Below are 72,089 nucleotides of genomic sequence, written 5' to 3'. Positions count from 1 at the left end.
CCCTTAAGACCGATTGCTAGCACTCGTAGCTCGTTGACGCATAAACTAGCCGGCCAAAGTGGCCGAGCGGTTCTAGGCGCTACAGTCTGGAGCCGCGCGACCGCTACGGTCGCAGGTTCGAATCCTGCCTCGGGCATGGATGTGTGTGATGTCCTTAGGTTAGTTAGGTTTAAGTAGTCCTAAGTTCTAGGGGACTCATGACCTTAGAAATTAAGTCCCATAGTGTTCAGAGCCATTTTTGAACGTATAAGCTGGCGAAACACTGAGTCTCTGTGCTCGTGTCACACATGGTAAAGTCTGAAACATACATGAAGGACGCAGGACATTTCACTGACACTCTGAGTAAACTAAAACTTGGACCGAACGATATCCCGGTCATCTTTGATGTTGTTTCCTTGTTTAGCAAAGTGTCACTCAATCATTCTCAGGAATATATGTGTTCTATTTACCCGTAAGATGTTACCAAGTTATTTTATGGATATCTGATCCCGACGTATTTCATGTGGAATGGCAACTTCTCCTCTTCATGGAAGATTTCGAAGCACGGGCGCTGGGCTTGGTGTCTTATAAACCTAAGGTTTGTACAGATACGTTGGAGATACTTCGGGTTGTGAGGCGGCATGGTGAGGAACTGTTCGATGACTACCTAGGACAGCTGAACAGCCTCCATGCCAACATAAAATGGTGGCAGAAAAGGACCAACAGTTGAGCTGGTAAGAGACGAAATGGTTCAAATGGCTCTGAGCACTATGGGACTTAACAGCTGTGGTCATCAGTCCCCTAGAACTTAGAACTACTTAAACCTAACTAACCTAAGGACAGAACACACATCCATGCCCGAGGCAGGATTCGAACCTGCGACCGTAGCAGTCGCGCGGTTCCGGACTGCGCACCTACAACCGCGAGACCACAGTGGCCGGCAACTGGTCAGGACGGATGATGAAAATGTGGGACATAGCGTGCGTCGAAAATCGACACTCGTCGACCGATACCTGCACAAACTATCAAATCACCACCCGAGTTAGCAAAGAGGCATCATTAACGAGCTCGTTATGCAAGCAATACGAGTATGTGAACCGAAAGACCTCTGATGTTAGATGCGACACTTGGAAGGCTTTCTGAGAAGCAATGAGTACTGTAGCAGTCACTTAAGAAGCGTCACAGAATCGAACATTCCGTGAAATGACACATCGGGAAAGAAACATAGAGTATGGCCTTTCTGACAGGCAGAATCGTCGATGTATTCCGCAAATACGGCTTAAAGACTATTTAAAAACCGACAAAGAAGATCAAAAAGTGTCTCAGATCGACAAAGGAGAAAAGGGAGCCACTTGAAATGTCAAGAATATACCATACGTCATATAACGTGGAAAGTCTATGCTGGAATAACTGGACGATCATCAGCCAACACCAATATCACTGAACTAAGCGAAATTACAAGTTAGGGCAGGTAGAGAAATCGGCAGTGGCAGAGCACACACTGTGTGAGACCGACCACATCGTGAAGTTCGCCGCCAAAATGAAGCTGTTGCTAAATGAAGTTCTTGCTGTAGAGAAAAACTGTTACGCCTGTTTGTTCAGGGAAGCTATAGAAATACACAAACCATACAACAGCTTCAACAAAAAAGAAGAAAGCCACTAGGTTAACGGGTGCTGGATTCCCTTGCAGTAGAGAACGACCGTTGCAGGTATAAAGGGGAGAACCGCTCAGGTAATGCCCACGGAAAAGACCTTGGATGTTGGCGCGTCAGACGCATATAATCTGCGGCCGAGAGCTCGACTCCAGTCCACCACTAGCAATGGAGGGAGAAGCTCTCACGTTGTCAGGCACTCGTGCTGGCGGAACGTCAAGAAATTTATCAAACAAAGATTTATCGAAGAACTGGGGACAGAAGCTAGTAGGCATTTTGTCAACAAGTGGTCACAAGAACCTTAACAGTTTCGTAGTGCATTCCACACCTTCGTGCATAAAGGATGAAGAATGAATTCTTGATTTATAGAACTGTTATACCTAACATCTATTTGGCGATAGCTAAATTTTACCAGTGTCACTACAGCAACAACCCCTTAAAATATATGTAAACCGTTCTTAGTTCGAATATGAATTTAATTATCATCTTGGACATAAATTCCTTCGAAGAAAGTGATATATGGCCGGCTGATTCAGTAAAAGGCGATGGACCGCTCAACATATCACAACGTGCGAACTACAGACAAGACAGTACGAAACATGCAGAATCATTGTAGCTATAAAAATAGTATTGCTAGGTTACTTGAGAAATCGGAGTTCATTGTCATGAAACATTTACTCGGAGTGAATGTTGGATCAGATTAATAGTACACGAATATAATCTACAACAATGTGTAAATAAATCTGTAGATACTCTAGTCCAATATCAGAGTTTTCTTTAGCACTCTGGTACGGTGGTAGAAATAGGATACTGTAAATTGATAAACATACTGATTAAAAATAACACTCAATTACTGAAACACTATTCATCTTCTGCCCCAGAACTTAAAAAGTGAGCAACTTGTAAAAACATCTGTTATCGCTGATTCTCAGTAAAGTTTAGATGCTGGCTATAAGCCCTGAAAGTTATACATAGATTATGATGTGAATTAATTTTGTTCTTTGCTAACATTCCTTACAGTCATCAAGATCTACCTTGGATAAATGAAGACTGAATGAAAGTGAGTTTCGAAGGCAGAGAATGACGTGTCGCGGAAGTAGGGCTTTGAGAGAGGGTTGTGAGTAGTGCTTGTGAAGCTCAGTAGGTAAAAATGATCAGCAAAGCATTTGCCGGCGAAAGTCAAAGGTCCTAGTTATCAATCCCGGACAGTAACACAGTTTTAATCTTTCAAGAAGTTCCATATTAATGCATACTATACTGCAGAGTGAAAATTCATTCTGAGAACACCAAATACGTTTGTTCTTAAAAATTATTTACAAAATATTCTCTTTCTGAATAATAATTAGGTACAACTATTTCAACCTTAAATGATTCACATAATCACCGCTCAATGCGCCAAACGAATTTATAACAGAATTACAATTGTTCTGAGTTTAAATAAAGCAACTTAACTTTGGGATAATGTCTTTTCCACAGTAAACACAGGAAATCGGAATTGTTATCGTATGGATCTAAAAACTTTACGATGTTTCAAGAATCAGTATTAGGTAAGGAATCTCGAAGTAAAATGCAGCCTCCTTTGTATCGCCTCCATAGGAATCGCAAAAACTTGGTTAGTCTAATACTAGTAAGTATTGAAACGTCCCCTTTGAATAATTATACACATGACTGTGCTTAAACTGACACACAATATTTTTTAGGACAACGCAATCTGACTTTCAAAAATCTCTACAAAAGAATGGCCCTGACTAACATTAACCTATACCTTTCACTAATCACTTACCTCACCAAAAATCTTAGTTACTCGAACTACTGCAATACAGCGAGCGCCACTACTGCCAGCTAAATAAAAGATTCAAAATACTGAAGGCACTAACTACTGATAGGCATAGTTAGCAAATGAAAGATTTTGATAGAGAACAAACAATGTATTTACCTTAATTGTCATAATATATATAGCAGTTCATGACATCCAGTCTTACAAATTTAAAAACTCCGCCATCTCTCTCCCCACATCCAACACTGCTGGCGGCTCACCTCCAACTGCGCAACGCTACGCGCTGTTCACATCCATCTGCCCAACACTACAATGGCAGACAACAATGCAAACTAACCACAGACTGCACACAGCACAGCCAGTGATTTTCATACAGAGCGCTACGTAACGTCGCCAATGAGAAAACATAAACAGCCTACTTACATAGCCCCCATGCTCCCAACAAAAAATTTTACAAATTGTTTTGGGCAGTGGCCAATAATGATTTGATAAAATTTTTCATAATTACAATAACAAAGATATCAAATGCACACACTTATTGATACAATGTTGGTCAAAAGCAAAAATTTTCTCAAAGTCCATAAAGACAGTCCAGGTTGTTCATCGCAGTAAAATTGCAGTGTTTTTCTCAAAGTCTGAGCAGTAAAAGAAAATGCACACGGAAGTAGTGGATTTCCATGCAGTCTTGAAGAAGTAATGTTGTCCTTCCAACAGAAAGACAATGCTGACTCTTGACATGCTGACAGGTAATGGGTCACAACAGAGCAAACCCACAGCAGAGCCAGTCGAAGTTTTGAAGAATATTGGTAGGTAGGTCATCACAGAGCAGACCACTGTAGTCCTGTTAGAGATTACTGTATTGGTGGGCCACCAGAGGTGCAGACCCACTGCAGTCCTTGTAGGAATAATGGTCTTGGTGGGCCATCAAAGATGCAGACCCACTGTAGTCCTTGTAGAGACGGCCAGCAGCCATCTGTTGCGACTGAGCAGGTGCACAATCACCATCGAAGAATCTTGCGGAGAATATAGCAAGTCCATGAACCACCACTTGTGCACTCACAAAAAAATTTTTTTTAAATGTCCTTAGAACCAGCAATGCTGTTAACAAGTCCCTTGCTGAATTATTAACACACGTGCAAATGCTATCAGTCCCCACTTCTCACGTATTGTCCATATACTACGACCAACAGAAGCGTGTGCAGTGAAATGTAACTTACAAGTTAATAATATAATGAACTGGTGTCAATTACAATTTGATAACATAAGAATACAATTACAAAGGTACAAAATACATCATTAAAGAACATAACAATACAGATAACATTTGTAGTACAGGCTTTACAAAAGAATCGAAATAACATATACATTAGTGTTACAGGAATTATGACATAAGTACATAAATAAAAGATCAGAATAACTTTTGAAACATCAACTTCACACATGAGCATCAAAATAAAACAGAATAAATAATGTCTAAACATCTTATCAAAGTAATTAACATAGTAATAGAAAAATTCTACAACGTAACTCTCATCAGCTAAACACATAAAGACAGGAAAAACACAAATAAACAAGGGTACACAAACACATAGCAGAATAACACAAGAGGAAAGTACAGGGTTTGTTTTCAGTGTAACATTTGGTACTGCAGTCCAACCCAAAACTTCATTCGATAGATCTTTCGTCTTATTTCAACATTTGTTTCCACCAAAAAAATCCTATCAAAGCATACTTTCTGTGTTTATATGTTCTCATATTTCTTACCTCATTATTTATTTTCCATTTTCTTACCTCATCATTTATTTCCAAGAAAATCCTACCTAAACCTGTTGTCCCTAAACCCTACTTTTTTGGTTCATATCCTCTTTCAAAATATTTTTTTGGCCAAACCATTTTCTTATAGCTTCTCAATGCATTTCTTCCAATTCATCACAACTTGTTCTCTTATATGGCCTACCCCATCTTAAGCTAACTTAAATCTACTGAGCTCAGATGCTAAACTAAGGGACGAGGCAATGCAGCAGCACAAAGCAATTAACACAAACAGCAATGACAAAAAATGCAGATTTGCAAAGCAAGCAGCATTATAGAAATTAGCAAAGCAATTGCAATATTACAACTAATATAAGGCAATGTGCAGCAAACAAGAAAAACAAATCAGTAGTAAAACTGGCTTAACAGAGTAATACAAAGTGAAATTCAGTAGCACTATGCCTGGCAAACAGCAGCAGCAAATGCAATAAGTTATATCTAAACATGACATAGCTCAAGCAGAAAAAATATTACAGTAAAAATGGCAATGTTTAATACCTATGTAACATCTTAACACTAGGGTGATGCATCACGAGAACTTACGCTAGCAGATAAGTTATCAAATCGTAAGAAAATTATTTATGCAATTCCTGTGAAGGGACTTTGAATAATTATACACATGGCTGTGCTTAAACTGACACACAATATTTTTTAGCGCAATGCAATCTGACTTTCAAAAATCTCTACAAAAGAATGGCCCTGACTAACATTAACCTATATCTTTCACAAATCACTTACCTCACCAAAAATCTTCGTTACTCGAACTACTGCAATACAGCGAGCGCCACTACTGCCAACTAAATAAAAGATTCAAACTACTGAAGGCACTAACTACTGATAGGCATAGTTAGCAAATGAAAGATTTTGATAGAGAACAAACAATGTATTTACCTTAATAGTCATAATATATATAGCAGTTCATGACATCCAGTCTTACAAATTTAAAAACTCCGCCATCTCTCTCCCCACATCCACCACTGCTGGCGGCTCACCTCCAACTGCGCAACGCTACGCGCTGTTCACATCCAGCTGCCCAACACTACAATGGCAGACAACAATGCAAACTAACCACAGACTGCACACAGCACAGCCAGTGATTTTCATACGGAGCGCTACGTAACGTTGCCAATAAGAAAACGTAAACAGCCTACTTACAGTATGAGTGCAGATGTTGTCAGTAGTAGCCGACCGAGACAGACGCAGCAACAGGGAAGTAACCGCTTTTGAGACATTTACGAGTTCCTAACCAGGAGCGAATTTTATTATATCATCTGTGTGCTTTAACAGTTTAGTTTGTTGAGTTTCTGCATGTAAATTTAATATCTAATAGCCACAATTCTCGTGTTTTAGTTTGCGTCGGAAAGTAAACCGATTTTGTCACATATTACAAGTTCCTAATCAGGGGAGAATTATTTAGTTTCACCAGAGTGCTCCGGTATTTAGGTTTTTGAATAGTTCCTGCGTTTTAGTCAGGGTCTACAGTAGAGTTGAGCAGCACGTGTCGATACTCCGTTTATCTGCATAGTTTAGTTTTCCACGGTCTTTAGTGTGGACAGAGACTCCGATTGTTGTGTGCGGATGCGAGCCGAGTTAGTGATACTTGGCTCTCAGCTTAAGGCTGTGATGGCACAGGGTCCAGCCAACTGCAGGTGGTGGCTCACGTCGGTACCAATGATTTGTGTCAGTTTGGATCAGAAGAGATTCTCTCTGGTTTGGAGCGGCTAACAGAAGTGGTAAAAGCTGCCAGTCTTGCTGGGAAGCTGAAAGCAGAGCTGACCATTTTCAGCATAGTCGACAGGACCGTTGCGGACCTCTGCTACAGAACCTAGTGCAGGTTCCGAATCAGAGGCTCAGACGGTTCTGCGACTGTGTAGGCTGCAGATTCCTTGACTTGCTCCAAACTGTGGTTCGGTTTCGGGTACCGCTGAATAGGTCAGGTGTACACTATAAGCAGGATGCGGCTACAAATGTAGCAGGGGCTGTGCGGCGTCGATTGGGAGGTTTTTTAGGTTAGAGGGTCTCGGGCAAACACAAGGAGAGCTTTAGTCAGTAAGGATGTAGTCCGAACACAGGAAGAACGTAGATACAGGAACCATTGGTATAACAGTTGTAAATTGTCGTAGCTATCTTGGGAAAGGACCAGAGCTCCAAGCGCTAATAGAAAGCAATGATGCTCAAATCGTTATAGACACTGAAAGCTATCTAAAGCCGTATATAAGCTCAGCCGAAATTATTGGGGAGAAGCTAACGGTGTTCCGAAAGGATAGGCTAAACACGGTTGGCGGTAGTGTGTTTGTTGCTGTTAGAAGTAGTTTAACTCGTCGCGAAATTGAAGTAGATGCTTCCTGTGAGTTAGTATGGGCAGAGTTCATTGTTGACAACGGGAATAAAATAATAATAGAATCGTCTTACTGACCTCAGAAGTCAGATGATACAGTTGTTGAAAGGTTAAAAGAAAATTTTAGTTTGATTTCAAACACGTACCCGACACATACAATAATAGTTTGTGGTGACTTTAATATACCATCGATATGTTGGAGGAAATAAATGTTTAATTCCGGAGGTACGCATAAGATATCATGCGAAATTGTGCTAAACACGTACTCTGAAAATTATTTCTAGCAGTTAGTTCATGAGCCTACGCGAATAGTAAACGGTTGTGAAAACGCACTTGACCTCTTAGCAACAAATAATCCTGAGTTAATAACGAGCATCAAAATCGATACAGGGATTAGTGAACACAGGGTTGTCGTTCCGAGACTGAATATTGTAATCCCCAAATCCTCCTAAAATAAGCGAAAAATATACCTATTCAAAAAACGCAGATAAAAATTCACTTAACGCCTTCCTGAGACACAATCTCCACTCATTCCAAATTAATAATGTAAGTGTAGACCAGCTGTGGCTTGAATTCAAGGAAGTCGTATCGCAGCGATTGAGCGATTTATATCCAATAAGAAACGGCGGAGTTGGTAGTCCTTTGTACTTAAAACTGGTTAGAACACTGTTGCAGAAACAACGAAACAAACATGCCAAATTTAAACAGACGCAAAATTACCAAGATTGGCGATCTTTTACAGAGAGTCGAAATTTATCGCGGACTTCAATGCGAGATACTGATAACAGGTTCCACAGCGAACATTTATCTGGAGACCAGGCAGAAAATCTAAAGAGACTCAGTTCGTATGTCAAGTGTGGTAGTGGCAAGAGACAATCAATGCCTTCTCTGCGCGATAGCAATAGAGATACTATCGAAGACAATGCTGCCAAAGCAGAGTTAATAAACACAGCCTTCCGAAGTGCCATCACAGAGGAAGACGAAGTAAATATTCCAGAATTGAGAACAGCTGCCAACATGAGTAATGTAGAAGTAAATATCCTCGGAGTAGTGAAGCAACTTTAATCACTTAATAAAAGTAAGTCTTCTGGTCCAGACTGTATACCAATTAGATTCCTTTCAGAGTATGCTGATTCATTAGCTCCATACTTAACAAACATATACAACCATTCGCTCGACGAAAGATCCGTGTCCAAAGACTGGAAAGTTGCACAGGTCACACCAATGTTCAAGAAAGGTAGTAGGAGTAATACACTAAATTACAGGCCCATATCGTTAACGTCGACATGCAGCAGGCTTTTGGAACATACAGGGTATTTCAAAAATGACCGGTATATTTGAAACGGCAATAAAAACTAAACGAGCAGCGATAGAAATACACCGTTTGTTGCAATATGCTTGGGACAACAGTACATTTTCAGGCGGACAAACTTTCGAAATTACAGTAGTTACAATTTTCAACAACAGATGGCGCTACAAGTGATGTGAAAGATATAGAAGACAACGCAGTCTGTGGGTTCGCCATTCTGTACGTCGTGTTTCTGCTGTAAGCGTGTGCTGTTCACAACGTGCAAGTGTGCTGTAGACAGCATGGTTTATTCCTTAGAACAGAGGATTTTTCCGGTGTTGTAATTCCACTGCCTAGAACACAGTGTTGTTGCAACAAGACGAAGTTTTCAACGGAGGTTTAATGTAACCAAAGGACCGAAAAGCGATACAATAAAGGATCTGTTTGAAAAATTTCAACGGACTGGGAACGTGACGGATGAACGTGCTGGAAAGGTAGGGCGACCGCGTACAGCAACCACAGAGGGCAACGCGCAGCTAGTGCAGCAGGTGATCCAACAGCGGCCTCGGGTTTCCGTTCGCCGTGTTGCAGCTGCGGTTCAAATGACGCCAACGTCCACGTATCGTCTCATGCGCCAGAGTTTACACCTCTAACCATACAAAATTCAAACGCGGCAACCCCTCAGCGCCGCTACCATTGCTGCACGAGAGACATTCGCTAACGATATAGTGCACAGGATTGATGACGGCGATATGTATGTGGGGAGCATTTGGTTTACTGACGAAGCTTATTTTTACCTGGACGGCTTCGTCAATAAACAGAACTGGCGCATATGGGGAACCGAAAAGCCCCATGTTGCAGTCCCATCGTCCCTGCATCCTCAAAAAGTACTGGTCTGGGCCGCCATGTCTTCCAAAGGAATCATAGGCCCATTTTTCAGATCCGAAACGATTACTGCATCACGCTATCTGGACATTCTTCGTGCATTTGTGGCGGTACAAACTGCCTTAGACGACACTGCGAACACCTCGTGGTTTATGCAAGATGGTGCCCGGCCACATCGCACGGCCGACGTCTTTAATTTCCTGAATGAATATTTCGATTATCGTGTGATTGCTTTGGGCTATCCGAAAGATACAGGAGGCGGCGTGGATTGGCCTCCCTATTCGCCAGACATGGACCCCTATGACTTCTTTCTGTGGGGACACTTGAAAGACCAGGTGTACCGCCAGAATCCAGAAACAATTGAACAGCTGAAGCAGTACATCTCATCTGCATGTGAAGCCATTCCGCCAGACACGTTGTCAAAGGTTTCGGGTAATTTCATTCAGAGACTACGCCATATTATTGCTACGCATGGTGGATATGTGGAAAATATCGTACTATAGAGTTTCCCAGACCGTAGCGCCATCTGTTGTTGAAAATTGTAACTACTGTAATTTCGAATGTTTGTCTGCCTGAAAATGTACTGTTGTCCCAAGCATATTGCAACAAACGGTGTATTTCTATCGCTGCTCGTTTAGTTTTTATTGCCGTTTCAAATATACCGGTCATTTTTAAACACCCTGTATATTGTGTTCAATCATTATGAATTACTTCCAAGAAAACCGTCTATCGACGCACACCTCAACATGGGTTTAGAAAACATCGTTCCTGTGAAACACAACTAGCTCTTTATTCACATGAAAAGTTGAGTGCTATTGACAAGGGATTTCAGATCGATTCCGTATTTCTGGTTTTCCGGAAGGCTTTTCACACTGTACCACACAAGTTGGTAGCAACCGACGGAAAGTCATCGAGTAAAACAGAAGTTGATTCTGGCGTTCCCCAAGGTAATGTTATAGGCCCTTCGCTGTTCCTTATCTACATAAACGATTTGGGAGACAATCTTAGGTTGTTTGGAGATGACGCTGTCTTTTATCGACTAATAAAGTCATCAGAAGATCAAAACAAATTGCATAACGATTTAGAAAAGATATCGGAATGGTGCGAAAACTGTCATTCACCCTGAGTAACGAAAAGTGTGAGGTCATCCACATGAGTGCCAAAAGGAATTCATTAAACTTTGGTTACACGATAAATCAGTCTAATGTAAAAGCCGTAAATGCAACTAAATACCTAGATATTACAATTGTGAACAACTTACATTGGAAGAAACACATAGAAAATGTTGTGGGGAAGCATAACCAAAGACTGCTTCATTAATATAACAAATATATTTCCACTAACAGTATATTGAAATATGAAATAGAATGCTCTTGCAGTTTCACTCAAATGTGAATTCTGCGTTAACCATGCAGCAAACGTCCTTTCGACTACGAATGAAGTTTGAGAGAAAAATTTCGTTTGAACGTGATCATGGATATTAATACTATGAATCTTATGGGACGCAACGAACAACAGATAAATGGTTCATATGGCTCTGAGCACTATGGGACTTAACATCGGAGGTCATCAGTCCCCTAGAACTTAGAACTACTTAAACCTAACTAACCTAAGGACATCACACACAACCATGTCCGAGGCAGGATTCGAACCAGCGACCGTAGCGGTCGCGCGGTTCCAGACTGAAGCGGCTAGAGCCGAAAAACCTGATAGTGCACTCATGCAGTGAAACGTAGCTCGGACGACCACTAACATTTTCAAGTCAAAAGTGGCCCACAAATGAATGAAGCATGAGAATGTACGTATATTGCCTCTGTGAAGTCATCTAGAACACGGCATTTAGTTGCTTTCAGTAAGGGATAAGAAAAGCGATACCGATATCACCAATATATTTTTATATCTTTGATGTGCTGCAGTGGAATAGAATATTTGTGCTGTCACACACTTCACCGTAAATTAAAAATCGCACGAAATATTAACTCGTCCTAACGTAAGCAGAAGGCTAAGAAACCAAGTGAGGAAAGAGAAAAATCCCGAAGTTTTACACCATCTGAATATGTACTCAGCAAGCCACGTTATGCTGTGTGGCGGAGGGTGCTTCGTTTAGCGCTGTGACTTCCCCTTATCCGTGTTCCTGTCACGATAGATACCACGGGAATCCCTCTAATTTTATCGTGATGACTTTTTCACGAGATATACATAGGAAGAAGCAATGTCTTGGTTGACTCTTCTACGAACGCACGTCCTCATCATTTTAACAGTGAACTACACCTTGATGCACAACGCCTCGGCCGGCCGGGGTGACCGAGCGGTTCTAGGTGCTGCAGTCTGGAACCGCGTGTCCGCTACGGTCGCAGGTTCGAATCCTTCCCCGGGCATGGATGTGTGTGATGTCCTTAGGTTAGTTAGGTTTAAGTGGTTCTAAGTTCTAGGGGACTGATGACCTCAGAAGTTAGGTCCCATAGTGCTCAGAGCCATTTCAACCACGACGCCTCTCCTGTAGCGTCTGCCACTGGAGTTAACTGAGCATATCCATTGTTGTGGTTGGCAGGAGAGCCAACACCGTGTTACTAGAGCAAGCCGAAAGGCACGCGTCTTAGCTCACACAGGCTGGCGTGAGGTCTGGAACAGGACAAGGAAATTAGAATTTAGAAAAAACGGACGTAGGTGGTGGAATACTTAACTTTAATCCATTAATGGTGTATTTTGTCAGTGAACCATCGCTAGCAAAGTCGGTTGTACAACAGGGGCGAATGCTAGGAAGTCTGGCGGCGCTCGGTCTGCATTCACTGATAGTGGCGACACGCGGGTCCGACGTATACTAACGGACTGCGGCCGATTTAAAAGCTACCACCTTGCAAGTGTGGTGTCTGGCGGTGACACCACATTCCTCCCCCGCAAATCGGTGTACGGTTGTGGCATAAGGCTTCTGCCCGACGTGGGGAGAACCCCATGTTGACGTATGCGACGAGGTGGGGAGCCTAACAACAGGCGAGGCTGTGCCACCCGCACCTTGCCATTCAGACCGCGGAGAGCTAGGAAACACCTGTTACCTGCTCCAGGGTGCACGCCAACATGCGGTCTATGCGCCCGCAGAGAGACAGGAGCGGCCGAGGGGTCGACCTCCATCGGGCCGGGGCACCCGCCGGGCGAAGACGACATACGGTCCGGAGCGGGCAAGAGTTCCATGTCGGAGGACAACTGGTCACGGGAAGCGATCGGCGGCGCGTGACTCAGGGAGGCGCCCGGCGGTTGCAGCGACGCGTCCACTGCGGGCGTCACCGACGGGAGAACAGGCGGCGGCGGCGGCCGCGGCGGCGGCGGCGGCGCGTCGCCATGGGGCAAAATGGAAGGCAGCGTCGGTAACACCTGGGGCCGAGGCGAGCCAGTAGATGGGTCCCCAGGGCGCTGACCGGACGGCACAGTCGCTGAAAGCAGACGGAGAGCGACAGATCCCGTTCGACGACAGAGGTGCAGCTGATTGAGATGCCGACGCACCTCACCAGAGGCCCCCAAAACCAGATATATAGCGCGGCCGAGGCAGCGAAGAATGCGCCCTTCGAGCCAACGCCGTGAACCTCGACAGTGGCGCCTGGGGCAAAAGCAACTCAGCCGGCGAGCGACCATCTCGAGGCTGAGAGCGACACGAGGACAAAAACAGTAATAACGCGTCCTCCCGAGAATGCGACTCTTTCAACTTCAACATCTGTGACTTGAGAGTCCTGACCAATCGTTCAGCGGCACCGTTTGACTGTGGCGAAAACGGTGCGGACGTCATATGTTGAATACCATTGGCCTTGCAGAATGACTGAAATTCTGCGGACATGCATTGTGGGCCATTATCGGAAACAATAGTCTGTGGAAGATCTTCAATGCAAAAGATAGCAGGTAACGCTTGGATGGTGGCACATGACGTCGTGGAAGACATCCAGATAACAGAAGGAAAATTACTGAGTGAATCTACCACAACCAACCATTGAGCATTCCAGAATGGACCAGCAAAACGGATGTGTAAGCGTTGCCAAGGGGAAGTGGCTTTTGGCCATGCAAAGATTTTCCGCGGTTGTGCTGATTGTTGCTCGGCACACACCATGCAAGAAGAGCACATATTCGTAATCACGGGAATGATTCCGAACCAAGTACAGTGCTGACGAGCAAGTTGTGTCGTTCTCACTGTACCCCAATGTCCTTGGTGAAGAAGCTGTAAGACAGAGGACTGTAGCGAACGTGGGACCACGACCCTGGACTGATCAGTATCAGAACGCAACAGCAAAACACCACGTCGTACAAAAAGTCTCTCCTGCTGAGCAAAAGATCGGCGAACCCACGGATCCCCGATCCGTGACTTTGACAAGAGCCATTGCGTAGCAACAAAACGCAGAACGGTAGCAAGTACATGGTCGGCAGCTGTGGCTGTAGCTACACGACGAAAATCAATCGGAAACGATTCGACCACGTCATCGGTTTCCGAATCAATGAACATGCAAGCAAGGTCGGAGGAATCGAATGCTCTATCCTCAGCATCAGGCAAACGGGACAACGCATCGGCGTTTCCGTGCTTAGCAGTGGACCGATACAAGATATCGGAGCGGTACTGCGAGAGGAAAATTGACCAGCGAATAAATTTCTGCGCTGTACGTGGACGTACAGGCTTGGTCGGATGAAAAAGCGATGTCAAAGGTTTGTGGTCTGTGATGATGGTAAAGTGACGACCATACAAGAAATCATGAAACTTTGTAACACCAAATACGAGAGCCAATGCTTCTTTCTCGATCTGTGAATAATTTCTTTGCGCAGACGAGAACAATTTGGACGCAAAGGCAATAGGGCGATCGTGCGATCCATCTTTGTGCGCAAGCACAGCACCGATCCCGAAATCTGATGCATCCACCATCAATAAAAGGGGCTTCTGGGGATCGAACGGCGTAAGGCAAGTATTGGAAAGCAACGCCGATTTCAGCTGGCGAAAGGCGCGTTCGCATTCCGTCGTCCAGACGAACGGAACACCTTTACGGCGTAAGCGATGAAGCGGAGCTGAAATGGAAGAGGTATGTGGAACATATCTGTGATAATAGTTCATTTTTCCCAGCACACTCTGTAGCTGCTTCAAATTCTGCGTCGAAGGCAGGTCTTGTATGGCACGGAGGTGCTCGGGACTGGTATGTATGCCTTGGGCATTAAGTACATGTCCCAGGTAGGGCAAGACACGAGCAAAAAAACACACATTTGTCCTTCCGCAAGCGAAGACCATTTTGTTACAAGATCTGAAATAATGTTCTGAGATTGGCTAAATGTTCTTCTTCCGTCTTTCCGGAGATCACAATATCGTCCAGATAGTTTGCTGCAGTAGGGACCGAGGCACAAACAGTTTGTAGATATTGCTGAAACAATGCAGGGGCGGATGCACACCCGAATGGCAGTCGTTTGAATCGATACAAACCAAGATACGTGTTAACCACCAAAACGCGCAGGGATTCTTCGTCCACCGGTATTTGCAAGTACGCATCTCCTATGTTCAACTTCGAAAAATATTTACCGGGCACAGTTTGTCAAAAAGATCGTCCGGGTGGGGTAAAGGAAAAGTTGCAATCACTAGTTGTGGATTCACTGTTGCCTTGAAGTCCACACAAAGTCTCAATTGTCCCAAAGGTTTTGGTAAAATTACTAAGGGTGATGCCCAGAGAGAAGCCTGCACACGTTTAATTACACCTTGTCATTCCAAATAGTGTAATGTTTTTGCGACCTCATCACGCAATGCGTGGGGAACATTGCGTGCTCTAAAAAACTTGGGTTGCATGTTTACTTTCAGTTCCAAATGTGCTTTATAATTCTTAGCGCAACCGAGGCCCGGTGCAAAAATGTCTGCAAATTCTTTACATAGACGAGAAACACTGTCTGAAGGCGCAGTCTGGTTCACTGATAGGACCTGATTTACTATAGACAAGTTAAACAACTGAAATAAATCGAAACCAAACAAGTTCACAGCAGAAGAGAGCCTGAGTGTCCTTGGTTCGATTCCGATTCCGGCGCAAAGCAAAGGGCCTGGAATGATTTTGAGTTTCCGATCCGAGCTTTACCTGGCAAACACTTTGAACATGTCCTTTTTTATTACAGTAAAAGCATATAGCTTGGCGTGACGGGCAATTCTCACGCGAATGTCTAGTAGCACACCGCGGGCATGATTTTAGCACTGCATTTGCTTGCCGGCGCAGTACACGTGGCTGAGAGCCTGGCGGCAGCGGCGCGGCCGGGCACGAGGGCTATTTACTGTTCCGTGCAGCTCGCCCGGCGGGCCGGTTAACCTGACACATGGGTGGCGAAGTTTCAAATGATTCCTGAGCAAAGTCAAGTGTGTCCTGCCGATCCAATATGTCCATGACTTGCTGAAGGGAGGGATTGACTAGTTTCAAAATCTGTTCCCTTATACGAACATCAGAAACGTTCTGTGCTATTGCATCACGTACCATAGTATCTGAATAAGGGAGTCCACATTGACACTCAAAACCACAATCCCTAGTACGGCCTTGCAAGGTTGCAACCCACTCCAGATTAGTCGGACGTGCCGTACGTTTTGTACGAAAGAAGGTATACCGTTTGGCAACTACATTGACTGAGTCTTTGAAATATGCATCTAATGCAGACAAAATTTCGTCGTAGGACAGAGTTGCTACGTCGCGTCGGGGAAATAATTTCACTATCACACGGTACGTTTGTACGCCGACCGAAGACAACAAAAATGGCTGCCGCTCGTTACCTTGAATTCTGTAGGCGGCGAGATGGAATCCAAATTTGCGTGACCACTCCGTCCAGCTTTCCAGTGCAGCATCAAAAGGTCGAAAAGTTGATGCAACTGCGTGTTGTGGCTGCGTTAGGGGTGGAGCGGCGGCTGCCGCGTCGTTTTGCATTGCACATTGACCCTGGACGAGCTGTCCAAGGGCATCCAGTAATGACTGCGTCTGCTGATTCTGTAAGCGATAAAATTCGGACAGTACATCTGGAGATGGTGGCGAAGCCATTACACAAGTAAATCAGGGCAGTATAGTTAAGAACGTGGTATGGCCTCGTCGCCAATGTTGTGGTTGGCAGGAGAGCCAACACTGTGTTACTAGAGGAAGCCGAAAGGCACGCGTTTTAGCTCACGCAGGCTGGCGTGAGGTCTGGGACAGGACAAGGAAATTACAATTTAGAAAAAACGGACGTAGCTGGTGGAACACTTAACTTTAATCCATTAATGGTGAACGTCGCTCTGGACAGTACATTATTGACAGTATCAATAGTAATTGGTAATGGCGCCTTGCTAGGTCATAGCAAATGACCTAGCTGAAGGCTATACTAACTATCGTCTCGGCAAATGAGAGCGTATTTTGTCAGTGAACCATCGCTAGCAAAGTCGGTTGTACAACTGGGGCGAGTGCTAGGAAGTCTCTCTAGACCTGCCGTGTGGCGGCGCTCGGTCTGCAATCACTGATAGTGGTGACACGCGGGTCCGACGTATACTAACGGACTGCAGCCGATTTAAAAGCTACCACCTAGCAAGTGTGGTGTCTGGCAGTGACACAACATCCATGACACTTCCTCATTTCATAAATGAACCTGTAATGGAACGCGCTTCTCTCCTTTGTATCTTCTCTATTTTCTCTATCAGTTCAAATGGTTCAAATGGTTCTGAGCACTATGGGACTCAATTGCTGAGGTCATTAGTCCCCTAGAACTTAGAACTAGTTAAACCTAACTAACCTAAGGACATCACAAACATCCATGCCCGAGGCAAGATTCGAACCTGCGACCATAGCGGTCTTGCGGTTCCAGACTGCAGCGCCTTTAACCGCACGGCCACTTCGGCCGGCTCTCTATCAGTCCTATCCGGTATAGATCCCAGAGTGACGAACAGTATTCAGGAAATGTTAGAGGGTTTTGTAAGATACCTCATTTATGAGTGGACAACAATTCCTCAGGATTCTTCGAATGAATCTCAGTGAGGTATCTGCATCCCTTTAAATTCCCATGTTTCTACAGCATGTTACCGCTTCCAATCTGCAATCGTGTCATACACTAACGTATTATTCTGCTTACTTATGTGCTATACGTTACAATTGCTTATGGTGAGGGTAAACAGCCTATTCCTGCTCAAAGCATAGATCCTGTTCAGGCTTTCAGGCGTTGCGCTAAAATTCCTTAGCGTAGCGTCTTCTTTAGAACTACAACGGAAACGATAGGGGACTGTTATGGATTAGCAAGAACAAAAGCAGGGTTGTGTCCTCTGTAATGATATATTTTCAGTCTGTTGGGCGGTGTTGAAGAGATACAGCAAAATAAATGAAGACGTCGTGAAGGTGAATGACAGTACTTTATAATAGTCACTACTACTCGACGTAAATGTCGTTGAAGGATGGAGCAACTGTTTACATAATGAAGATAATTGTCTTTTATTCTTCCTTTCTCAGTTTCACACATTTAATTAGATCACATGCATGGACCACTTTCAATCATCTTCAGATCCATGTGGTAGCATCAGCAGCATCCTTGTCCACTCAGAACCACATACCAATGAGACGGGTTGCAACTGCTTTGTTCTGAAGACGACCGAGAGTGGTCAGACACCGTAATCTAACGAAATACGTGCAAGTACAAGGGAACAATGAATGAGCACTAATTTTTATAAAATTGTTAATATCAGTGATCTGTATAGGACAGATGAGTGATGAACTTTTGCCAAAATCGGTATATAGGTATTAGGTTAGACTGGGTTCCACAGTGTGAGGAGATCACAACAATGGTAGGGATACCAAGTTTGAAATTCTCAACTAGCAAAGGGCCTAATGCAAAGAAATGAAAATAATGATGGTGATTAATGAAAGCAGCACAGCTAAAAATAATGGTAAAAGTTCCGTGCCTTATTTCACTTACAAGTAACCGGCGACTCTTTAAAAAAAGCCTTTATTGGCGTAATGGTAAGTTCGAAATTTGAGCTGTAATTGGTCGCTATAAAAATGTTTAATATGCTTAACGTTATGAGGGTGAACTTGACATAACGCTAAGAAAGTAATTTGTATTCTTGTTAATGATAAAAATAGCACATGACACTGCTTGATCTTCGTTATGAACACTTTGGAATTTCCTACAGTGCAGCAATACGGTATGTGAGACATGGTTTCGTCGCTGTCGGACAAAGAAATTGTTAAAGGAGCTCCGGACGGCATCTCGGAGATGCCCCCTGGGAGTGGACACTGACAAGAGCACCCACCTCTTGTTCTTCTAGCTCTTTCCAACGCGGCACCCCGAGGAAAATAAATAAGTAGCCGTAACTTCTTTAATTACGTCCGTGGCATTGATTAACATTCGCCCTTTAACATCCGAGACACGGCGAGGAAAATGGTGGAGGAGAAAGAAACGGAACAGGAGCGAAGGGGTAAGAGTCGGCGAGTGTTTCACCGCTGAGGAAAGAAAAGGGAGGGACAACTATGGAAATGAGTTGCCGGCGATTAACCGAGCCCCGGACCTTTAACCTGATACGGAAGGGCGGCGCGTTAGGGGCTGCCGGCTAGGGCACCGCTTATGAATTCTTAATTCCCTTTTATTACTTCGAGGGCTTTGAATAATGACAGCAAGATGGGTGCTGTGAAACTTCCAGGAGGAGGGGAAGTGGGTTTCTTTCCCCTCCCAGGCAGCATTCATAAGTTCGAAACATACTGGTGGAAGCAAAAGCTTAGTGACCATTCAGGTAAAAACTTCCGTAATTACGCAGCTGTTAACCGCCACTGACACTGTTGCGTTCTTTGAAGGAGAGCTCTGACCTTAATGCTGCAAAAGTACTGATCCTACTATACGATACTGTTCGGTTTTGTATTTTCTGGATTTTGGTGTTCATGTTGTTCGCTAACTTGTCTCTGGTGCTAACCTATGTGTATGTAGCCTCGCAAAGGGTAGCTACGTTCATTAAAATACATAACTCTTGATACCTGGGGTTCACAGTAATAAGGAATTTTTTTAGGGCATAATATTTCGGCCACTGCTTTATTTTTCAGTTACGCTTTTAGTTTTTACAATTTGGTCCTTGTGAAGTGCATACAACAGCGCCTTAGTATAAATAAAAAATGTACGCTCATTATATCTCGATGTTCGTACGAGGAGCATTCGATTAGAAATGGAACACATTTTTTTCTGAAATCAGGCTGGTTTTATTCAAGATTCCAGTACACTTTATAATTCCCCACTGTTTTGGCTGGAAAACCCCATTTTTCAACATTATCTCCGTTCAATGTGATGATCTTACGTTTCTTTGCTGGGAGGGCCTGTATGCTTGTATGGTACCACTCCGCTGGTCGATGTCGGAGCCAACGTAGTGCAGCATCAATAAACTCGCCATCATCGACGTATTGCTTCCTGCGGAGTGCATCCTTCATTGGACCAAACAGATAGAAGTCGGAAGGTGCGAGATCCGGGCTGTAGGGAGGGATGAAGAAGAAGAGTTCAATGAAGTTTTATGGCTCTTTGAGGGTGGGAAGACTTGTGTGAGACCTTGCTTTGTCATGGAAAAGGCGGAGTTCGTGTGCATTTTTGTGGCGACGAACACGCTGAACTCGTTTCTTCAATTTTCTGTCGGTAGCACCATATGCTTTAGAGTTAGTGGATGCAACAAGAGCTGGACCTCAAACAACCTCTAAGAGTCCAAGAAAACCAGCACCAAGACTTTACCGACTGAGGGCACTGTTTTGAACTTTTTCTTGAGAGGTGTTGTGTGGCGGCATCCGTTGGATTGTCGTTTTGTTTCCGTTTCGAAGTGATGAACCCATGGCCTTCTGTTAGGCATCGAGGCACACTCCTGTGAATGGCCAACTGCTGGATGAGTATGTCGAGCAGCTAGGTGTTTGTGATCCGTTGATCACATAGAATGAGAGCGTCCGCACGTTCCACCACTGCAGGAGTCACAGCTGAGTGCGACCATTCGGCACGCGGGAATTCGGACAGGTCTACCTGACCTTGCCGTGATAATGACAGACGCCTCGCCCAATGACACACCATGCTTTTGTTCACTGCCAGATCTTCGCAGCCGTTGTGTAAGCGTCCATGAATATCTGCGATGCATTTGCTTTCCGACAAAAGAAACTCGGTGACAACTCTACGATTGGAATGCACCTCCCCTACAGATGCCGTTTTGAAGGAGACGTATAGCGCCGCCACTTGTAGGAACTTCATGGAACTATAGGGGCTGAAGCGGGTGCCTTCCGCGATGGCCCACAAAAATCCGCAATTTTTAACCGAAACTGGCCGAGAAAAAAATGTTGTATTACTTATTGAATGCCCGTCTTATAATAGCCGAATATTTTTGGATTATGTCACAGTTTTAATCAATTAGCGGTGACCTAACAGCTGAAACTGCAATGCTGTATTTAAAACAATACTGTGAACAGCAGACGGATGGTTTCCTGTACATGAAATTGTTCAAATGACTCTGAGCACTATGGGACTTAACATCTGTGGTCATCAGTCCCCTAGAACTTAGAACTACTTAACCCTAGGACTCACTCTGCTAAAATTTCCCTAGTACTCCATCTGGGGTCATACATGACCCCAATCAATATATAATTGACTATGTGTACTAATCATTCAAAGAACATCGTACTGTCGTTTAATACTGTTTGTTTACATTTTATTTATTGTTTAGACACATTTCACAGCTTTTTAAACAGGTATGTACATAGTAGAACTAAATTCCATATGGCAGAGTAATTACATATCAGAAGTTACAATATTAATCTAAGTCATAATTTGTTTCACTCATAAATGTTTCACAATGGCTTCAAGTTTACAGATGAACAACTCAACAGGAAACATAATTCTAACCGGAATCCGTACCATAGTCATCTGCACATATTTCGCAAGTAGTAACTATTTCAGAATGTTCCCTGCAAACAAATTTGTTACACTTTTTGCATGTTGAACTGTATTTTGTGTCCTTTGATCGGGGGCAAATGGAGCATCTGCCTCGCTTTCTCTTCTGATTGTCGGGTATTACGTCTGGATGTCCATTGTCTAACAGATCATCAAATCCACACCGTTTGATACTGCTAATAATATCCTTGTTCCTTGCTTGTGGTAAACTCAAACGACGTTCCACTTGGGGCTTTGTCATTTCTTTGGCCAACTTCATTAGAAAAAGACGTCTCTCTGTTTTTTCAACAGCAACACAGAAGAGTCTGTAGGCATTGAGTGCAGCTAGATCGACAAGATCATAAAATACTGCTAATGGCCAACGTTTTGTACCCTTTTTCACAGAATAGTAAGAGCTCATTTGATCTAGCGTATCAACACCTGATTTTGTTGAGTTGTAATACAACACTACTTCTGGTTTTCGTTTCAAGTTGTTTTCTTTGGGCACTTCAAATGATTGATGTTGTGTTGACAGGAGTAGCACAGCCTTATTTCTTTTTGGAACATACGAAACTAATAGGGTTTTACCACTGTATGCAAATCTGGTAGTGCATTCTTCCCTAGTTTTCGAAGGCAAAAACTCTTTTGGGACTTCTTTTCTTGTAGAACGTAGAGTACCTACAAGTGTCAACTTCATTTTTAACAATTCTTGGCCAAGGTCACAGCTCGTGAAAAAATTGTCAGTGGTAATATTCCTACCACTGCCAGCCAGATGACGCACTAAATCTAAGATCACTCTCTTGCCTTGATTCACTTCTCTCACATCACCACTCCTTCCAGTGTACATTTGAAGATTTGTCAGATAACCATGTTCACAGTCTACTGCGCACCATATCTTGATGCCATACTTTCCTGGCTTTGAAGGAATGTAGACCTTGAAACTGCACCGACCTCTGTATACGCAAAGATGTTCATCAACAGTAATGTTGCTGGAAGGTATAAATGATGTTTGACACTGCACGGCAAACAAATCAAATATTTCCTGTACAGCTTCAGCCTTATTTCCAGTCCTCTCTTTCCTTTCAAGTCTTGTGATCCGGTCGTCAAAACGAAGTGAACGTAGAATGTCCTGATATCGCCTCCTCGACATAGTAGCACGGAATAGAGGAGTGCCATATTCAGAGTCCCAAAATTCGTCAATAGGTTTCCCCCGGCTCTTCTGTACGCCATACAGAATCAGCAAGCCTAAAAATGAAAGAAGCTCGCATCTGTCTGTATCACGCCAGTCAACTAATTTTCCAGACACTTTCAATTCATTTCCTCGTTGATTTGTGAACTGAACTATTATATCCAGCAATTCATTAGTAATAAACTGCCTAAAACAGTCAACAGCTGAGCTAACACTAACTGTGCTAGGAATACCTGCTGAAAATCGTTGTATGTTGCGGATTGGAAATCTACGAATTGATGGTTCTTTTGTACTCCGTGCAATATCCCGACCCCTGCTTACCAGTACTGCACTTTCATCTTCTCCACTGTCATCATTTTCAGCAAGAATATCATTTTCTTCTAATTCATGTAAACTAATTTCATCACTTTGGTCTACCTGTGTCTATGTTCCATCATCTTCGGCGTCACTACCTTCTGAATCACTACTGCTACGAAATAAGTCTTCCATAGCTTGTTCTACACTATAGCCAGGAGCAAAACGTATTCCATCCATGCTGAAATTACACTGCAACAACAAACGTACAACAAACGTACAAACGAACTTCCAGTTTGAGGTTAGTTCTGAGTAACACCTGAATAACACCTGAATTCAGTGTTACCAACTCAAAATACCTAAGAAAGAGATTGATAGTTGATAATCTATACATTCTATGAATGTTACATATAATCTATCTGGGGTCATAATTGACCCCAACAGTAGTTTGTGTTAATTATTGATTTAAATGATGCGTCAAGCGCTCTAAAAATTTTTGTGAGAGAACTACAATACTGTGTGGTAAAAGTCATAAAATTATGGATTTTTACAAGAAATAGAAATATTATTTTATCCATAGTAAAGATGATTGGGGTCACCTATGACCCCAGAGTGAGTCCTAGGGTTAAACCTAACTAACCTAAGGTCATCACACACATCCATGCCCGAGGCAGGATTCGAACCTGCGACCGTAGCAGTCGCGCGGTAATTGTTATCCGTACAAATTATTGTAGATTATTCATAATTTCGTGGCGAAATTCCTGTCATGGCAATGACCATTCATAAATCAGTCAGAAATTTGGCACATACCAAAAATAACCAACACAGTCTCAGACAACAAACTAATCGCAGTGAATTACAGTAATACGTTCAAGTGCAGACTCAATGCAGCTTGGATCGGAATCAAGTAAACTCGCTGTAGGGTGATGTGCAACGAAATAGTGTCTTCACAGATGACTCTTACAGTTGCTGTTTTAATTATATCTATATTTGTCCCATGTGTGACTGCTGCTTATCAGTCTCATAGAACCACTACATTCGCTGCGAAATGTCTTACAAGTGAAAAGCAAGTCTTGATCAGGATTCGTAGTGTTACAAAATTGCTGAAGTAGAAACAGCCTACTTAAATTTCACCCACCAGCGGCTTTCAAGGAGTGCCACCATTCACATCTCCTAATCATGTTTATGTCGGAGTCCCACACGTCATTCTCTGAGACTACAATCTTTGGGGTATAGTACAGGAGTATCTACGTGCTCAATCCATCTAATAATGACGTCAAACAGGGATCTCATTGCGTCGATTCGATGGACATTCCGTTCCCAGCGAAGTCATCTTAACTCTTAGAATCACTGTGATACCATACCACTTCGAGAGGAATGTGTTGCTAATTATCCCGCAGTCTCACAAAAAATGTGTAGCGTATGGGAAGTGTTGATTGTTGACACTTATTTAGCGAAGTATATTAAGCAGCTAATAAAAAGGAAACGCAGTGGCAAAGATGTCTCAGTGTGCTGTTCTTCACCAGTTAGTCCCCTAGAACCTAGAACTAGTTAAACCTAACTAACCTAAGGACATCACAAACATCCATGCCCGAGGCAGGATTCGAACCTGCGACCGCAGCGGTCTTGCGGTTCCAGACTGCAGCGCCTTTAACCGCACGGCCACTTCGGCCGGCTGTCGTATATTCAAAGTAGTAACTTGCATACACAGAATGTGACGTAACTCATCCGATAAAGAGAGGGAAAAGGAGAAACTGAGGAAGTTACTGATGTAACATTCTTCCGAAACTTAATTATTGCAAAGTCGGGAGGGATCACAGTGACCACCGCAGAAATCAAATGAGAAAATCGGTATTCAAACAAGTAATGTCGATGTATTACATTTTATACTGCGGTTGATCTATTACGATTAATTTTGTTACATACTGTGGTGTAATCGAATACCGAATCGTTGTTGGCGAGTGGGTAAGTTCGGTAACTGCAGACGGTGTTAGCACTAAAAGTGATGCAAGAAATAATTTTGCATAATGTACAATGACACAGATAAGACTTCATGTAGTAAATCTACACTGCAAAGATTGGAATTCTCTGGATTGTGCAAATCTGCGCTAAATGGCGCATAGTCAGCCCGAAAAACGATACGTCACCAAATAGGAATCCTTCCAATTCACGTTACACTGAAATATAGAAATCCTCTAGATCATTAGTCACAAGGGACAATGACAGTGCTCTTAAAATGAAACATAGACAAAAGTAGAGATTATAATTATTATTGTCCAAGACATCAAAAATAATTACAGGGATGATTAGATGCTAAGCTGCTACAAGAGAGAAGGCTAACGAAGAAGAAGTGACAAAATATAGAAATGGAATCATGCCTCTCTTAATTGCAAAAGAATTACTTGATTCACATCAGAAATTGCTGTGGGAATGTAATAGCAATATCTAAGATGAAAAAGATATCGAAATATTCACATGCACTGCCCACTAAACTGGTGGTGACACTGTTGACACAAATATTGAAACAGCTGTCCATCTGTAGTATTTTGGAGGAATGCTGTCGAATAACATAGTATATGAGTTGTAATCATTGTTACATTGTGACATTTCATTCAATGTGAACTTACATTATCTTTTATGTTTCCTTCATTAACGTGAAAAGTCTTAAACACTGGCACAGATACTACAATAGTTTTGTTTGAATAACTGCTTTCAAGATAGTCATTTCTATGTAAACTTTAGTTTTTTTCCGTTAGTAACACATGATGTGTTTGGTATTTGTTTCAAGAGTCAGAATACAATATGTTCCGGATAGTTTAAAAAAGAAGGGGTAGGAGAATTATAGTTTTAGAAACAAATTCTCATTTAAGTAAAATTCCCTGATTTTAACATTTCTTGTGACAGTTATATCATAACATCGGCTATTACAAAGATTAAGTGGTATGAATTTCACTCTTGCTTTACAAAACTGAGGTCGAACAGTTTAGGTTGTGTATGGTTGCAGCTTGAAGGCTGTTGTAGGATGATAAGATGGAACAGGCGGAGGACTCGGTTCAGCTGGCGGTGTCAGACGAGATTCGACCCAGGTGAAAGATCAGATTTTGGGCAGGAGAATTGACCGTCGAACAGTAGGCGTGGAAATTCACCCCATCACTCATGTTTGCCTTGTACAGCATTGCATCGTCTGACTACATAAAAAATTGTACATTTGTATTAATTAAAAAAGATTTATTGCTGTAAAGTTTCATTAGACCATAAATAACAATTTTTTACATTAAACAGAATAGTAATGTGAATTCATAGCACATGGAATGAATTCAGGTTTTACTTTGGAGGAGGATGGGGGCAGGTAGAAGAAGATACTTTTATATTTCGTATTTTCTAAAGTGTTTCTCATGTTTCACAGCGTTGTGTTACTGAAGTTCGTGACAAACCAGTCGTGAAACTAGTCATTACTTCATTCAATGTCGATAACATGCAAAACATTTAGTGTCACTATCATCAAATACCTTTAGTTTTTACAACGCACATTTCTATGTAACAATACTGGCGCGTCAAGTGTTCATAGTGAGAATCCTACCGAGGCATGAGCGCAGCGGTGGTTAGGTACGGCCCAGGTTACCAACTCCTGTGACAGAGCGTCCTTCAGTGTTTTGTTCACGCACCCTGCGGGCAGACGATGCACTTCACACCGGATAACACCGTATTACAGTTTGTACCACACCAATAGCAGACGACCCATTGCTGAGTGCATCACAGGTAAGTATATGTTTACTTGCAAGCATGTGGTGGCAGAATTTTTGGTTTGTTTTGCAGTTAATAACAACACACCTCGACACAGCATTAGCTCAGACTGTGTTGACGTTACCTTTTTAGAGTTCATCACTGTTTATATCACGACACTTATTCACAGTCGTCAAGGTCTTGTTTCTTAGAAACTGAGCTCATATCATCATAGTGTCATGATTTAACGTTTTACAGGCTATATACCTTTTCCTTCCCAACGAAATCCAAGTGCCTTTAACACAATATTCCTAATTGCATATGTACTAGGCAATAAAACCCCCTTGCGACGTAGAGCTTTTTGTCATACACTGCAACAAATAGAGTTAACAATCACTTTGTCATGTCGTTTACGATTCAGACCTGACCAGATGGTATTCTTATTTCTTATTGGGACCACTTACATACAGGTTAGGCCGACATTGTCTATTTGTAGAGTGACAGGTCTCACCGTCACATAGAGTAGCAAGTAAAGTCAATACTTGGTACACAGATAGGGACACTACACACGAAAGGAAATCAAGGCTTAAAGCTGAGCAGTTGTCAAAAGAGCGAGGTGTGAATTCGTACTCATACAAAACTTGCTTGGTTGACTTAACACTAATATTTACAGGGTTTTGCAGAGTACTATATGAAAATAATTTTCTGAACTGTTTGTGATACTATAATTATTCGTCTAGCAAAACCAATAAATACAGTGGATCTTGTAATATAGTGTTCACATCGTAAAAATTGCTTGGACGAATAGATCTGTGCCAAGTTCCTTTACCTTTCCATGAACACGTCAGCACCTTAGAGATTAGGTACTTTCCAATCGTCTTAAGTATTTCATTTAACAGTCTTGAAGAAACAAATCATCTCATTTTATACTTTGATCCACATAGTGAAATCACTCATTATTATATCATCGCTTGGGCTCAGTCTTACTGCATAACTACCAAGTAACAAACTTAACACTGCAGTGCTTGTATTAAAATCATTAAACAACTATTATTCACATAAATATATCCATCCGCTATTAAGTTTAATTCACAAGGCACAGCAGGGCGTAGCAACATAGTTCACTCAATGGGTATAATCTGTGAAAAGGAGTAGAGCTCACTTAAATCTTCACTGCTCTTAACTTTCTCCTGTTTATAGTTATTTCTAATGTGAGCATTTCCTTCTCTAATTGATATAGGTCATATCTCAAATACCACCAGTTCTTTATTATTGTTGTTGCTGTTGTGGTCTTCAGTCCTGAGACTGGTTTGATGCATCTCTCCATGCTACTCTATCCTGGGCAAGCTTCTTCATCTCCCAGTACCTACTGCAACCTACATCCTTCTGAATCTGCTTAGTGTATTCATCTCTTGGTCTCCCCCTACGATTTTTACCCTCCACGCTGCCCTCCAATACTAAACTGGTGATCCCCTGATGCCTCAGAACATGTCCTACCAACCGAGCCCTTCTTCTGGTCAAGTTGTGCCACAAACTTCTCTTCTCCCCAATCCTATTCAATACCTCCTCATTAGTTACGTGATCTACCCACCTTATCTTCAGCATTCTTCTGTAGCACCACATCTCTTCTTGTCCAAACTAGTTATCGTCCATGTCTCACTTCCATACATGGCTACACTCCATACAAATACTTTCAGAAACGACTTCCTGACACCTAAATCTATACTTGTGTTAACAAATTTCTCTTCTTCAGAAACGCTTTCCTTGCCATTGCCAGTCTACATTTTATATCCTCTCTACTTCGACCATCATCAGTTATTTTGCTCCCCAAATAGCAAAACACCTTCACTACTTTAAGTGTCTGATTTCCTAATCTATTACCCTCAACATCACCCGACTTAATTCGACTACATTCCATTATCCTCGTTTTGCTTCTGTTGATGTTCATCTTATATCCTCCCTTCAAGACACCATCCATTTCGTTCAACTGCTCTTCCAAGTTCTTTGCTGTCTCTGACAGAATTACAATGTCATCGGCGAACCTCAAAGTTTCTATTTCTTCTCCATGGGTTTTAATACCTACTCCGAATTTTTCTCTTGTTTCCTTTACTGCTTGCTCAATATACAGATTGAATAACATCGGGGAGAGGCTACACCTCTGTCTTACTCCCTTCCCAACCACTGCTTCCCTTTCATGTCCCTCGACTCTTATAACTGCCATCTGGTTTCTGTACAAATTGTAAATAGCCTTTCGCTCCCTGTATTTTACCCCTGCCACCTTTAGAATTTGAAAGAGAGTATTCCAGTCAACATTGTATAAGCTTTCTCTAAGTCTACAAATGCTAGAAACGTAGGTTTGCCTTTCCTTAATCTTTCTTCTAAGATAAGTCGTAAGGTCGGTATTGCCTCACGTGTTCCAGTATTTCTACGGAATCCAAACTGATCTTCCCCGAGGTCGGCTTCTACCAGTTTTTCCATTCGTCTGTAAAGAATTCGTGTTTGTATTTTGCAGCTGTGGCTTATTAAACTGATTGTTCGGTAATTTTCACATCTGTCAACACCTGCTTTCTTTGGGAATGTAATTATTATATTCTTCTTGAAGTCTGAGGGTATTTCGCCTGTTTCATACATCTTGCTCACCTGATGGTAGAGTTTTGTCAGGACTGGCTCTCCCAAGGCCGTCAGTACTTCCAATGGAATGTTGTCTACTCCGGGGGCCTTGTTTCGACTCAGGTCTTTCAGTGCTCTGTCAAACTATTCACGCAGTATCGTATCTCCCATTTCATCTTCATCTACATCCTCTTCCATTTCCTTAATATTGTCCTCAAGTACATCGCCCTTGTATAGACCCTCTATATACTCCTTCCACCTTTTTGCTTTCCCTTCTTTGCTTAGAACTGGGTTCCCATCTGAGCTCTTGATGTTCTCTTATCTCCAAAGGTCTCTTTTATTTTCCTGTAGGCAGTATCCATCTACCCCTCTACATCCTTACTTTTGTCCTCTACCCATCCCTGCTTAGCCGTTTTGCACTTGCTGTCGATCTCATTTTTGAGACGTTTGTATTCCTTTTTGTCTGCTTCATTTACTGCGTTTTTATATTTTCTCCTTTCATCAATTAAATTCAATATTTCTTCTGTTACCCAAGGATTTCTAATAGCCCTCGTCTTTTTACCTACTTGATCCTCTGCTGCCTTCACTACTTCATCCCTCAAAGCTACCCATTCTTCTACTGTATTTCTTTCCCCCGTTCCTGTCAATTGTTCCCTTATGCTCTCCCTGAAACTCTGTACAACTTCTGGTTCTTTCAGTTTATCCAGGTCCCACCTCCTTAAATTCCCACCTTTTTGCAGTTTCTTCAGTTTTAATCTACAGGTCATAACCAATAGATTGTGGTCAGAGTCCATATCTGCCCCTGGAAATGTCTTACAATTTAAAACCTGGTTCCTAAATCTCTGTCTTACCATTATATAATATATCTGATACCTTTTAGTATCTCCAGGGTTCTTCCATGTATACAACCTTCTATCATGATTCTTAAACCAAGTGTTAGCTATGATTAAGTTGTGCTCTGTGCAAAATTCTACCTGGCGGCTTCCTCTTTCATTTCTTAGCCCCAATCCATATTCACCTACTACGTTTCCTTCTCTCCCTTTTCCTACAATCGAATTCCAGTCACCTATGACTATTAAATTTTCGTCTCCCTTCACTATCTGAATAATTTCTTTTATTTCATCATACATTTCTTCAATTTCTTCGTCATCTGCAGAGCTAGTTGGCATATAAACTTGTACTACTGTAGTAGGTGTGGGCTTCGTATCTATCTTGGCCACAATAATGCGTTCACTATGCTGTTTGTAGTAGCTTATCCACCTTACTATTTTCCTATTTATTATTAAACCTACTCCTGCATTACCCCTATTTGTCTTTGTGTTTATAACCGTGTAGTCACCTGACCAGAAGTCTTGTTCCTCATGCCACCGAACTTCACTAATTCCCACTATATCTAACTTTAATCTATCGATTTCCCTTTTTAAATTTTCTAACCTACCTGCCTGATTAAGGGATCTGACATTCCACGCTCCGATCCGTAGAATGTCAGTTTTCTTTCTCCTGATAATGACATCCTCTTGAGTAGTCCCCGCCCGGAGGTCCGAATGGGGGACTATTTTACCTCCGCAATATTTTACCCAAGAGGATGCCACCATCATTTAATCATACAGCAAAGCTGGATGCCCTCGGGAAAAATTACGGCCGTAGTTTCCCCTTGCTTTCAGCCGTTCGCAGTACCAGCACAGCAAGGCCGTTTTGGTTATTCTTACAAGGCCAGATCAGTCAATCACCCAGACTGTTGGCCTTGCAACTACTGAAAAGGTTGCTGCCCTTCTTCAGGAACCACACGTTTTTCTGGCCTCTCAGCAGATACCCCTCCGTTGTGGTTGTACCTACGGTACGGCTATCTGTATCGCTGAGGCACGCAAGCCTCCCCACCAACGGCAAGGTCCATGGTTCAAGGGGCGTCTTTATTATTAGCATTCGATAATTCAGGTTAAAGTTATAACCACGTATTGAACACTAATATAACAAGGATAAGGTCCTTTTTTACTTGTGAATGTGTATCTTCAGATCATGATGGGCATGCCCGAAGATGGCCCCCTCATGCGGAATACCCGTTATCTTATAGGAACCAATGTTCAACACTTACCAATTGCAGTTTTCATTTCTAAGACGACTTTCGGTGAGCCTTTAGCAAAATATTCTCTTACCTGGTACAGTAGCGTTAGTCGGTATCTTCTGTTGGAGGGGGGAGGGGTCGGGGGGAGAGGAGGAAATAGTTTCATATTATATTGGTACATTATAATATCAGGTATACTTACAAATACATAAACATAGTTTAACAACGAGTACCTGAGTTCTGCTTGATGCAATGGATCGGTAGTGGTGAATTCGTCAATTGTCTTTTCACTAAGCTTTCTCTATCTTCAACGAGATCTTAGTGAGTAGGTCTGTGGCGCATTGTGTTTTTCGCCAAAGTAGCCTTACTTTCCAAGCCTGGCAGTATGTACCATGCTCCAACTTGGTTCTGGTCAAAACTACTATGATTTCCTGGATATCGATGTTCAAAGTTCATTTTGCAGTAGAGGAATTGATAACTGCATCCTTCTCACCTAAGAAATTCATGTCCAAAACGTGTTCAACTACCAACTTACTAATGACTAGGAACGTGCACTTCGCTACTCCAGTCCTAATTTCGCATCTACTTGTGCCTGCATTTTTACATTTTGTGGCTTCCCACCAACAGCCCAGTAAATATACAGTTTTCCACAGGATGGACTATTACTCTATTAATCACACATATTTTATTCAACAAACTAGACAATAAAACACTCATCATAGCACCTGTGTCTAGTATGACTGTGGTTCGTATTTCACCAATCACGTCATGGAACGTTCCCTGTAAGGCATTTTGTTAAGATTGCAGCATTTGGAATGGTTTGTGGCTAAGCCCTTTCGGAGCTCCACATAATCATTATAACGTAAGAGGATTAATTTATGGTTTCGGTTGTCCCCAACGCATCCCTCGGTTTAATCTTTCTTCTTATACCTAACGTCGAGAAGGATGGTTACTTCGCCAGTTTACTTCAAAATTTACTATGTCACAGAGAATACTAAGTAGTTGTCGGTTATTTATAAGCTGATTTGGTTTGTCATGGTCTGAGTAGGATCCTAATCCGGGACGACACTAACTGCCTTGGTATCTGTACCTGCAAAATCTTGTGTTACTTGTATTATCACAAAGCAGGCTACAATCTCCTTGCCGCGTGTAACACAGCAGCGATGTCATAAGTTGCGTCACCAAATTGACGGCCTGACGAGACGAGACAATAAAACTCTTTAAGTGTAGCGGCGAGAAGTGATTCCCGTTGCAACTGTTGTAATAAATATTATCATTGTTATTGTTGTCAGTGCTTCTATCAGCTGTGAACACCTGCAATTGTTCTTGGTCAGACAAGTATTCACAGATTAAAGTTGAACGCAAATACGACACTGCTCCCACCCTGAAGAATTTACCTTTCGGTGAGAGACCTGCTTTTTCTTATCTCACTACTAAATGGTTCGTCGCGTATGTTGGTAACAATGTTTTCACTGTGCGGAGTAGCGGTAGATGACACTATGTCCTGCGTTCCCTGTTCTGCAGCACACTGCTCCGATTGCAAGTGGCTGTTATGTTTCGTGTCATTAGGGTTGTCTGATGTTTTTGATAGAATTTAACACTCAGATAAATCCACTTGACGTACAATGACCTTCTTGAAATGTCATTCCAGCCGAAAAGTTTAAAGTTTTACTATGCATGTCGGTTTTTATTCTGTTTTCTCTCCAATGTGAATAGACTTTTCACGTGTAGCTATTTATGGTTTAAATAGCATGGTATCGGGTTTAACTAGGACTTGATCTGGCACTTCCTCATGTTTGGATTGAAATTTCAGCATGGAAAGGTACTGTATCACTTTTAGTGTGTAATGACATTTCTTTCAGCATTTCAGCTATACTGTGGAGCATTTCTGTGTCATGATGATAGATTGCTAGTGGGCAGATTGACTTTATTGTTGTGCGATTCAGTTTTCACTGCGATTAACTTCGCAATTTTACTGTAGCACACAATGTGTTGGGATCCACGTATATGAATTATATGAATTTACATAGACAACATTATGCCGACACACAAATGAATAAGTCTGTGAAGCAAGAACGTTCTCGAACACGGCATTAATAAAAGGCAGCGGTCGAGCATCGCTGCGCCATTACGCGCATTCACATTATAATTTCAGCCATCTTCGTCAACTTAGCAACTGATTATTATTAATTCTAAATAATATAAAAAAATTAAAGCAGAGGCCGATTTATGTATGAGTATTCTACACTAGGAACATTGGAGGAGGAACACTCTATGCTCATCCAAAATTATTAGACAAGGTCTACATCACCTGCTATTATAGAACGATGTGTAGACATCGAAATTTTTTAAAATTTTATCTTTATGTTTCAGTATCCAGTTCTTTCGCATTTGTAGTTGTATAATTCTTACTTTCATATAATTCCTTGATATATGTATGCGCTTATATACTCATTATATCCCTGTCATTTTTTCCATGAAAAGAAATAACAGTAATAGAACAACGTTACAGACAAAATTAGTTTTCTACGGTTTATATACGTATCTTAAGTGTGGTTCTGGTAAAGAGGTGTGTCATGGTGAAACCAGTGTAAATCATACCCGTTAAATGAAAGGAAGAAAACTAAAACTGAGAAAATTACTCATGTAGCATGCTTCCGAATCTTAACTCTTCAGAAGTCGGGATGAATCACAGCGATCACTTCAGGAATCAAATATAAAAATCAAAATTTAACAAAATAAGGACTCTGCGTTACAATTTTAACTGAGAGTGGTGTAGTACGATTAATTCTGGTACTTGTTGTGCTGGTAATCAGGTACAGAATCGTTGTTGGAGAGCAGATAAGTTTGATGATGGTTAACAGTGTTTGTGTTAAATCTGATGCAACAAATAATTTTGCAATACGTAGAATAACTTACATTGGACTTCGTACAGTAAAGTTAGATTCCAAAGGCTGAACTCTTCTGAGGCGTACAAATCTGCAAGTATTGCCTCGTGCCTGGCGGGCAAATAGACACGTCAACAGATTGAGCTCCTTCCAAATCCAATAACACTGAAATGTAGAAACCTTTATATCATTAACGAGAGAAGGCAATAACTTTTCTCCTTAAATGAAAAAGTAGAGATTATAATTATAATTATAAAACTCCTAAAATATAATTACACTATTGATTAATGCTAAGCTGCTGCAAGGGTGGACTAACGGAGGTGAAGTGACAACAGATTTCCTCTCTTCCTTACAAAATAGTGTCGTAATTCACATCAGCGATTGCTTTAGTAGGAATGTAACAACAGTAACTTAGATCAAACTGATATCTAAATATTCACTTACAGCAGATATATTCTTTTACGTGAAAAGAACTTTTAATTGCCTTTTTCCTTGCAGCTGGGTAGGCAACTTGTCTCTGGAGCATATACCTTGGTCTGAACAGAATAGAAGTTTAATCGGAACCTTCTGATAACAACGAAAATTTAGGGGGGGGGGGGGCGTACAATTGTTGTCGCTATACTGTTGTTTCATCAATACGTTTGAGTAGATTTTTTATTCTGTAACTTTATATTATCACTGTCTTCTTCACTGTCTCATATTTACGTCTCTTTTATTTCAGATTTTGTGTAATTTTATGGTAAAATCTCGTTACAATCATATTAGTTCCATAAAGTAACGCATCACCTTAAAATAGTAAAATTTATAGCCATCAAATTTTTAATCACCGGGAATCAAAAGGAACGTATTCAGCGAATGGTATGTTGTACGTGTTAAAGACAATTAATCAACTTACGAATTTCCCAGGCGCTGTGACACTGCTTAACGATGTGCATATGTTCTCCTGATGAAACGGAATTTTCCTTGCAGTGGCGCCTGTTAAAATGTAGAAGATGCTGTTAAAGTATCAACTTTGTTGTATCCTCCTATGAACGAGTATTGTGGCATGGACTTCTGGTCAATAAGTTCCCTTTGATTGAAGTATGTTCTTACTCCCAAGTTGAGGTTCTGATTTTAATGACCAACAGGTAACATATTTATTTTTTACTTCAAATTGTTTGCTATCCAAAGCTATTATGTACATGACCATCATGTACAGATTTATTAGATAAGTCACCAGTAGCCCGAGATCTACATTACAGTTAATGTTTTTAAGTCTGTACATACGCAAGTACGTATTTTGTTTGGCCATAATATGTCTTGATTATTTGAATATTTTTCCTATATGACTCTCAAAATATACACCTAATGGCAGAGCATCTAATGCCTTTCAGCTGAAGTTTTACAGTGGTTAAAGGATATTACTTACCACTACCACTATGATATACATGTGTTGTCAATATTCCTTGAAGCCAAATTTGGGGACATGGTTTGTTTCGCTGTGGTTACTCATCCCCTTCTGTATAAATACTAGCATTACTGACATGCCAGGGTACTAATTAAGCACTGTAACGAAACTTTATTTACATATGAAATATTCCTTTAAATATCGTCGGTGTTTGACAGCAACTGTTCACTGATATAACTTAGATGCGTATTATTGCTGAGTGACATTTCAATCCTTTTCTGTACACTGTTGTAGCTAGTTTCAATTTTACAGAGGCGAATTCCATTACGTTTATGCTAAAACTGACGTTTGTTTATATACATTTCATCAAGAGTATGCAATGAATATGATACTCTGAAACATTAGGATTCTGTAGTGTTTTCTACCTCGTACTGTAACGTCGATGTTTAGGGGTAGCAACTTTGTTTTCGGTTTAAATATGAAACTGTACCAAAGATATTCACTAAAGATAGTCCAGTCGTCTACATTAAAAAGTAACTTATCATACAGATATTTCCAAATCGTATGATCTTTGACCATCTTCTCAGTATTTTGTACAGTGTAATACTTACAGTCCTCTTCTTCTGTTTATCACTGATCTGTGTACACTTAATATTAGTACGTCTCATTCTAAAAATCATGTGTCATATACTGATATTCAAGACATACTCTTCACGTTATTTAAGTATGCTAAATGTAATGTGGCAGCTTAAACCATTTTAATCCTGAAACTATTCACGTATATTTTGTACTTCTTTACAAAATAACTGTTGACATTTCCTGTACATTACATATAATTAATTGCATCTTTGGATAGTATCCGAGAAAATGGGCCATGAGTGCAACCGGTTGATATTTATGTTAAAATAAAAACAGCTGATGGTCCATCATGCATTTTATACAAGTTTTCTCACTTTCAAGGTTCTCTCTTTGTATCAATCATAAAATGTCTCCGCTCTAGATCTGCACAATGAAGTAACAACATAAACTTCCTTCAAATTATAAATAACAGATGTACCACATTAAAGAAAATTCGTTGTTTATATATCTGATAAGCCATAATATTATATCCACTGCCAGACTATAAATATCGTCTGTTAGCATTTCGTCCACGTGACTTTGAATCGACAAAGTTAGTTACAATAAATGCAGAAGTACCATGGATCAATGGAAACGTGCCATGTGGTCGGATGAATCAAGTTCCTTGGTACACCATGTCAATGGTTGTCTCTGGATACACAGTCATATTGGTGAATGGCTAGTCGAAGCATGCAATACGCCATCCAATTAGACCAGTGGTGGCAGCATTATGCCATGGGGGATTTCATCTGGGTGTCCAGGGGACCTGTACTAATAACATAAAGTATCGCGACAACAGTGCACTAGGTGAATGTTACAGGGCACCAGCTGTATCCCTTCTCGTATAATGTCTTCTCTAAAGATGATGGCAAATCCTGCAGCATAAATGTCCAAGTTACAAAATCAGAAACTTTGAAAGGTGGCTGTCTAAATCCACTTTAACAATTTTGCAGCGATTTTTCTGGCAGACGTGTATGTGCCGCGCAGATGTCTTTCTGAGTGTTTCAGACCATTGAGAAGACAAATACTATGGTGCGACAGTATTTATTTTGTGTAATCACCAGAATTCTTTCCTTATCAACTCCATACCCCTATCTCTGCCAATGTGAATGTATGGGTGTATGTTGATAGGTTTATCCAGAGAGCTGTAGCAAAGGGTTTATCCTCGAGTTTCCTATTGGTTTCTATCCGAAGCATTACCAATGAGACACATCCTCAGTTGTATTAATATAAGGACAGGTATATGCGGCACCCAACATCGGGATTCACAAAATAACACATTGCCTAATAAATTTTTCGTATAGTTTTTTCTAAAATAACTCTGGTGTAGATTCTGTAATACGTGCCTTTTATCATTTTGTTGATGCTGTCACGTAAGTAAATGTCCACGAATTTATTTAAGCGAATTAATTAAAAAGGGTAGTGTAATTATGATATAGTTAGAATGCTGACCTACTCAGGAATGTTTGGTATTGTATAGAGAAAAAGAATATATTTGAAGTAAAGAGTATGGTCGCTATGTGTATAAGCCCAGAGTCGTGCAGAAGTAGGTGGCAGAGGTGGTTGCTAGCGACAAGTGGTCAAGTGGAGACATGATGTGCAAGGATGTACGAAATAAACTGCAAGACTTTCAATAATTTTTTCGGCTGATTTCTCCCTTACATCGGGAAATACTGATGTGTCTAACTCAGAAAAAAGACGATGTGCTGGCAGACGGCATTTCCCGATGTAAGCGAGAAATCAGCCGAAAAAACACCGTAAGCACAAACCAACCTATTCTTAACGAACTGTTTTTACATCTAAAAAGCAAATCAAAATGTAAATAAACTTCATTACAGACCACTGACGATGCTTTACCTCAATAAAGCGAAACGCGTCTGGGGAAAAAATTCACGCATTTTGTAGTTGCAACGACGGATCAGAAATACCCCCATGAAAGATCCGACAACTTTCATCATTAGATTCGGCAAGGCAAGCCAGTGTAGCAGTTTTTCTTATTTTAATAACAGGGTGTTCGGTTCAGCAACTGTTATGCTGTAAATAAACTTCACCTCAATCATTTAACTAACAGAGTCCTGTCCTCACAACGTTATTGACTCCGAGGCTACCAGCAGTTAATAAATAGTAAATATGAAAGCGATGAGCCTATTTCGTTTGCGTAACTAAGATAAAGAAGTGCAATTCACTAAACTGAGGACTATCCAAAACTGACCTTTAACAGCAGAGAAATTTGTTGCTTGTTATAACAACTAATTAAAGAATAATGTGTAACAGTAAAAGAGTAAAAGCATGATTTAAATAAATATTGACAAAACACTACTTCAGAATAATACATTTTATATTTATTGTGTATATTGCAAACTCTGAAAACGTTTGAAAATTACGCGACATTGTGGCGTAAAATTATTCTTCGCTATATGGAATGTCATAAACTTTCCAGAAAAACTTACAACAGAAAACAAGAAGTTATCAACTTCTGCGTTTCTGAAATCAGCAACAGTTTGCATTTGAGTGAGTAACGCAAAGTTGTTCATTACTTAAACTGTTTTACATCAAATAATTGTTCGTGCATGTGTTCAGTACAAATTATTTTGGTGGCTTTGTGATTAACTTTAAATTATACTATTAATTCCGTTTTTGCACCTGAGTTCGAGTCAGTGATTTTGTTTCCGTTCTGAGTGATTGGTTGGTTATTACAGTCTATAAACCATTAATGGTCATACAGTAGTTCTTGCTGGCTACATTTCTTAAGTTATTTACAATCTAAAGTTACATTAGACTCAGTTTATCTATCCTAAATTTCACTGTGTCTTATTTTTAACTTTTTGACAAATTTCTTTCGTTCGCTGTCGTGCTAAAGATGTCGTTCCATGAAGTTTCGGCTATAACTGTACTTTTACTTACCCTGATATTTCATAGCCTTCGGAGTAGATGCCTTTCCCAAGCAACAGGGAACAGTAGAGGCACGTGTCATTTAAAAATTCTAATTAACGGAAAGTTTAGGTCCGTTAAACGTGACGACTGTTGTGGACAAGATAATAACTAGCTATGTCCAGAGCCTAGCAAAATTAAAATCTGATTCTGAATTTAATATTAGTTAATGAAGGTTTTGCTGAAACAACACACTAAGCAAAAATTTTGAATTGGACAATGCAGGCGGAGCGACAGCTACATTGGCTTGGGCTGGGTGCAGAATTCTTTGACGGTGAGCTGAATATCGACAGTGAAATAAATAGTACAGAAGACATAGAGGATGTAAATAACGTGAGCACTAAAGAAATTATCACCGATTTCTTATCATATTTCCGAAGGGACATTCACAGAGGATGTAAATCATACAAATGAAGCAGAAACAAGAACGGAACCAACTTTAAAACAGGCGTGTGGTTCGGAATGGAACGGTTTGAAAACATTGGCTCAAAAGATAATGGATGCAATATCTTCTTTTAAAAAATCTGAGGAGTGACGTGAGTTCGTTAAGAAATGAAATATCTGTTACAGTCCAGTCAGTGAACAACTAAATACGTTCTTTGTATCAGTAAACGCGTAATGACTGGGTTAACAAATTATGGTTTATGAGTACAAAATTTGGTGAACAAATAAGAAATTTAGCACAACAAAAGGACAGTATAATAACTAAGGAGATAAATGAGTCATACGATGAACTTGACAGCTGTATGAAGACTTTAGGGAATGTGATAGGCAATAAAATATGAAGCAGAAGGAGGTGTTGTACGATGCACTGAGCAGTAACGTAACTGAGGATCTCAACTCTATTAGTGGGGATTTTAAGCTGAAAGTCGAACAGGACATTAAAGAAGTCGTTGATAAAATTATCAATGAACTGGATAGATCAGTGAACATTATGAAGGGACAGATCATGAAGGTTAGAGTGAAAAAATACCTTCATTAAAGGAAACAGTAACTACAATCACAAATGATTCTGAGGCCAAATCCCTAACGTTGGAAGTTATCTTGGATCACAAATTTGTTAAGTTCAAAAACAAGGAGGTTGATGGTTTGAGATCAGGAAGTAATAAAGCCGAAAATCAGGTGGAAAGCCCAGAGTGTGCAAAAAATTCGGCTACCACGTTGTCGTTACGAGGTGTCTACCCCAACCATGCAGGCTTCGAGATTGAATAAATCGATCCAGAACGAAGGGTCCACCCGTTTATTTTTATTGACGCTTGTAGGAAAGTAATGCCTTCAGCATTAGCAGAAGAGAACTGCACAAGAATAGAAAGAACGAAACTAAGCGTGAACGGATGACTGCCGAATTTTGGAAGAGTTTTTGAACAAATTTGAAGAGATATACTGGCCTGTTGATAAGCAGGACGAAGTATTGAGAGATTTCATGCAAGCTTCTCCGTACCGAAGAGGTACCGAAGAGGTAAAGAGACGAATATGAAAGCATACTGCGAAGAAGTATGCAAAAAAGTCGAGTACGTAAAGGAAGAACTATCAGAAAGGAGATAGCAGTGCGGCACGGAAATCGTGGAGTGTCTGAGGTTGTAACATGGGAAAAATGATACAACCTCTTTTCCGAAAATAGCAGGACATATCGATACATGGTATCGAGATAACGAAAAGTGGTACCACAGGAACGACAATAACCAAAGTAGAAACAATTTCAATAACCGAAACAATAATCGGAGTAACGAATATGGAGAGGGTTCAAAAATGGTTCAAATGGCTCTGAGCACTATGGGACTCAACTGCTGTGGTTATCAGTCCCCTAGAGCTTAGAACTACTTAAACCTAACTAACCTAAGGGCATCACACACATCCATGCCCGAGGCAGGATTCGAACCTGCGACCGTAGCAGTCCCACGGTTCCGGACTGCGCGCCTAGAACCGCGAGACCACCGAGGCCGGCTATGGAGAGGGGTTTGCTTACATAGACAGAGGTAGGAGAGGAGGAAGAAGTGGTAGCGCCCTGGCCCGGATCTACAGGGGGATCAAACCGGGGTATCTGGTCTGGGAGGCAATTTCATGCGCAAAATTCGTATTGTTGAGAAAAAAAAGTTTGTTTCACAAAGCAACTAGCACCTAGCGCATGCTGCTCTGTCGATTATTTATGTGATTTTGAAAGGCACCATATTACTTTGTGAAAGTTGATATCTGAACGTATTATAAGTTGATATTTGAATGCGTACGTGATGTCTCTGCCAGAGGAATCCGTGTCGCATCTAGAAATAAAAACTTCCCCACAGGCTTATTTTATTAGATTAGATTATATTCACTTTCATTCCATTTGATCCGTAGTGAGGCGGTCCTGCAAGATGTAGAACATTCAGAAAAACAACAATACATGACAAATATTTACAAATAAAACAAATAAGCTAATGTACCATTCCACAGGTCCCAAGTGGAATGATCATAATTTTTTAATGAACACTATATAAATGAATCATTTTACAAATACTAATGCACTGAATTTAAAATAAAAAGTTTTTTATTTATTGATAAGGTAATAAATCTCTAATACAACTACTATAATACTTATTTACAATAAACACCTTACAGCATTGAAATGGTGCAGAAGTTAGATTCTACTTACACACACACACATATTTACAAAGAACACATTACTGCACTGTGCAGAAGTTATATATATATAACTTGGTTTTACTGAGAAATTCGTCAATGGAGTAGAAGCAGTTGGCCACCAATAAATCCTTCAGGATTCTCTTAAACTGAGTTTCATTGGGTTAAGCTTTTTATGGCTGTTGGCAAGTTATTGAAAATGTGTGTTCCTGAATAATGCACACCTTTTTGTACAAGACTAATTGACTTTAAATCCTTGTGAAGGTTATTCATATTTCTAGTATTGATTCCATGAATTGAGCTCTTGGTTTGAAAGAGTGATATATTTTTAATGACAAATTTCATTAAGGAATAAATATTTTGGGAAGCAGTAGTTAGTATCCCTAGTTCCCTAAACAGGCTTCTGCAGGATGTCTTTAAGTTCACACCAGATCTAACTCTTACTGCACTTTTTTGTGCGCAGAAAATTTTAGCTTGGCTTGATGAATTACCCCAAAAAAATAATCCCATATGACATTATGGAATGAAAGTAAGCATAGTATGCGAGCTTTTTCATTTTTATATCCTCTGTGTCTGATACAATTCGCATTGCAAATAGAGATTTGTTAAGACATTTCAGCAGTTCTGTGGTTTGCTCCTCCTACTTCAATTTATTATCAAGTTGTAATCCCAAGAATTTAACACTGCCCACTTCTTCTATCTGCTTGTCATCGTATGTTAGGCATATACTCATGGGACACCCCTTACGAGTTCTGAATTGTATGTATTGTGTTTTTTCAAAGTTTACTGACAGAGAATTGGCTGGGAACCAATGATTAAGGTCCACAAATATTTTATTAACTGATCTATCTAAGACTACACTTGATTTTCTATTTATTGGAATGTTTGTATCATCGGCAAACAAAATGAACTTGGCATCTGGTAATGTTACTGATGAAAGGTCATTGATATACACAAGGAAAAGTAAGGGCTCCAAAATGGAACCTTGTGGGACACCACATATAATTAGTTCCCAGTTGGATGATGCCTGATAGCTTGATAGATGTCTCTTTCCTAATAACCCCCTTTGTTTCCTGCCAGACATATAAGATTTGAAACATTTTCCAGCACTTCCTGTTACACTATAAAATTCTAATTTACACTCCTGGAAATTGAAATAAGAACACCGTGAATTCATTGTCCCAGGAAGGGGAAACTTTATTGACACATTCCTGGGGTCAGATACATCACATGATCACACTGACATAACCACAGGCACATAGACACAGGCATCAGAGCATGCACAATGTCGGCACTAGTACAGTGTATATCCACCTTTCGCAGCAATGCAGGCTGCTATTCTCCCATGGAGACGACCGTAGAGATGCTGGATGTAGTCCTGTAGAACGGCTTGCCATGCCATTTCCACCTGGCGCCTCAGTTGGACCAGCGTTCGTGCTGGACGTGCAGACCGCGTGAGACGACGCTTCATCCAGTCCCAAACATGCTCAATGGGGGACACATCCGGAGATCTTGCTGGCCAGGGTAGTTGACTTACACCTTCTAGAGCGCGTTGGGTGGCACGGGAAACATGCGAACGTGCATTGTCCTGTTGGAACAGCAAGTTCCCTTGCCGGTCTAGGAATGGTAGAACGATGGGTTCGATGACGGTTTGGATGTACCGTGCACTATTCAGTGTCCCTCGACGATCACCAGTGGTGTACGGCCAGTGTAGGAGATCGCTCCCCACACCATGATGCCGGGTGTTGGCCCTGTGTGCCTCGGTCGTATGCAGTCCTGATTGTGGCGCTCATCTGCACGGCGCCAAACACGCATACGACCATCATTGGCACCAAGGCAGAAGCGACTCTCATCGCTGAAGACGACACGTCTCCATTCGTCCCTCCATTCACGCCTGTCGCGACACCACTGGAGGCGGGCTGCACGATGTTGGGGCGTGAGCGGAAGATGGCCTAACGGTGTGCGGGACCGTAGCCCAGCTTCATGGAGACGGTTGCGAATGGTCCTCGCCGATACCCCAGGAGCAACAGTGTCCCTAATTTGCTGGGAAGTGGCTGTGCGGTCCCCTGCGGCACTGCGTAGGATCCTACGGTCTTGGCGTGCATCCGTGCGTCGCTGCGGTCCGGTCCCAGGTCGACGGGCACGTGCACCTTCCGCCGACCACTGGCGACAACATCGATGTACTGTGGAGACCTCACGCCCCACGTGTTGAGCAATTCGGCGGTACGTCCACCCGGCCTCCCGCATGCCCACTATACGCCCTCGCTCAAAGTCCGTCAACTGCACATACGGTTCACGTCCACGCTGTCGCGGCATGCTACCAGTGTTAAAGACTGCGATGGAGCTCCGTATGCCACGGCAAACTGGCTGACACTGACGGCGGCGGTGCACAAATGCTGCGCAGCTAGCGCCATTCGACGGCCAACACCGCGGTTCCTGGTGTGTCCGCTGTGCCGTGCGTGTGATCATTGCTTGTACAGCCCTCTCGCAGTGTCCGGAGCAAGTATGGTGGGTCTGACACACCGATGTCAATGTGTTCTTTTTTCCATTTCCAGGAGTGTATTTAAGAGGATATTGAGATTTACACAGTCACATGCCTTTGACAGATCACAAGATATACCATTTGCCTGCAATTTTTTGTCTAATGAATTAAGCACATTTTCACTGTAAGATGCAGGCAGCATTCTCAACATCAGAACCCTTTAGAAATCCCAACTGTGACATTGAAAGTATGTTATTTGAGATAAAATGGTTATAAAGCCTATTGTACATAACTTTTTCTAAAATTTTTGATAATGGTGGCAACAGTGAAGCTGGACGGAAATTTGATGCTATTTCTTTATCTCCCTTCTTAAACAGTGGCTTAACTTCTGCATATTTCAACCATTCAGGAAATATTCCACTGATAAACAACTGGTTACACAGGTAGCTTAATATGTTACTTAGCTCAGAATCACATTCTTTAATTAACTCTGTTGCTATTTCATCATACCCACTAAATGTTTTTGATTTTAAAGATTTTGTGATGGACATTATTTCTGCTGGGGTAGTGAGGGTCAAATTCATATAATGGAAGTTACTTGAAATGTCTGGTCTGAGGTATTCCATAACAGCATCTACCGAACCTGACAACGTCATCTTTTATGTAACAGTTATAAACTGTTTGTTAAAAAGTTCTGCAACACTATACACATCTGTCACCAATGTATAATTTACTCTTAATGCTATTTGTTCCTCTTCATGTCTGATTCTACTGGTATCCTCCTTCACTATATCCCATATTGTCTTTATTTTGTTATCTGATATGACTATCTTTTCCTTGTAGTATATTTGCTTTGATGTCCATATTACAGTGTTTAATATTTTGCAGTATTTCTTGTAATGTACTACAGCATCAACATCAGAACTGTTTCAGATTGACAGATATAGTTTTCTTTTTGTTTTATAAGATACCCCTTTTCCTTGAGTAATCCATGGCTTCTTTATAGACTTCACTCGAACCTTGGTAAGTTTGGGGGAAAACAGTGATCGAATAAGGTAAGCAAAAGTGTTATATTTTTCAGTCATGCCATGAGTACTGTAAACATCAGTCCAGTGAATGTCTCTGAGGAGTGTCCTAAAATAGTCAATTTTTGGCTTGTTGATTACCCTCTTGAGCTCAGATTTAACAGATTTCATATCCTATTCAGTATTAACATTTAACAGAAGGAATTGCATGTCATTGTCTGAGACGCCACTGACTATTGGTTTTGTACTACAATTTTGCTCATTGGACTTTTCTATAAAGATATTATCAATGGCTGTTTGTGAGCAATTGGCTACCCTAGTGGGGAACTTTACAGTGGGAATTAAGTTGAATGATAGTGTTACTAACTCAAATAAGTTCTTATTGGGAGAGTCTTTAAGGAAATAGGAATGTACATTGAAATCACCAGCAACCCCTATTTCTTTGTTTTTGGTTGTTAAATGGGCCATTACAGCTTGAAGGTGGTTTACGAACAGATTAAAGTTACCTGCAGGTGGTCAATATACACTTAATATTACTAAGGATTTTTTGTGAAATTCTACTTCTGTTGCAAATGCTTACATATGCTGTTCTAGGCAAAATTTATGAATGTCTATGTTTTTAAATTTATGTCGTTGACTAGGAGTGCGAATGATAATCATTGTTGTAATTAATAGCGAAATCCTTTAGATTCAGACTAACAAAGTGGATATAAACGACTAATAGGAGTAACAGGTAAGACAGATTTCATATTATCTTCTCGGTGTATCCAAGAAAACGAAATTTTTTACAGAAAATTTTTGCCAGATCGCTACTCTATTAAGAGTCAGTTGTACGGTCCCCAGCTGACAGCCACTTAATTCTACTGTCGGAACAGCACGGAAAGCACGTTGTACAAACACGTAATACTGCCTAGCCGGAAAATAAGCACGGGATAACTAAACCGCTGATTCTGGAAGGGTTACTGTAGTTAAGCGGAGAATAAATTTGACAATGACGGGAATAATTACAGAATTAGCGAAGAAAGATTGTTTGTTAGAATGAGGAAGGAGAAGAAACGGAGGAATTACACAAAGTATGGAAGAATATGAGGATTACAAATTTATGTTAAAATTTCGTACTACTGAACCTATTAGTTTTCGATGTCATGATTGAGAAACTGGAGCATATGAATGAAATGTGAAACTACTACATAACATAAAGTTTTTGACTGTAGTAAACCTAGTAGGCATTTGATATTGGTACTTCGTGAATAATATTCTGTTGCGTTATCTATGTAAATGAGGTGGATAGAAACGACCATTTGTGCAAAAGCAGTCTCACTATTTCGCATGTGTTACAATTGCTGCAATATTAGAAAGACCTATTTGGTTTTAGCTAGCTGACAGAGAGAAAATGAATGTAATCAAGTCGAGAAACCATATCAGCCTTGGGTGTTATTCGTATTAACAGCTTTTTCAGTACCAGACAACGACATTTTCATTTTTCATGTTGCAAAACGTTTGATGAACTTTGATGAGGCAAAAGAGTCTTTCGCAGGAAAGAAAACACACCCTGTAAAGCAGTAGCAAGATTAGAGAGAAAAAAATGATGGGACCTAAGGATTGAAGAAACGTTTACTATATAGCTTGTCTCTTGCCCTTACTGCTTTTATGTTACCCATATTTAATTTTACGTCCCAAAAAATGGAAAGTTGTAACCTAATAGCCAATAAGGCGTGAAAAATCTTCCAAATACTTATTATTCTTCCAGTCACTAGTAGTTCCACGCAGTACTAATTGTGAGTTTTTTTAAGGAGATAAAATGGCAAATCGCCGACTTGGAGCAGGAGAGGCACAACACGAAATTCTAATTTCCACTGTCGTGAATACAGGTTTAATGGCTTCCATTACAGAATGGAGTGAATTGCAGAGAGCCAGATAAAGTGACATGTAATAGAACTATGCTGTGAGACGTGGCACTGCACTTTGGCACACTTTACACCAGAACACGTCTTACACTTCCTCGAACATATATGTTTTAGTGACCGAAGTCTTCAGAAAGATGTGCGCTACAAAATGAACACCTTTTCGAAAAATCGAATTTTTCTAAAAAATTTTAACGTCCTATAACTAACACTCGAAGGGAGGAGGGGGGGGGGCGCCACTATCAAGTTTTAACCACAGTTTGAAATTTCGTAGATCCGGTGTTGGTGGCCGCGAGGGAGGAAATCATAATAGCCGAATCTGCGAATATCACTGTTCGGAAAATGGAGATGCGCAGCAGTAGAGAGGGAAACTGGTGTGGGAAACACTGCGTTGCCCCATCAACAAAAATAATGTTACCGTGGGAAGAATGATGCAATAAGCAGTACCCGATACAGAAAATTATGTGAACATGAGCAGGTTCACATAAGAGAAATCTGAGAATGATGCTGCGCAATATATATGAAGTTAATGAGTGTGTAATGGGGAATGGTATTGAGATTAATAAATATAACGAGGAGCATGGGGCACGTGAAGTGCAAGTGAGTGGAAGATTTGTTGATGCCATTCCCAATTCAACTGAAATTAACCGATTCGAATGGACAGCCCGAAATTTTTGTATACGGTTAGAATGTTTAGCTTGTGCAGACAAATGAAATTATTGAGTCAAGTAAAGGATTATAATGTATACGAAGTCATGGTAGATGTAGTCACTCGCTCTCAAAAGACAGTAATGGGGAGAGTGAACTAGTAAATTAGTTAAATATGTCGAACGAAATTGAAACATGTTTGATATCAAAAGAAAGAAGGGAAAGCAGAGGAACCACTAAATAAATTGTTTAGAGGAGATGACTTCTGGGAAATGTGGCAAGACCTTTTATGGGAAGATAAAAGTAGCGAAACGTAACGATGTGACCAAAATATGATACCTGTTGGAGTATATGGAACAAAGACTCAGGTGTTAGTGGATACTGCGAGCCAGATTGCTGTCGTGTCTCAATCACTTTATGAACATTTTAATGCTGTAACAGATATAGCTGATTGTGTGTTACAGGAGTAAAAGTAACATGCTACTGGTGTCGGTAATAAACCAGTCAAAACTCAAGGCTTGATACAGTTTTCATTTAAGAGTATTTAGTTTGGGCATGATTTTTGGTGGAATCAAAATGGAGTGCTGAAAGTAGTGTGGGCGTGGTTTGGATGTTGACACACAAGGTGGTTATTTTGGCAATAAGAAGATAACGTCATGTCCGTAGGAAAAAAGTTAATGATAAATACGTTTTTATGTTGTTAATAGCAGGGCTGAAGATCAAGGTACAAGGTTAACTCTAATTACATTACATGTAACTCAAGGTTTGAGTGAAGGATCCACGTGCTTCCATGTTAAAAGTTGAATGTGATATCTTTCTATGATGACGAACTTGCACCCACAGTGGAAAATGTTTTGGGTATATGTGCTGAAGAGAAGGAGGAGTTGTTAATGTTTTGATTAATAACAGGGGGGTATTTACAAAGAAACATAGTCAGGTAGGGGATTTTCAACACGAGATTCGAACAATACCGATGAGCCATTTTTAGCTCAGTCTACCAGGTACCATTAGCTGGGATAGAAGTAGAGCAGAAAAAGATTAACTGCTTGGAATAATGACATATTACAGAACGATCTAAGAACCAGTACAATAATCTACTCATTTCGGTAAATAACGAAGGTTATGGTGTTAGAATTGGGATAGAAGCATGCGATCTCAACAAAGCTGTGATGCGTCAGACAGATCGTCCTGAATGTGCAGACAACGTGTTGCAGAAGTTTCACAGTGTGTGTTATATGACCAGTTTTCAACTGACTGCCGATTATTGGGAGATCTCTCTGGAATAAGAATCACGAAAACTTAGAGCATCCCGTTTTCAGGAAAATGCTATTAGTGTATCGTTATTCCTTCCAGATTAAATACTTATGTATCAGCATTCATCTGAGCCCTGGATCATGTTCTAGGGAACGTTCCTGTCGCCAGAATTAAAGCCTTTGTTAACTATTTGCGGATAGTGACTATTTCATAGGTGGATACTGTGAACCATTAAACGAGGTTTTCCAAACAATAAGATGCGATGAAATAATGTCACGAATAAAAAAATATGAATCTGTGAAAAAAAGACACAGCGATTTTAGGCCATATTGTCACGACTTCAGAGATAACGAAAGTCCCACGAAAATTAGAGGCGAAGAAAATGCCTAGAACCAAGAACCAAAAAATCCATTTCAAGCATTCGTTATTGTTTACAGTTTTTATCGTAGATACAGAGAGGCAAGCTTTAATGATCCTGATCTGTGCAGCGTACTGAAGAAAAATAGTTTGTATATTTGGAACAAGAAATGGCAAGTAGCTTTTGGCGAAGTTAAAGAAAGGACTTACGAATTACCTACTGTTACATCATCCAGATCTGTCGAAACCCTTTCACATGGGAAATGATGCATGTGATTAGGGTATCAGAGTTCATATTTTCCAAGAAGTTGGAGTATGTGAGGACAAGGATTGTTGATGTATATTTTTCTCATGTAGGACACTTGACCAAATACAAAATGAATTATAGAATGTCAGAAAAAGAAGCTGTGACTATTATACAGAAATTTTAAAAAAATGTAAAGATGACTTAAAGGGGCATTAAGTGGTAGTGCGTACTGACCATAAGCTGTTAACATTTTTAAAGAGCTGTAGATTATTGCACGACAGATTGAGGAGACGGGCGTTGTATAAACAAAATGTTGACTACAAAATGTGTCATGTAAGGGGTGTAGACGGCGGTGTAGCTGATGCATTGTCGGGATTAACATATCATCCTGACGGGACAATTAACAGGAAAATTCAGAGTTAATATTTAAAGCAATGTGTATCAAGGATGCTGGAGGGAAAAAGAAAATAGAAAATATATGTATGAACATACGTCGGCACCAAATGAGCATGAAGTCAGTTAGGACCGATGTCGACTCCAAAATGAAAAAGATGAGAGGTTTCGGGAAGTATTATAAGATCTATGGTGGTATACCACACTCACAAAAGAATACAGATAGGGAAAACTAGCATAAACTGGCCAGATAGTGATGTATTGGAGGTAAGTGATTATTTTTAGTTAGCCTTTGATCACTTTGGGACAAAAAGTGTGTAGACAAACATCTGAGTAAGTTTTGGTAATGTAATCAGGCGAGTGACTGACAGAGTACAAGCATATGAAAATGACAAATGTAAATGGTCGTGGTCCCATGCCGAGTATTAATCCTAAAGATAATTTAGAAATCCTGGCAATGGAGATTTAAATTCTGCTACCTAAGACGACTAGTAATTTTCCATATATTTTCGCCATGTCAGATACCTTTGCAGAATTTGTGAAACTGTGTACTTTATGTAGGGCCACAGCTAAAGGCCTGTTTATCAAAGTGGAAGACGATTATTTCATAAAAATAGGGAAATCAAAAGCAATATCATCTGATAATGGACCTCAGTTCAGATCCAAAATTTATACTGAAGGTATGAAAGAAAAGGGTATAGAGGTTATTCACATACTGGCATGCAATCCGTCAGGTAACATTCAGAACACTACATGCGTGAACTGTGGAGGTATTTCAGGACATATAACCACAACAACCATAGGGCATAGGAAAGTATGTAGCTTACACTGAAAAAATTACGAAATGTGTATTTCATGACAGTATCAGCTGTACACATGAGGAGATTATGTTCGTTTCAGAACTGTTCCAGAGATTCGACAGGCCGTAGACCACTCCATTCGCACCATCAACAGAACAGGTTCTACTATTGGTATACTACGCCTTCCACATCGCTGGCAACGGGACCTATACCTCCCTGGTGACTACTTTGAAGAACAGAAACAAGTGCGAACGTGTAACTATTTTGTATCGGTTGTGAATAAATTGTTGCCACTATTTAAGTTCCAACCCTCATATTTTCAACAGTTTGTTAAAGTAAACGATAAGTTATGTAATAATACTATTTGTGCATACAAATATGTATGAGAGAAAATATTTAGTGTGTGAGTATGTGATGATGATTGAACCAAAAACAGTGTAAAATACTTACCTACATTTTCTAATTTAATGATGTTGGAAAGTAAACCGTTTTAGTCAATGTTTGTTGCTTGTTTGGAGATCTCTTTGAATCTCTGTTTGATACTACAGATCAATGAAACGTTCGACATGTGTAAGACAACGTCATAGTGCCTAATACAATTTTGGCATGCTTAGTTCTGTAACCACAATGTATTTGTATTTTAATTTCTTCCAAATGTACCTTTTATTATTACATTAATGTTGTCACTCAAATAAATGTCAAAGAATTACTTCAAATCAACTAATTAGAAAGGACTACTGTAACTAAGATATAGTGAAAACGCTGACCTAGTCAGGGGGTTTGCTATTGTACAAAGCCAAAGAATAGGCACTATGTGATCAAAAGTATTCGGACACCCCAAAAAACATACATTTTTCATATTAGGTGCATTATGCTGCACCTAATGCCAGGTACTACATATCAGCGAACTCGGTAGTCATTAGCTATCGTGAGAGAACAGAATGGAGTACTCCGCGGAACTCACGGACTTCGAAAGTGGTCGGCTGATTGGGTGTCACTTATGTCATACGCCTGTACGTGAGATTTCCACAATCCTAAACATCCCTAGGTCCACTGTTTCCGATGCGATAGTGTAGTGGAAACGTGAAGGTACACATATTGCACAAAAGTGTACAGGCCGGCCTCGTCTGTTGACTGACAGAGACCGCCGACAGTTGAAGAGGGTCGTAATGGGTAATAAGAAGACAACAATCCAAACCATCACACATGAATTGCAAACTGCATCAGGATCCACTGCAAGTACTATGACAGTTGGGTGGGAGATGAAAAAACTTGTATTTCACAGTCGAGCGGCTGCTCATAAGCCACACATCATGCCGGTCAATGCCAAACGACGCCCCGCTATTGAATACTGGAAAACTGTTGTGTGGACTGACGAATCACGGTACACAATGTGGTGATGCGATGGCAGAGTGTAGGTATTGCAAATGCCCGGTGAACGTAATCTACTAGTGTGAGTAGTGCCAACAGTAACATTCGGAGGCGGTGGTATTACGGTGTCGTCGTGTTTTTATGGAGGGGTTGCACCCCTTGTTGGTTTGCGTGGCGCAGTCATAGCACAGGCCTACATTGATGTTTTAAGCATCTTCTTGCATTCATTGTTGAAGAGAAATTCAGGGATAGCGATTGCATCTTTCAACACGATCGAGCACCTGTTCATAATTCACGGCCTCTGGCGGAGTGGTTACACGACAGTAATATCCCTGTAATGGACAGGTTCACATGGCTCTGAGCACAATGTGACTTAACATCTGAGGGCATCAGTCCCCTTGAACTTAGAACTACTTAAACCTAACTAACCTACGGACATCATACAAATCCACACCCGAGGTGGGATTTGAACGTGAGACCGTAGCGGTCACGCGGTTTCAGACTGAAGCGCCTAGAACCGCCGGCCACACCGGTCGGCGTAATGGACTGGCCTGCACAGAGCAATGACCTGAATCCTTTGTGCCGGCTTCATGCCAGGCCTTACCGACCGACATCGATACCTCCCCTCAGTGCAGCACTCCTTGAAGAATTGGCTGCCAGCACCTGACTGAACGTATGCCTGCCGGAGTGGAAGCTGTCATCAAGGCTATGAGTGGGCCAACACCATATTGAATTCCAGCATTATCGATGGAGGGCGCCACGAACTTGTAAGGTATTTCCAGCCGGGTGTCCGGATACTTTTGATCATATAGTGTATTTGAAGTCAGGAGTATGCTCACTGTGCGAATAACCACAGTTTCAGGCAGAGGTATGTAATCTCCCCCTTCCTATTCGACATCCTGTATTGTGATATAATAAACCGTAACTGCAAATGCCTAATGAAATTTTGCAGCGAGTAGTGCTATCGTTACCGAAGAAAAATAATACTAGTTAATAGGAGGAAAGTGAACAACGGACGTTTCCGAAGAAGAATCTATCATAAACCTAAACTAAATACTGATAACAATTTTAAAATTTCTGCAGTTTAGTAAATCGCTCATGAACGACACAGGGGGAAAAGGTACCACGTAATATTTGATACAAAAGAAAGCATACTAGCAGAAAAGAGATTATTCGACATCATCAGCCTACTAAGGCACACAAATGTCCAGAATGGCAAAGAAAATTGAGCACTTAATCACTGGCGTGTTCACAGAAATGTTGTCACGCTTTTCCACAAGACAGCAGTTCACGAGAAAATAAATTAATTCAGAAATCACTGAGTTTGAAATTACTTGATCTGAAATACTAAATTTTGAGAGTAACGTTAAGTGAAGTTCCTGGTTAAATAAATGACACGCTATATCTGAAACTTGGTTACACAATAAAATAGCTTTCAGCAACCTCATCATAATGTAATGCAAAATTTGGTAAATGTAGGCAGTTTACTTTTAATTATTGAAAGACTGAATTGAATTTACTTTAGGCAAATGAGCAACCGATTTTACTTTTAACATAAGAACAGTAAGGTACATATCAAGCTAACGGAAGTCACTCGCTAAGCTAAATACACAATAAATGAAATTGAGCACTAGTTTTTGTACTGTATCTTCAGTTACTACATTTGCCAATGAAATTTTTATATTAGTTTAAGTGAGTTAATACTCAAAATGGCAAATTCGTTAAGCTTCTGTTACGCAGTTTGCAATACAAAAACAACCGTTACTGTAGCAGCAAAATGTAAACTGAAACTGGTCATTAGCAAACAAACAAAACTGGCAGTAAATAGCTAATCAATTTTTATATATCTATGACTCTCAGATACGTGTGGAAAGGAACTCAGCTAGGTAGTAATGTCTGAGGACAGTGACAAAACGTGGCGTTCAAGTTTTAACAATTTCAGGTTATTATTCAACGAAGTTAGTCGCAGTTTATGAAAGAAATACACTGGGAAAAAACTGTGTAGTATTAATTTTACTCTGTCAGTTAACACTCTTAAGATGTTGTAGTTGTGCGGACGATGAAGAATATGGCCGACGACATTGCTGAGCTGCTGCTGTTACTACTGATTGCGAACCACGAGTCGTGTCCAGAGCCACGGATGATTATGGAACTGGAAATAGTTAGGATTGCAGCTTCCTCCACCTGACCACTCCGACCATGCTCTCAATACTATGGGGGGGGAGGGGGAGGGGGGGGTAACAAAGTAGGAGCGCCTACACGGGCGTGATCACAGCTAAATATCGTACTTGCGGGAGCGCCCAACAAACTGTTCCCCACTGTTTCATGTCTCAAGCTGTTCTGCTTCCTCTCTGCTCGCCGAATGACAGAGACTCTTCATACGGAAGCGTATACAACAGCACAGTTACTGCCATTCTGTCGTTGCTAGCGATGCATATAAATGAAGTTCCCTTGGCTATTAACCACTGATTTACAATATTTACATTCTAAATGCAATCAGATTTGTAGATTTTCAAAGTAAATATACTGTTACATCCATTACATATTAAATACTGTTTCTGTAATAAAGTGTACAGGTGCAGAATTAAAAATACAGTACAAGTTGTCCACGGATATTGAACAGAGAAAAATGTTGGATGACGCAGAAGGTATTTTATCTGCTTTTTTGGTGTTACATGCGCCCCACTTTCGATGAGTTCTTTTACTGGAGAAAAACCGAATCAAGGAATGTCCAAAGAAATACAAATGGAAATGAATAGACGCATTTAGCTTTGTCGACATAAATTTTGTTAATCACTCATAAAGATTTTCATTAATCATCATAATAATGTGTGGGTACGTAATTAGCATGACAACAGTGTGTCTTTATATCCCAAAACATCATAGTGTGTCTTAGCATATTTAAAAAGGAAATTACACCTTCTAGAAAATCATTACGTTTGAAATAAAAATTTCGTGTCAGTACTCTGTAAGAAAACGTAAGTAACGTAGTTAAAGGTACATAAAATAATAAGTAAAAGGATAAGGAACAAGATAAGAAGTCACTAATTTTAAGGATTACTCCACATAGTTCTTCATAAATATTATAACCACTGTCAGATTGCATTTCCCATTATGAGAGTTCATGTATTTCAAGTAAGCGTCGAGATATAACTTAAATGTTTACATCTAAGCATTACACTGGTTGTGCTGGGAAGAACGTCGCGTTCAACAAAGGACGACGCAGCGGCTCAGTTCCGAGATGTCACTGTTGTACTCGTATGTGCCACAGCGGCACGCTCGATCTCTGTGTTTGCGCAGTGGCATTCCGGAACGTCCACATGCTTCGTATTCTTTAAGAAGCCACTCCCGAATAATCCCAAGCGGTAGTTATATAACTCAAACACCGTCCACATACAAACGCATACACGGACCTGAAACTTAACACTTCCCGATTGCATCGCTATTACTTACACAATACATGGTATAAAAGAATTTTTACAACACTTGATTTACAAAATTACCCATGATACATATACCATAGTGACGATTATACACATTGGTCATGGCTTGGCTTTTCTTTCATTTCATTTTCTTTTAGAACATTTACTCTGTAATCCAAATTTCTTGTTATACGAGGTGTGGCTAGAAAAAAACCGGACTAGTACTGGTGAAACAATAAAACGAATGCAATAAGGCTGAAAGTCGCGTGGCCCGTCACGTGACTCTCGCTCCGCCTACTGCTCGAGTTTCATCTGCCTCCTGCACTCAGTCTGCTCGTGGCGTCTGTTTTAAGTAGTTGACGTTTTGTCTGTGCGTCGGAAAATGTTGAGTGTACAGAAAGAACAGCGTGTTAACATCAAATTTTGTTTCAAACTAGGAAAATCTGCAAGTGAAACGTTTGTAATGTTACAACAAGTGTACGGCGATGATTGTTTATCGCGAACACAAGTGTTTGAGTGGTTTAAACGATTTAAAGATGGCCGCGAGGACACCAGTGATGACACTCGCACTGGCAGACCATTGTCAGCAAAAACTGATGCAAACATTGAAAAAATCGGTAAACTTGTTCGACACTTTCCTTGTCAACTTCTGTTAACTCAGACACTGCTCTGATTGTTAAACGGCGATCTTGTCGAACAAGTTTACCGATTTTTTCAATGTTTGCATCAGTTTTTGCTGACAATGGTCTGCCAGTGCGAGTGTCATCACTGGTGTCTTCGCGGCCATCTTTAAATCGTTTAAACCACTCAAACACTTGTGTTCGCGATAAACATCAACGCCGTACACTTGTTGTAACATTACAAACGTTTCACTGGCAGATTTTCCTAGTTTGAAACAAAATTTGATGTTAACACGCTGTTCTTTCTGTACACTCAACATTTTCCGACGCACAGACAAAACATCAACCACTTAAAACAGACGCCACGAGCAGACTGAGTGCAGGAGGCAGATGAAACTCGAGCAGTAGGCGGAGCGAGAGTCACGTGACAGGCCACGCGACTTTCAGCCTTATTGCATTCGTTTTATTGTTTCACCAGTACTAGTCCGTTTTTTTCTAGCCACACCTCGTATTTATGCAGATTCGTTGATAACCGTCTGGTCCGAGAAATAAATGTGGAATAAATTTCTGCTGGATATTCTTCCCCAGGTTAATTAGTTCATGACTCAAACGATTTCAAGTCAACAATGTTACATACACCTAACAGCTTGCCAGAATTAGGAAAAGCTAAACAGTAAGCGTCAGTGTGAGATAGACTGACAATCTTAATTGGTCTATTATAAATGAATTTAACTTTTGGAATGTCATTAGCAATCTAGCTTGATTCCTCGTTCGCTTTAACGAGAACGAGGTCGCCAAATGGAAATTTAGCAAACAGCGCATTCGCGTCATGACGCCGTATTCGCACCTCGGCTTTCTTCTCATTACACTTCGAAAATTTCGTTTTTCACCTAAATGTCAAAACTGACTAGCGGAGGAAACTCAGTTATCTCTTCCACCAAACTCTTAGACTCATGGTCTAACAGGATTTCCTCCAGAGTGAATACTGTAGATACGCACGTCAAAGCGTTCATAGTCTCTTCAGAATCATTTACACATTTGCTTCACGCCCGGTGGTTATGGTGACAATAAGTTCGGCCAAGTCGACCCATCTCACGCGCACATCGTTCACCTGGATTTTCGGGGAGGCAATAGGCCGAGATGTCTATCATTTTAACTCCATTGCTTTCCATACCTCCATTCCATAATTTGGAAGTAAACGTGAATCATTGTCGAAAAAAGTGGTTATTGTTTGGCCAATATGCCCAATGTAATAATTTGCAAAGTTTGTTATAAACCACTTTGTCTGCTGCCTTTCTTATCGGATATAGTTTAATAAACTTCGAAAAGGCTCCCACTACTACTAATATGTAGCTGAAATGACCTGATGTCTTCAGCAGTGGGCCATACAAGTCCATACACACTAATTGTAGTACATCATCAGGCCTTACGCTCTGCATGGGACCAGTATTTGTGCAGTTGGTCACTTTCACCTTCTGACACTTATCGCCGGTATTTATCCTGTCTCTTATTCTCTTTAACATGGTGTTTAAATTCACAGCTTCAGACATTTTGTCTGTACATTTCTTTGGTCCACAGTTGCCATGGCTAATAGTCTACTATTTCAGTTACGTACGTGGTGAGCAAGCACATAAACCAGGTGTCGCTATCCTCATTTTTGTGTATATACAGGATATTTTTGTACATCCTTTAATACTTTCTCAACTTTGCTCCGTCTTTATTCTTTCCGTCATACTTAGTCTTTACTGTTTTCAAGCCTTGGTCCCCGATTTGATAACGACGCATATTTTTACAAATACTCTCTATCCTTTCCCGTCCTTACTTTGCTCTGTCTTTATTCTTTCCGTCATACTTAGTCTTTACTGTTTTCAAGCCTGGGTCCCCGATTTGATAACGACGCATATTTTTACAAATACTCTATCCTTTTCCGTCCTTCTATGTCTTGATAGTAGTAAAATTTCAATTCGCCTTCGGATTCGTTATCTCGTAACAAGTCCTCATTCATATCAAACTCATTCCAGAAAAATTCGTCGAGCTGTGATGCCGGTAGCGGTTTATCTCGTGTCTTTTAAAATTCTCTTCTTGGACATCTTTAACTTCCATCTGCCTTTTCTGCGGCTGTCTATGCCGTTTTCACCCCAACACTGTAGCCTTTTCATCAATTTCTTCAATTAACCAACCTTGTATTACCAACAATTCGCTAACCGTCAAGTCACGTAAATTTTCTTACGAAAGGTGGCTATCATCTTTCAAATTGATTGGAGAGATGTGTTCCGTTTCTGCTTCTAATTCTTTTCCTATGTTCACTCAACCAATTCTACTCCCGTCTGACTGTATGACGTCAGCCTTAACCTCGTACATGCTGCGGTCTACATGGCTTTCAATTAGTCGTACTCAGCGATCATCGGCACACTCGCCTTGTCCCTCTTCAGAAACATTTCCTCGGAATTGTTTAGGACCAGTGTCGTTGGGGTTGGCTACTTCAATTACTACACATATGGACAAGCCTGCCTCTTCGGTACAGAGCTTTCCGGTTCTTCATAAACGCTAATTTCACGCGGGTTGAGAAGCGTCCGATATTGTCCTCCCTCCCCATTAGCGCACTTTCCATACTATCCTCTACAATTCTTCAGTTCGTCATACATCCGACCGAATTGACCTAGCCACACCTCCGCGTGTTCCACGTTTCCCTGCACGATAACGGAAGTTTTATCCGATATCGGCTTCTTTATTTCCACCGGAGAATTACATTGAATTGGAGCCTGCGTTACCGTTGTTACTTTAACAGCGTCCACCTCTTCCTTAATGACCGGTACTCTATTTTCATCGTTATTACGGACGGTGGTCACTTTGTTGACTGCCTTTTCAACTTCAATTATTGTTACCACGGGTGGGTTACTTCCTCTGTCTACTTGTACGTTCTCTCATTGCCGATTTATCCATCCCGATCTGTCATAGCGACATTGCCTAGGCTTTCTTCTGGGCCGCCCAGGTCTTCTAACGCCCGGTGGGTCACAAACCTGAGCGGCTGAAGGTTTCCTTTATAAAGTACGACAGGCCAGTTCCTCTCTGGCTGTCGCAATGGCTGATTTTGCTCCTGCCTACAATCATTCTGCTGAGAATCACGGATCATATTCATTTGATACCGGCCTCTGTAATTTCCACTAGCCGGTCGAAGTGGCCGTGCGGTTAAAGGCGCTGCAGTCTGGAACCGCAAGACCGCTACGGTCGCAGGTTCGAATCCTGCCTCGGGCATGGATGTTTGTGATGTCCTTAGGTTAGTTAGGTTTAACTAGTTCTAAGTTCTAGGGGACTAATGACCTCAGCAGTTGAGTCCCATACTGCTCAGAGCCATTTGAACCATTTTTGTAATTTCCACTGTTATTGTTCCCAGTAAAACTGTTATTGCTATAGTGATGGGAGTTATTATCACGATGGTGGTGGTCACCAGTATTGCCACTGTTATTGTTACCATGGTTGTTGCGGCTGTGTAATTGTTACTGAAGCCACGCCTTTTAAAATTTTCACAGTTATTCTGCCAATTATCTTCTTCTTCGACCTTTCCTAATAATGCAGTAATTCTTCTATGACTACAGCCTATGTACCTCTTGGAATCATCTGAAATCTTCTTCCACAACCCCAGACAATCTCTGATTCAGTCCGTCGATCACGCAAATATTCTAATTGGCAGATAAAATGTTCACAAAATTATTTCATAGGACCGTGTGAGCATGCGTCGTAGGATTTTGACACAAAATCGAAGTTTAAGCCCCATCGCTTAGCCTCGCCCGCTAGCATGTCGATTACAGCGTTTATTTGTCTCATCCGTCCACGATTGAGGCAATACCCTTACGCAATTTTTAATGAAGTCTTTCGCGTGCAATCTGCTGTGTTTTTTGTGGGAATCGCAAGATATGCATAGCATGGTACATAGTTCAGGTTTCTGCCTAATCACTTTTCTAGTTCGGCTACTTTTGTAACCACTTGGAAAGAAGTCATCGCTAAAGTTTCCACTTCCCTCTTTTTCTCATCCCACATAGTCAGGTGTTTCTTCTTTTTGTATCTACGTCTGATACTAAAGTTTGCAAATTCATAACCTTTTTTCCTATCCTCATTTCACGCAAATTCTACCTTTCCAATTACTTTATTTTCAATAATGGTAAATACAGTCTCTTCCTGTATTTGTTCGATCATCTCTACTTGCGTCTCAAAAGGACTATTTATGCTTCCTATTTTTGAGTGTAAATCTGTCATGTCCTGATTAACGTTACCGATTTCGGTAGTCATTAAAATTATTTCTTTCTTGATTTCATCTAATTTCTTGTTAACAACTTCAATATTATTGTTAAGAATCTTTCTTGCTTTGTCCTGATCATACGTTTTACTTAATTCTGCATTAACTTTCTACATTTACATCTGAAACTACATGGATATTCTGCAAATCACATTTAAGTGCCTGGCAGAGGGTTCATCGAACCACCTTCACAATTCTCTATTAATCCTATGTCGTATAGAGCGCGGAAAGAACGAACAACTTTATCTTTCCGTAAGAGTTCTGATTTTCCTTATTTCATCATGATGATCGTTCCTCCCTATGCAGGTCAGTGTCAACAAAATACTTTAGCATTCGGAGGAGAAAGTTGGTGACAGGAATTTCGTGAGAAGATTCCGTCGCAACGGAAAACGCTTTTCTTTTAATGTCCAGTCCAAATCCTGTATCATTTCTGTGACATTCTCTCTCACATTTCGCGATAATACAAAACGTGCTGCCTTTCTTTGAACTTTTTCGATGTACTCCGTCAGTTCTACCTGGTAAGGGTCCCACACCGGACAGCAGTATTCTAAAAGAGGACGGACAAGCGTAGTGCAGGCAGTCTCCTTAGTAGGTCTGCTACATTTTCTAAGTGTCCTGCCAACAAAACGCAGTCTTTGGTTAGCCTGCCCCACAACATTTTCTGTGTTCCTTCCAATTTAAGTTGTTCGTAATTGTAATACCTAGGTATGTAGTGAAATTTACGGATTTAGATTAGACTAATTTATCTCGTAAACGAATTTTAACGAGTTCCTTTCAGCACTAATGTGGATGACCTCACACTTTTCGTTACTTAGTATCAACTCCCACTTTTCGCACCATTCAGATATCTTTTCTAAATCGTTTTGCAGTTGGTTTTGATCTTCTGATGACTTTATTAGTCGATAAACGACAGCGTCATCGCAAACAATCAAAGACGGCTGCTCAGATTGTCTCCCAAATTTTTTATATAGAAAAGGGACCGCAAAGGGCATATTGCACTACCTTGGGGAACACCAGAAATAACTTCTGCTTTATTCGATGGCTTTCCGTCAATGACTACGAACTGTGACCTACCTTACTGTTAATTCATTTGCATTGAGCATTACTTGATTCAAATTATCGTTTTATTGATCTGGACTGAGCATTAATTCATTTGGATTGTGCTTTTATTGATTCGGACTGACGATTAATTTTACTGAACAACATGTTCAACAAATAGTTTATATTTCCAGATATTCCTCGTTTTGGCTCTAACTCTGGTTCTTTCTTAATGGTTTCCTCGTATCCACCATTAATGGATTTGGTTTGATTTACATTACGACTACTGTAGCATTTTCAAATGCCAGGAATTCCAGTTTTGTCAGCTTCGCTGTTCTGCGGTAGCGTCTGTGATGCTAGTTGCCCGTTCCTTAACAATGGGTCCGCTGCCAGCGTACACCTTTGTACTACAAATTGCTCCCCGTGACGTACAATCACATTATTAGTTTCATTTATGTTCATCATGTTGACTGTTTTACTGATTAATGTAAATATAGAAATTTTGTGGCTTATTTCCAACACTTACGATTGCCGTGCGTTAGAGAATTTGTTCTAAGCGAAAGAGTTTAACACCCTATGAATCTGCACAATTCAGAATTCTAGCGAAGAACAGAAACAAATTTACACCGTCCTGTCAATAGCGTCGCCACGTGTAACCTCTCCCTTCCTAACTGGAATACTGAATTCCAATATAATTGCCCGTGGCCGGTTATGCCAAATAAACTTTACACACATAAGGCTGTCGTTACCGAAGGAAAATAATACCGGTTAGTAGGAGAAAAGTGTACAACAGACCCTTCTAAAAGAAGAATCTATTCTAAACCTAATCTAAATACTCTAGTGCTATCGTTCACGAATAACACAGGGGAGAAAACGATACCACGTGATATTTAACACAAAGAAATGCTGATTAGCTGATAAAGGATGATTAAACGGTCACCAGGCTACTATGCCAACGAGTATCCAGAATCCTAAGAAAGGTAATAGCAAATAAAAGCAAGCAAATAACCACTGGCGTGGCAACAGACGGATGCCACGCTTTTCCACAACACGACAGTTCACAAGAAAATAAATTAATTAGAAAGCCCCAAGTTTGCAATTACTTAATCTGAAATACCAATTTTGAGAGTAAAGTTAAATGAAGTGGCTGTAACCGAAACTTTATTACATAGAAAACTTACATATAGCAATCTCAGCGGAACGTAAAGAAAAATATAGAAAAAGACAAAGAATTTAATTTTACTTACTAAAACATTGAATTGAATTTACTTTAAGGAAACGAGCAATCGATTTTACTTTTGAAATAACAATAAAATATATGCTAAGGCAGCAGAACTGACTCGCTAAGCTAAACACAGAGTAAATCAAATTACGCACTCTTAATTTGTGCCGTATCTTTAGTTACTAGTTTTCCCAGTGAAATTTGAAGTTAGTCTAAGTGAGTGAAGTTAATATTCAAAACTCAAAATTCTTTAAGACTCTGTTACGCAATTCGAGGATGAATACCTACTGAGGGAGCAAAATGTAGACTGAAATTAGCCATTACCAAACAAACAAAAGTGGCAGTCTATATTTAATCAGTTTTCATATTGCACAACACTCAATGATTTCACTGAAAGGAAAGAGACGCTGCTTGGTAATAATGTCTGAGGACAATCACAGCACAAGTGCCGTACAAGTTTTTGCTATTGCAGGTTATTATTCAACGAAGTTACTCCAAGTTTATGAAACAGACGCCACTTTATAATTCCTGTATAGTATTAGTTATTCTCTGTCAATTAACAGTCTTACGATGTTGTAGCTGTGCGGAAGATGAACGCAGCTGATGACAATGCTGAGCTGCTGCTAGTTGCAAACCGTGAGTCGTTCCAGAGCCACGGATAAATATGAGGCAGGCAATATTTAGAATTGCAGCTCCCTCCTCCTGTCCACTTCGACCACGCTATCAATGTGCGGGAGCGCCCAGCAAACGCTTCCACACAATTTCATGACTCAAGCTGCTCTGCTTCCTCTCAGCTCGCAGCGCGACGGAGACTCTCCATACGCAAAGATACATTTAAATTAAGTTCCTTCCCGTGGCTGTTTACATTATAATAACAATCTGTTATATACATTTACAAGTAAACACACTGTTACGTCCGTTACATATTAACTACAGTTTTTTAATAAAGCGTACAGTTGCAGAATTAGAAATACAGTACTAGTTATTAACGGATATTAAACGGAGTAAATGTTGGATGGCGCGGAAGGTATTTTATCTGAATTTTCGGTGTTTCAGGTAATCGGTAGCGTGAGTTGCTAGTGACAAGTAGTCAGGTGTAGACGCGATGCGCGGGACTGTAAGGAATAAACCGCAAGATTTTTAATATATGACCAGGCCTATTGTTCAAATGGCTCTGAGCACTATGGGACTCAACATCTGTGGTCATAAGTCCCCTAGAACTTAGAACTACTTAAACCTAACTAACGTAAGGACATCACACACATCCATGCCCGAGGCAGGATTCGAACCTGCGACCGTAACAGTCGCGCGGTTCCTGACTGACCAGGCCTATTATGTGGTTTTAAATGATCGTAATAAATTCTCATCAAGAGGAATTCATATTCAAGAAGGGTACTGTGGCCCAAAACTTGCTGTCTGGATCGACGATAAAGAAGAACCTGTTGTCATACACTGTCAACAAATACATTACATCGCACTAGTGGCAATTCATTAAACTAATATCCGACCAATTTCATCTTTAGATTGTACGTGGCAAGCCAGAGTAGTAATTTTTCTTCACTGAATAACAGAGTGTTTAGTGTAGCAAGTGTTACGTTGTAAATGAATTTCAACTCAATCATTTACCTAACAGGGTCCTATCTTATTAAATTATTAACTTCGTGACTACCATCAGGGAAAGAACGGCAAAATATAGGTGTGACGAGCTTATTTCATTTCCATAATTAAGATAAAGAACATTAATTTACCGAACTGATTACTATCGAAAACTATCATTCAACAGCAAAGAAAGTTTATGCTTTTTAGAACAAGTATTTAAAGAATAATGTCTAACAGCAAAAGTGTAAAAGCATAATTTACATGTATATTGACAAAATATTACTTGAGGATAATACACTTCATGTCTATTGTTTGCGCTCCCAACTCAGCTAATATTTGGAAATTATGTAATAGTGTAGTGAAAATTACTTATTTTTCGCCAAATGAAACATTATGAACTTTCCATAAATTACTTACTGTAAGAGAAAACGATCGTTTACGAACATTTCCATTTATAAAATCGGTAACTGTTAGCGTTACAGTAAGTAACGCAAAGCTATAAATTACGCGAGCTGTTTTGCAAAGAATTAACTGTACGTGTATGTGTTTAGCACAGATTATTCTGTTGGTTTCCTGATTAATTTTAAGTGTTGGTATTAATTATGTTTCTACACCTGAACTCGAGTCAGTGCTTTTGTTTCTGTTCTCGGCTGATTACCATTCGGCAATTAGTCTATCAACAACTACGAACCATACAGTAATTTTTGTTTCACATTGAGCTGGCTAGCGTTCTTAAGTAGGTTGCAACCTAAAACAAAAGACTCAGTTTATTTATTTCTAATTTCCCTAACTGTCTCTTACTTTTACCTTTTTTGTTAAAATGTCTTTCGATCGTTGTAATGCAAAAGTAGTTATAACGATTCGGTTGTAACTCTAACTGCTCATATCCGCGTATCCATTATTCTTCGGAATAGATGTCTTCGCCGTACAGTAGGGAACATAACGTGCAGGCGTTGTTTAAAAATCATAGCGAACCGGAGGTGCGGGGTTATAGCCTTTTTGAATGCTTGTCAAAGCTCAGCAAATAACAGCCTTGCCCGCATTTTCGTCCCCAGGAGAAACTGAGTATCCACAAGCCTCATCTACACCTAAAAAGAAAGAAAGAAAGAGAACAGCGAGTGCAACGGCCACTGACCAGCTCTAGGTGTGGACTCTGGCTTGGTAGGCATGATGTTTTTCAGAACGTGATTTGGTACGTGTTGGTATTTCGTCTAGTGAGGACAGATACTCGTACTGACTACAAAACTGTCTTATTTATTTCATTAAGCATACGGTAGGATTTTTCGTTTCGAATATTGGAGTTCTTTTGGACCAGTTCTCGTAGATGATTTGTGAAGTAAATTTCTCTTTTTTTTTCATGCCATAGGAGATCTTGTGCCATCAACTCTGGTGTTCCCATAGTCGAGAAACACTTCGAATCGCTTTAGATATGGTTCTTTTTGAATCCGTGGGCGTAATGACGCTTATACAAATTTGATTCTTTGATATAAGCTGGTTGGTGATATCGTGTAATGAGCCTCATACACAACCAAATGAAAGTTTGCGTCTCCTCAGTCGTATTTATACCATTCAGTAATTAACTTGTAATGATGGACTTAGGTGTGTTTCAGTTGCGAGGTTTGAAGTTTGTTCCCTGGTGCTGTATTAGTAATTTCTGCACGGCTCGACCATATCATGTTGCAAAGCCAAGATACTGCATGCATAGTGGCTTATTAACAAGTGGGATAGATAATTTCGCATAGAATAAACCCCGAATTACATAACGATTTTCAAATAACACGGTAATTACAGAATTAATTAAATTTGATGGGAAAGTCTGGTCTTGACTTACGTCCTTCTGCAGCACAATCTCTTGCTTCAGCGTGATTCAGTAGTGGTGGAAGAAGCTTCATTTGTTTTTCTTGCTATGCTGCGTGTGTCTTTTTGAGTACTCATGCTGTATTTTTCTACCTTTTGCTACTGTTTCCAACTTCTATGTTATAACATTTGAAATCATTTGTGGTAGTACTTCCTTGTAACTTCATTCAACGCTGATTTCTAAAAATGAGGGACTATATAAATTGTATTGTTCATAAAGTTAGCTATGAATTCCATGTGGGTTATTAATAATTTTAATAAACTGTCAGTCTTAATCAGACTTTGTAATACTTATATCGATTAGTGGCAAGTTTATATTAAAGTAACTGTGTATCTACCATTATGGAGTGTGTGTTCTTTGTTAGTTAAGGTCATTGATTTGTGACAGGAAATTTAAAGTATTGTCATGTATACAGGGAAAAGCTAAATGATGTTTAAAATAATGAAATTTTATAATATGTGTATATTTAGAAGAAGCTGGTTCATGCTTAGGGTATTTGTGTTTGTAATATGTAAAATACGTAGGGAAATTCCTCCGCAACGGAAGAAGCTCGGCGCTATGTAAATGGTGGTTTTGGCGGTCGAACTGGGAAGCTACTTGGTGGGAACGACACGCAGTCACTGGCTAACCATTGCACGGAACACGTCGACGGGCCAAGGGAGGCAATTGGAAGCCGCTTTGCAATGAATTTTGCCTCGGATGTGGATTCTGCTGTTGCATGGTACTCTCGGCAATACGGAATGGCTCTAACACATTAAAAACCGTAACCAAGAAGAAATTGTATATAGCATTCAAACACCAAGAGACGTGAATACAGTTAGTCGCCACGTCGCTTGCCACCACTAGTTCGCCACTGCTCCACCAAATTCATGCATAAAGATATGTATCAGAGCATGGACCACTTAATTTGTGTGATTTTAATAATAATCCTAGAGCTATAAATCTGTGTTTAGAAGCCTAACTTTTATCCTGATCATGAACCTATGCAGGGTCCCCTCCTAAGTGTTGTGAAAACCGAGTATCCTGTTTCAAATGAACTAGTGATTTATTTATGTTTGTTAAATGTGCAAGGATTAGCAAGAGTTGAAGTTAGTTAGAAGGTTGCTAAAGTGATCTCAGTTTATCGCAAAGTATTGTTTTGCAAAAATTTAGTGCCAGACTGTGTAAATGTTACGGTTTAAAACACCTGCTTCACAGGTGATGAAAAGAAGTTATACTCATTTGAAACTGAATTTAGCTTTGATTACTATCATGAACGAAATTTTGAAGTTAATTGAGCATCAGTGTTGAATAATTTGCATTGAAAATCGATAGACAATTATTACTACTAAGGAAATTTGATATATTTCTGTAAATAGGAGTATAAACTGTGTAATTGTGGTATTATTTATTTTTATTTGTGGTATTTATATGTCAGTTAAGTTAGGAGCCCCTCCATGATCAACTTTAGTTCGGAGTTATCTGCAGTAATATCTCAGTACTGAGTGACGTAATGATCATCTCTGTAGCTGTTATTATTATGAGTTGCTTACAATTTTGCTTCCTATGATTACTAGTTTGTGCATTATTGATAACTGCTGCCACCCACAGCTCAGAGTGCCCTGTGTCCCTTTATACCCGGTGTGCTATGCAAAAGGGAAATATTGATGAAATTACCTTCAATAACTAACATTTAATTTTATTAAGCATATATTTCCTAATTCATGTGCCTAATTGGGCTGGTGACTGTTCATTTTTTCCAGCCATATACGAAATTTACAAATTTCATTCAACCGCAAAGTTTAAAGCCTGTTTAGTTGTTCTGTTAAATTGCAATGTATTCAAAATTGCAGTCCGAGACCCTTATCCGTTAGACAAACATTACAAATTCCTCTCAGAGGCTGACGTTAGCTTATGTCACGGTAGGGTAGTGTTATACGTGGCTTTTCCCGTGACAGGACTTGAGGTTAGGATGTTAGGGAAACGTATAACGACAAGCAAGTGTAGTAAGTTGACATTCAAATATTACTCCTCTAAATTGATTCCTGAAAGATGTAGATTTTAAGTCTATTCCTAATAAGATGTGGTGCGTAATGAGTGTCTCTGGAACATGTATTTCATCATCTTGCTGTCGAAGAGTTTACTGTTGTGGAATTTAATGTTAGGGCCTTGATAAAGTTTATAAAAGCATTCCACACAGTCGACATTGCATGTATGGTTACTAAGAGTGAGGTTAATATTATATTAATGACTTACTTCCTCAATTTGATACATCAGAAATGATATTAGCAGCTTATATTATTACTTTTGTACAGTCGTAGGGAGTCCTCAATGCAGGCGATATCGATCCTTGTCTTCACGCTGCCAAGCGAATGATAAGAAGAATGCTAGTTTTCGCAGTACTGTACCTCTTCGCCGCAGGCGGAGTAACGGAACTGCTAGTTCATTGCTCGGATGGTAGACTGTTGTTTTCGAGACAGCCAGACGTGGTATTTTCTAGTCATAAAGCTCTTTAAATTTAGTGTTTAATGTGTGGGAGTTACGAAATGAAATCAGGAGACTGAAAGAAATATTTTCGGGGGTTTAGTAATTGGAGATCCTGGTCAGGTTGTGTGACTAGGGCACGTAAATCTAACTGAATCCATTAACGTTGGATGCGAGGAAACCATTAAGAAAGAACCAGAGTTAGAAGCAAAACCAGGAATGTCTGGAAATATAAACGATTTGTTGGGCATGTTGATGAGTAAAATTAATCCTCAGTCCGAATCAGTAAAAGCACACTCCAAATCAATTAATGCTGAGTCCACATCAATAAAAGGTCAATTCGAATCAAGTAATGCTCAATGCAAATAAATTAACAGTAAAGTTGATGCACAGCAAGTAGAACGGACGATCAGGACAAAGCAATAAATATTGTTAACAATAATATTAAAGTTGGTAACACGAAAAAAGATGAAATCAAGAAAGAAATTATTTTAATGAATACCGAAATTGGTAACCTTAAGCAGCACATGAGAGGTTTACAGTCAAAACTAGGAAGCATAAATAGCCGTTTTGAGACGGAAGTAGAATGGATCGAACAGAAAGAGAAACACACTGTATTTCCCATTATTAAAAATTATGTAATGGGAAAGGTAGAATTTGAGCATGGGGACAAAACATTTGGAGTTACGAAACAGAAAACTACTACTAAATGGATGCAGGTGTGATGTAGTAGGACCTATGTTTTCTTTACCAGCGGCTTTGATGGAAGTAACTCTTTTTAATGTGACACAGCCACAGCTGTACTTGCCAGATGAACCGCTGGAGGTCTTATCCGAACAGAATCTTTCCTTTCTGATTGATACCTGGCAGAAAGGTCTGGACAACTCCTTACGCCAAGTGACAGCAACACAGGAAGGGCGGATAATTGCACGACAAATGCTACAACATGTAGAGCAGTATCAGAACACGAGAAGTCAGTTAAAAGTGACTTTTAAGTGTCGCTATTTATAGCGCCATTATGATTTTGATTTTTCTCTGCCTATTTTTTTTTTTTTTGTATTTTAGGTGACATAGCGTGAGAAAAACCGATCCATGGGTAATACAAGTTGTGGTAGATTGGTTTCCCATGGAAAGGGGTGAGAAACAGATCGACTTATTTAATACAGTTCTTATGTAACAGTTAGGAACAGACAAACTGTGGTAACAGTAAAGATACAGAATATAGTTGTAGTCAAAATAGGTTAATTGGTTGAAGTAAGAGACGAGGAACTGGGTATTCTGCATGAAGGGAGACAAAGTAGTGGCGTTACACACTATTTTACGTAAATGTATTAAAACTTTACTGCAAGCGACTGAAAGAAGCTTGGAGGCCACCACAGAGTATTGCGGTAATCGCACTGGCTGTTAGCCACTCTATGTTGTCATGTAGGGCGTCATAACAGATGCGCAAGTGGTTTGCGAAGTGAGGATAGCTGAGCGCAGTGGTAAATTTCCCTGCGCAGCAAAGAACGATGCAGTAATCAGGCCGTTGCCACCGTACTCAAAAAAGTCTCTTTGTTATGGGCGACGTCACTAAACACCAGAATTTGAAGAAATAAATGGACACTAACGGAGTATAATCGAGGGTGTATTCGAAGACAGGACATCATTCGATTAGGGACTTGGTCATCGCCGAGTAGCTACTCCGCGACGCTGTAGCACCGGCGTTTGGCGAGACGACGGGGCACCACCAGCAGCAGCCTCCGGTTCGAGACCAGGCTGTAGCTGTCAACGCTCTGGGCCCTTGGTTTCACAGCCCCGCCATCCTGCTGTCCGTGCCTCCTATCGCCGATGTTGAGGCAGTTCGCGTCTCTTGATGCGCCGGCCTGGCGCCTAGGCAAGTCACGCGGGTTGCGTCAACAACTCGCTAGGCGCTCAGCGGTTAATGCTGCACTTTGTTTTCGAATTTTTTCAAACTGTTGCATCCTTGATCCCTCGGTTCGCGATGTACTTCTAGCGGTTAAAGAGGTCAAGGACAAACTTTATTAATAATTATAATGCAAAGTAATATCTCCAGTTACAGATACATTTTGAGCAAGCACACCAAGTCCTTTCATCCGTACATGTATTTTTTCATCGTTACTAACTTTTCTACAAGACCGCGTATAAAATGTAAATGGCATATTACTATAAACATAACTAGGTCTACCACCCGTACGCGTGTACTGTCTAGTGCAACTACAGCGCGCGTACGGGATAACCACTTTTTTGGCCGAAAATGAAATTTCTCAAATTGAAGAACTAATATAACCAAAGACATCTACTTTTAATGCTGATTGACGTCATACTATTTTTTCTGTTCTAAACTACACTAAAATACCATATTTACTTTGAGTCTCCTATGCTGCAATGTATAAGAACTATAATTTAGGTGCCTTAAGCTCCGACCGCTGAGGTCATCAACCGCTAGACGTACGCCACAACGCCAGCCACCATCCGCCGCCTGCCCGATGGCGCGGATCAGGAACCTCACAGCCTCCTCCGCCAACTCGCAAAGAAGAGCAGCGGGGTTGTCGTCTGGTGTGTCACTCTGCTGGGAACCACCGCTGTCACAACTGGCCGTGGCCTTCCCGTGAGCCCTGATGCAGTGTCTTCTGGCGCCGTCGTAACAGCCGACACCATCTGCACCATCCACATCTGAGGAGGAGAGGCGTGCCTAACTAATGCAAAATTGAAGATATAATGTAAGTATGGTGTTAACGTACTCCCAAGCTGGAAAAATAGCTTTTGCTGCCGCAACATGGCAAATTGTCAGCAGTGGGGAGGACCCTAGAGCGGCGATAGCAGTTACAAATAAACTTCTGAGGGTCACCACGCTCTCACAATTTACAACTAGTCACTGCAACGTCGTGGATCTTCAGTCCCCAGTGGGAGTAATTATTCTCATAAACACGTACTTCCAGTACGGAGACGAGATTGAACGGTATTTAGAACACCTGGCAAGAGTTACCACGGCGTTGCGGGGACGGAAGATAGTCATAATAGCTGACATCAATGCAGAATCCCCCCCTGTGGTACAGTGGCACCAGAGATACAAACGGTGATAAAGTGAAAGAGTTTATCATGGCTTCACAGCTCGTGGTGGCCAACAAGGCGGGTAATCCTCCTACCTACGCAGCAGGAGGACAGGGCA

This window comes from Schistocerca nitens, chromosome 6 (assembly GCF_023898315.1).
Source record: "Schistocerca nitens isolate TAMUIC-IGC-003100 chromosome 6, iqSchNite1.1, whole genome shotgun sequence".
NCBI lineage: Eukaryota > Metazoa > Arthropoda > Insecta > Orthoptera > Acrididae > Schistocerca > Schistocerca nitens.
Note: the sequence above shows the minus strand (reverse complement) of the source record.